At 41.3% G+C, this 72,089-nt stretch overlaps 3 protein-coding genes and 2 long non-coding RNA genes across 8 annotated transcripts in view; all 5 read left to right on the forward strand.

The window, feature by feature from the left end:
- The first annotated feature begins 1,111 nt into the window (after window positions 1-1,111).
- Window positions 1,112-4,637, forward strand: LOC139336556 (GTPase IMAP family member 9-like). The gene is made up of 2 exons (XM_070970693.1): window positions 1,112-1,178; window positions 3,667-4,637. Exons 1-2 carry the CDS (start codon window positions 1,112-1,114, stop codon window positions 4,635-4,637), a joined length of 1,038 nt encoding a protein of 345 aa, XP_070826794.1.
- A 4,452-nt stretch (window positions 4,638-9,089) lies between these two features.
- Window positions 9,090-27,400, forward strand: LOC139336815 (uncharacterized protein C14orf132). 3 transcript variants are annotated; one of them, XM_070971058.1, is made up of 2 exons: window positions 9,090-9,172; window positions 26,818-27,400. In XM_070971058.1, the coding sequence occupies exons 1-2, from the start codon at window positions 9,143-9,145 to the stop codon at window positions 27,034-27,036; spliced, it is 249 nt and encodes an 82-aa protein (XP_070827159.1). In that variant the 5' UTR covers window positions 9,090-9,142; the 3' UTR covers window positions 27,037-27,400. The 3 variants fall into 3 exon arrangements, 1 of the variants encoding a protein (XP_070827159.1); XR_011602500.1 differs by lacking the exon at window positions 9,090-9,172 and adding an exon at window positions 20,760-20,869 and having other exon boundaries at window positions 26,818-26,930; XR_011602499.1 differs by lacking the exon at window positions 9,090-9,172 and adding an exon at window positions 20,760-20,873 and having other exon boundaries at window positions 26,818-26,926.
- Window positions 27,401-31,114: 3,714 nt separating this feature from the next.
- Window positions 31,115-34,054, forward strand: LOC139336820 (uncharacterized). The gene is made up of 3 exons (XR_011602501.1): window positions 31,115-31,186; window positions 31,275-31,673; window positions 33,918-34,054. It is a non-coding gene; the product is annotated as an uncharacterized lncRNA (long non-coding RNA).
- Window positions 34,055-41,536: 7,482 nt separating this feature from the next.
- On the forward strand, window positions 41,537-58,852 carry LOC139336265 (HHIP-like protein 1). Of its 2 annotated transcripts, XM_070970298.1 has the most exons (14): window positions 42,092-42,627; window positions 47,860-48,124; window positions 48,618-48,897; window positions 49,006-49,131; window positions 49,379-49,522; window positions 52,235-52,347; window positions 52,667-52,807; window positions 53,226-53,300; window positions 53,469-53,595; window positions 53,976-54,121; window positions 54,835-54,916; window positions 55,467-55,549; window positions 55,658-56,041; window positions 57,997-58,852. In XM_070970298.1, exons 1-14 carry the CDS (start codon window positions 42,334-42,336, stop codon window positions 58,743-58,745), a joined length of 3,009 nt encoding a protein of 1,002 aa, XP_070826399.1. In that variant the 5' UTR covers window positions 42,092-42,333; the 3' UTR covers window positions 58,746-58,852. The 2 variants fall into 2 exon arrangements, with proteins under 2 accessions (XP_070826398.1, XP_070826399.1); XM_070970297.1 differs by having other exon boundaries at window positions 41,537-42,627; window positions 48,618-49,131.
- Window positions 58,853-68,783: 9,931 nt separating this feature from the next.
- Window positions 68,784-72,089, forward strand: part of LOC139336617 (uncharacterized) — an 11,880-nt gene continuing 8,574 nt past the window's right edge. Inside the window, exons 1-2 of the long non-coding RNA XR_011602484.1 lie at window positions 68,784-68,883; window positions 69,532-71,935. This is a non-coding gene — a long non-coding RNA (uncharacterized lncRNA). The remainder of the gene's footprint in view (window positions 68,884-69,531; window positions 71,936-72,089) is intronic.

The raw sequence follows: 72,089 nt of genomic DNA on the forward strand, positions 1-72,089 counted from the left end.
GCACGTAGCCAAAAGCAAAAGCAGCTGCTTGCAGCAGGGAATGACCGCGGTGATTTCCACGTATAAAGACATAGAAAGTAAGGAACGCCTTTTCGAAACAGGAACAGCCACATTCCAATATTCAGCAATGACAGTAAATGTGTCTGTGCTGACGAGAAGTTGTTACAGTAAATGAAAAACAAGTGGTAAACATTCAGTAGTCGGCAAATCTTATTCATCCTTCCTGAGGCATAATCAAAAGTATTTTAGAACACGTCTACAGCCTCAGGAGCGTTTCTGTGAGGCTCTGCCTTGGCGCACTGGTTCTGTGAGTTAAATGCTGATGCAAGGATGCTACCATGCTCACAATGCAAATGCTAACATGCTGCTGTTTAGTAAGTATAATGTTTGTTCACTATCTTAGTTTAGCTTGTTAGCACGTTATTATTTGCTAATTAGCTGTGGTCAGGTGGGGTGGGTGAAAAGTTTGTCTGTCACATACATTTTGAGACAGGAGTGTAATTACAACAAACAAGGCAACCGTTTATGCCTTGACTCTGAATTTTATACTCTATAACACTAGATTGGATATGAGGGTAAAGATGGTGGTTTGACATTAAAAGTGCAAAAAGGCTTTGTGCTCAAAACTGAAATTAGCAAATGAGCAACTTTTGCATGCTAACTGGCTAAACAAAGATGGCAAGCATGGTAAAAATTTTTACCTGCTTAATACTGATGTTTACTGTTAGCATTGTCACTGTGGGCATCTCAGTATATGCAACATTTATTTCAAATTTGTTTCAAATTTGTTTCCTAGGAAATGCTGAGAGTTTCCAGAAATGTTGTCATGCTAATTATCCTCTTATGGGCAGTGCATGAAAAGATTTCCCACACCTTTTAGCAATTATTTCCTGGTAACACTGTAGGCACTTTATACTTGCTGTTTCTCTGGAATGTGATCGAACTCGAGTTCTAACCTTTAAACAAAGGTGAAGGAAAGCTACGCCAACTAAAGGACGAAGGGCACGGTAAAATACTATATATATGACTCCAGAAAGCAACAGTTGTCATAATCCTCCAGGAGACAACAGAACTGTTTTTAATGGTTTGTGAAGTTCATATCTGTAAAACTATGGCCTACAGTGCTCAGAGGCAAAAGCGGAGAAATACTGCACAAGTGGCAGCTGTAAGGAACAGAGGTAAACTGCATTTTCTTGACTATTTTAGTCTGTAGATTATTAATTTATACTTAAATACGTCTGTACTGGATTGTAGAAAAGTAACTACAACCTAAACATCTGACTGAAAAATCTAACAAACTACATCCAGGTGAAGGTACTGTCTGATGATTCAAATCGACATAGATATATTAAACTATATATTTTTTAAACTATTTAAGGTTATTATTACAAGTCTTCTCTTTTAAACTCTACAGCGTGATCTGCATTTTGCGTGTATATACAGTAATCCTTATGTTTATGTTGTTTGTGTTTATTGTTGCAGTAGTAGTGTTATGCTGTCTTCTTAGCCAGGTGCCAAGAAAAACTTAAAAAAGATTTTAATCTTAACCCTCTGATGCATGAATTATGAAAGCCTTGGTCAAGATTTTTTTCTTAAGTGTTTTTATTCTTCTCAGGACATGAAAAAAAAATGTTAAACTTTTTTTTTCCAAAAATATGATTTTTTCATAAAGTTACAGACATGTCCACTGCAGTGGACTACATGCGCCTAAGCACTCAACATAAAACATTGTGAACTTACTGTAAAAATCAATTAACTTGTGTTCTATTGTAAATATACAAACACTTGTTTCTTTTATGCTTTGAAAAACATTTCAACAATTTTTTGGAAATTTCAACACTGTATAGGCACAATGTTTAGGCCTGAATAAGAAAACCAATGACACTCATAGCTGTGAATCTTGCACCTGATTGTGTCAAACCATCTCCAACAGGAGAAACATTTTTGTGAGTCTCCACAGTTCTATAAGGATGCAGGACAGTATTACCAAGCCCTTATATTAGCATGTTGGAAGAAAACACGAACTGACATTTTACTTTCTGCATCTCCGAACACTTCTATGTTCATCACACCTAGGCTGTATGAAAGTTCGCAAAGCATCCAGGGCACAGTGGCACACAGCATTGCATGCAGATGTATTTGGTCTTCCGTGTGCATGCAGCATCATGGCATCTGTTTGCATTTTTCACCTCGGTGAAACTATTCTGTAGGCTGCCTTATTCTTTGCTGCACTTGAAGTCTACAAAATATGATAAAATAATTATTATAGTAATACAAACTACAGCTAATCTGCACAAAATGTATATTTTAAATGAGTAGCTTATGAATATAACAATTATACACTGACTTATAACCAAAACAGTCACAAGAAACAGCGAAGCAATTATATGACTTGTGTTAAAAAATATACCCGGTGATGCATGATGTCCACTTCATTGGACACATGGTTAATTGTAATTTTCTACATATTGGACATAAAAATTTGATATTCCAAACAGATGATATCCTTCCTTAGATGTTACTGTATATCATCATATTTTTTTTTTATCAGTGGGGCTCTTCCAGCATAGAAGGATTGACAGGATATGCCAGCAGTGGTCGGCAGGCGTGGCTGTTTGTCGGCCATCTTGGATTCAGAGGAAATTTACTTGCAGTTACACCGACTGACCACTGAATTGACCTCAATGGAGTATGACAGCAGAGAGCACTCTAGAGGCTGATATGCTGTTCTACCAAAGAAACCAATGCATTAAAGAGAAAATAAGTTTTTAGTAGCTGTCCACTGCAGTGACCGCTATGCATTAATCATACTTGAATAAAGGAAAAAAATTGAAAGAAATTTGGTGACATGTACTTTTAGAATATCTTCAGGTCACATGTATGTGTTGACTACCCTGAATGTAGTCAGCAGTTCAATGGGAAAATGTGCATTGTCCAGACCATTATAGACTGTATGCCTTCCTTTTTAATTTCATCCTTGCCTGTTGTAGCCCATTGTAAATATATTTGTACTGGATTGCAAAAGCAAATACCGAAAACTGAAAACTGAACATCTTTACCACTTTACACACCATATTGACTAGATCGCATTTAGAAAAAATGCAAATTAGAAGGAATAATGTGCTTCAACTATTGCCAAGCCAATTGTGCCCACACTTTTTCACTGTGAGGGCCAAAACTGGTACTTAATGGTGAACCACAGGACAAAAGCAAACACCTATTGTAATGTTTTGTTAAGAAACAAAATGGTTCTGGGTTCACTAGTTCCTTGAAGTGTCTGACTTCCTGCGCAGTGTCACTTAGAGTGTCACTTTGCGTGCAAAAATATATGCAAATTCTGCATTTCTGCTCATTGCCTAATATGCCTGCTGCTTCTGTGATAGTTACAGCAATGCAAATACACAGTATTGCATATAGAAATTGGCACCACTCTCCAGTTCACCAGTTAGCATTTACTTGGACTAGATGGAGGCTAAGCTAGATGCCACTGCCCAACACTTTTAATCACGCAAAGTTACTTATCTACAGTAGCATATCGTTAACAGTAAGAGGCCAATACATTACACAAATTGCAAAGGTGATACAGTACCTAATATAGGAAGCATATTGAATAACTCACTGCAACTAAATAACTACTAAAAAAAAGCATTTTTTTTTTTTTTGTAGGTGTTTATCCAAGTGAAGAAATTCGAATAGTGCTGCTTGGAAGGACAGGAAATGGGAAGAGTGCATCCGGAAACACCATCCTAAATGTAAAGGCTTTTGCATCCGACCTCCCTCCGTCCTCTGTGACGTCAGAGTGTGAGAAGGCCAGAGGAGTGGTGGATGGACGCAGGGTGGCGGTCATTGACACACCAGGGATTTATGATACAAAGTACAAAGAGGACAAAGTGATCAGAAAGCTGAAAGAATGCATCTCTCTCTGCGCTCCTGGTCCTCACGTGTTTCTGATTGTGATCAATTTGGGCAGATTCACAGAGGAAGAACGGAAAACTGTTGAACTCCTGCAGATGGTGTTTGGCGAAAAAGCTGCAGATTACTCCTTGGTTCTCTTCACTCATGGTGACCAGCTGGGAGACAGAAGAATTGAAGACTTCTTTAGTAAGAGTTACCAACTTAGCCATTTGATTACAAAGTGTAACTGGCGGTATCATGTCTTCAATAACACCGCTTCCCATAACAGTCAGGTACCTCAGCTGCTTGCAAAGATAGACAGAATGGTCAGTGAAAATGGAGGAACATTTTACACAAATGAAATGTTCCAGGAGGCTGAGAGGGCAATCCAAGAACAAGCACAGAAGATTATGAAAGCTAATGCTGAGCAAAAATGCAGAGAAGAAGAAAAAGTGAGGGCCAAATTTGAAGGAGAACAGCTGCAGGCAAAGCTTAAGCATCTCAAAGAGGAGTATGAAAGAAAATCAAGAGAAAAGGCAGAGAGGAAAAACAAATTCATTGAAGTTGGTTTAATCATGACAGCCGCCGAAGTGGGTGTTGCAATCGGGGCTGCTGCTGGTGCTGTTGGTGGTCCAGTTTGCATAGGCATGGGAGCAGTGGTGGGTGGAGTTGCAGGCGCAATGGTAGGATTGTTGGCACCAGCAGCTGCAGAAGCTCTAAAAAAGAAATGCTCAGTGCAATAAAACATGTAATGACTGCATTTGCATGATCGGTTTGCAAAAGAGTAGAAGAGCACTGGGTAAAGGAGTGACACACCTATCTGTGCCACATCTTTTACAGTGATGTGACCAACTTGAATGGATGAAGCAGAAGTAGGCCTGTTTAATTTCCACTGTCCCAGTTCAAGTGTTTTGTATGCCACATTCTTCTGTCATAATACTTTCCATGTCGGATGCCATTGCATATGACAGACACTGCGATGTTTGCAGAGCGAGCTGCTGCTAGTGTACATGTGTCCTATATAACAGATTTCGATCATTTTCACTGTGTGTGTTCCCTTTAAAATAGACCACATTTGTGTGCAGTGAAAGCAGAAAAAGAGCAGCTTTTGGAAGTCAGTCATCCATTCATATGCACGTCTGCGTGTGAGGCCTTTGGGGGATAAGTAACAGCCATATTTTTAAAAAGTGTCTTTGTGGTTATAGTGACATTGAAGTGTGTCATTCTCCTTCTACTGTATTTCTATGCTAAAGATCTGTTTAGGCAGATTGGAAGCGGATGCGTGAAGAACTGTATACGAAAAGCAGACATAGAGAAACACTGCAGGCAAATTCATCTTGGACGGCTACATGAAACACAGCAACTTACAAACTGTGGGTAATGGTTAGATAGATATAAAAATAGAAATAAGAAAAAATGCAAATTTTTCCTCTTTTGTTTAAAATGACTTTGCGTCTCGCTTTCTGTGCTGACAGCTGGACTCACTAACCCTCAGGGAAAATCTCTCCTCAAAAGGTCTGTACTGTATGTAAAAGGGCCACACATTGCTCTCGAGCAGCCCTGCCTCACGTGCACATGCCTACACACTCACATGTACATGTAGGGCACATACATGTACAGTCATTTCCTTGCTCGTAGCACACACACAAAGGCCCAAACAGGGAGTTTTTAAGGCATTTTCTCATGCGGTAGTAATTTTTCCAAGGGCCACAGAGTACAATAGGGGTCAACAGTTAACAGCTTGGTGCGCTGTGACATTGGAGACACATAAGTGGCTTGGGGTGAATCTGTCTTTGCGAATTAAATTCACCAACCCAGACAAGCTCATTTCAAGTACAGACAAGCAAAAAACTGACGTGTGCACATGTGCTTGGCTGTATCTGAGAAACACTGTACTTTGTGTGTGCCTTAATGTGGTATATTTGTGTGAGATGTTTTTTTCAAATCTTCTGAGACCATTTGTACCAACAGGAAAATGCACTTTATATGCCGCACGGGATCCCAGGCAGTGAAGTCACATAGTTACAGTTTGGCTTTGTACGTTATGAGGCTGAAAGTGGGTTTCCATCAACCTGTTTTATGCATATTTTCAACATGTGCGTGAAAAAGATGCGTGATAAAGCAGGAAATTCGCACAAACATCAAAATATCACAAAAACAGCAACAGTTTCACCACATGGCACATTTCCAAATCTTGTTTAGAATCAAGATGGCGGCTGAGCTGAGCTGAGCTATGTGCCAGTACCTGTGCTACACCCAAAACGCCTGTTTGGAGAGCATCTGAATATTCTGAACATTATCCCAAATGAAACATCATCCAGCAGATTCTAACCTGGATTTTGTCTTCATAAAACCTCCACATCTTCTACATTACCTCTCCGTGATGCTTTCAGGAAAGATAGAGCAGAGAAAGGAGGTGGGGAGCTTTATTTTATGTTAAATATTCATTCAACAAGGCATTAAATAGACATTCAACAATAAACCTTAGACAGTAAAGACATTTTTCAACATGGCTGCAGGTCTGTCTGCTGACAACTTAATCCTCATGGCCAGAAAGCTCACTGAAAATTGGACCGACTTCTTCTGACACAAAGCTGTCAATTCAGAACACCTCAGAGTGATGTATGTGAATTTGAAAATGCAATTACTGGAGCATTTCCAGTAAATGAATTCCATTCACATTTACTGGATAACACAGATAATTAATGCCTCTATTAAAGAAGGGAAGTTCCCAAAGGATTGGAAGTCAGCCACTGTTGTGCCATTTCATAAATCAGGGGACCTGACTGATGTGAGTAATTATTGGCCGACCAGCATCATAAACATCGCCTCCAAATTGCAGAGGTGTGCTGCTGAACAGCTGACCACTCAGCTGCAGCCTTACACACTGCATCCAATGCAATTTGCTTTTTGAGAAAATTGCTTCTTCTTGCAGAGCATCAAACTAAAAATGGTGAAAGGTGTTGCTGGAGCCGACTTTAGACCACAGCCACCGAACACTCATCTCTGAACAAGCCGGTTTGAAAATCATCTCCCTTCCTGCAGTGAAACAGGTGTGCCCCAGAAACCCATCCTGGGACCTCACCTGTTCATCTTAATTATGATTTACTATTGACCGTAAATGATGTCCATGCAAACTCAAAAGAACAAGCAGTTTGCCTTGATGATCCATTTCTTAATCTTAATAAGACTGTTTGCATTATTCTTTTAATTTTTAGAAAAAAAGACACACTGCATCGTTCAAGTATCTCATGTTAAATAACTCGGTATTATCATTGATTGTACCGCAAAACAGTAACTAAGTAATATAACCTGGCTAATTTTTGGTGATACATAGCTGAACAGCATATAACCACTAGGTAATGGTTTTTAAAAAGATACCCCTGAAATGCTGTGACTTACTTCACACTATAGCTCACCATATGTTATGAGGTGCCCCTCACCCAACACATATACATTCACACAAAGAGCCAGATGGATAATGTAGGTGAAGTAGCTCTCTGACAAGATACACTTGCTGACATTTACTACTGTTTAAGCTGCGGGAGCAGATTGTAATTAAATCAAATAACTTCAAAGCTGTTAAATACAGTTGAATTAACTGAAATGAACATTTAATTGGTAAATTGTCAGAAGCCACATAGACTATATTTCTCTGTACCACTTTCTGACTAGACACCCGTTTTGTTGATAAGTTAAAACTTGTGGCTTTATTAAAGCTCAGTACACTATTTATTAGGGCTTTATGTATCAATTACAAGACAGTAACAAGAACAACTTGTGGGTTGTTACAGCTTACCCGAATGTGCAATGTCGCTTTGGCAAGTGTTCATTAATGAAGGGTCACGAGTTTCTGATGACTGTGTGTCTGTTTCTCTCCAACAAGCCTTCCAGTGTGCAGTTATAAATGTTCATCAAGTCATTAATAAAGGCTCATTGGTGTGTCACTCTTTAACAAGACAACAGTAAGGGCTGGATTATGCTTGAACAGAACTGGTTCGCATGGCATGCTGTCCAACCACGTTGAAAATGAAGTGTTTACAGTTGTTCCAAACAGCTACACTCGAGGGCGGAGGGACAAGCCTGCTGTCACAGAGAGACAAGTTACGATAACCTCTTCAATATGGACACGCATATTTTTAGGACAGCTCTCCTGGAACGCATGTTGCGCTCAGATGTATTCACAAGTTGTAACGAAGGACAAAAGGATGAGAGAAGTTTGAATTCTTTTCACTGTGTCACCTCCACACAGCTGACCAATTGATTTATGGAGCGCGTGGGAACGTTGGATTGTCAGTGTGGGAAAGAAATTGTTGGCATTAACTGCCGCAGTGTGGGGGTTGCAAAGTTTCGGAAGCTGCTCGAACATCCATCAAACAGTTCTGATGTAGTATACTGGCATTTTAAGGATTAGTAAGTCATCTGCAATTCGAAATATTAATAAATTACTTCTAAAGGGTCATTCTAATAGTCTGTTCAGTCTGCAGATGTTAATATGCTGTTAATAAATGGATGCTAGTCCATTTAAAAGTGGAAAAGTCAAAAGTCACCAGCAAAACGAGCTTTTCTCAACTTTGCAACCCAACAGTTATTGTTATTAATGCATTATTTCTCATCTTTTAAACATTGTGAACTGATTTATTCATTGTAATAAAGCCACAAGTTATAACTTATTAACTCTTTGGAAACTGAGACTGATGCAAGAAAGCGGAGGATGGCGAAACAAGCACATACACAATGACAGATTTGATGTAAATTTTCACATGAATAATTCAAGGATCCTCTTATGGATTATGAAGTTCACATAAGAGAAATCATCTAAAAGTGGTAAGATGTACAGGGTAGCAGCGTCAAAACAGCTTACATGCAAAAGCCACACTGGCATCAATAATTCTACAGGGTTTGCCTGGCATGCTTCAAGCACAAGTTTACCCCTGCCCCCCAACATACACATCCATATAGACAGAGAGAGAGAGAGAGAGAGAGAGAGAGAGAGAGAGAGAGAGAGAAGAGAGAGAGAGATGTGCTGAGTGAATAAAGTCTTCCATGAAGCATGAAAAGCATTGCATTGAGTCATTATGTAGCACATCCACAACTGCACTCACACAACGAAGCGCAGCTCTGCAGATTACAGACCTTCCTCGTGCTCTTTTTCTTCTTCTCCTCTGCATTTCTTTGCAGCCTACGTTCTTACTTTGCCGTCAAGCGTTTCCTTTACACGTTCAGGCTGGCAACCATTGATCCAGGGATGATGGAGTTATCACTGATGGCAGCACAGGTAAGACATACATTTATTCGTGGAAGTTCTTACTTTGAAGACTTGAATCACGATTAAATCCAACTGCTGAGCTCTTTAAAGTTGCATGCTTTCGTTCTCTCGTATGTTTGCTGCTTTGAATAATGAAAAGTTGTTGTTTTTCTTTGAGCTTTTGTGAGTAAGTTCAGTATCTTTTAATCTCATAATTATCGAGAAATTCTCATTCAGATCATGTCAGATTAAATACATATTGGATAAAGTTGTTACACAGATGCTACACAGTCTATTTTTAGATGAGCCAGAGCATGAAAGAAAATTACTTGGGAATGATAGGTAGCTGCAAACAGTGAGTCACTGGATCATTAGAAAAGTTTGTGTATCTTTGTAAAGCACAAATTTGCATTGAAGATGTACAATTTAGACAGCGCTCACATAGAGAGATGACTCAGACTGCAAAGTAGCTTCTCCAAAAGAAGCACGCAAGCGAGGGCCCACACTTTATTTAAAGAACTGAGTCACTGTGAAACCGCTGTTTCGGAGTCTTTCTGACATTTTAATAACTTCCGAGAGAGACCTAACTGACAGTTTTCCTTATTCTAAAGTTTGATGATGATATCGATCAATGACATTGAAACAATAGCAAGTAAAGGGGCTTCCACTTTTTTGGGAATTATGCACACGTCCAGTTTTATATGCCAGCTAGGACTTTTGGGTTTTAGAGAGACGATCGGGTCTTTTACTCCGCTAAGCTTCAGGGCTAAAGCTCACATGAACTTCTTCATAAAATGAGGGAAATTCATCTCTGAAAAATTGTAATTGTTCTCTATCTGCAAAAAAGCAAATACTTAAACACAGATTCTGTGTTTTTCTTGCTGGTGTGTTTGTTTCCTCCTACTGGAGTCGCTACAGCAGTCTCATCCATTTACTCGCTCTTCATCGTGGAAAAAACATTCTTGTCCCATTTTCTACCAGTTGTTTTTCCCTCCATCTCCATCTAGGATGTTGAGCTCTAACTTGCCTGAGGGCAGAGCTTTATGTTACAATTGAGGTCCCTTTGTGGGCTGTAGGGCTATTCAGAAAGCAATTACCGCAATGTGGCTTTCAAATGCAAGCACAGTGAAAGTCCTACTTTTTTTTATTGAATCGCTGCTACTTTACTGCTCAGCTCACAAGAGGACGTTTTTCTTTTCCAGTCAGAAAAATATGGGTGATGAGCTGGTGAGGAGAATGGCTTGTTGTTGGTAGACATGTCTTTAGATAAGCAAAGCTTTAACTGAGAATGTTTAACGTCTAACATTATAATTTTCAATGTCTGTGAGGTGACTTTCAAGCCCATGTCTAATTCTGGTATCATATCATATGAAATGGCACAATTACCCTGAGGATTCTCACTGAGAGACACAACAAATTAACTGAAAAGAAATATGTCCTGCCAGTGTGTTTGATTGAGTACGTTTCAAGTTGGAGATGAACACTAGATGGCGTTATTGAGACTAAGCTTCTCCATTAAAAAAAAAGAAAAAAAAAAGTTGTGATTATGGACAGGTGATGAACGGATATGTTCATTAAGAGCTGCCTGCTTAAGTTTGTGACTTCTGCTGGTTGTGTTACAGAAAACATTCTTCACGTTCCCACTTTTGTAGACTAACAGCTTGAGCTTTCAAATATCAAACATTTTACGACACCAAGGTGCATCAGGACTGATGTTAAATAACAAATAATAACCTAGACGGTGTCTTACAGCATGGCACATCCAGCAGTCCTGTTGTGCAGAGGAGGTACCTCTTTCCTGTCGCTTACCCTATCCAGCTGTGCAGATTTGATGAAAAATCTCCTATGATAACCATCTGCTCAAAGGCACTAAATCAACTAGCCCTCTGCGCAAAGACACTCGAGTAAAGGCAAAAGATGCTGCGGTGTTCCCAGAGCTTTTCCACACAACCGGTTATAGTTTCAATTTCTGAACTGCGGGTTAAAATTGCATCTCTGTCCAAATATTCCTGCACAGACAGCTGATTCAGGGTCCCATTTTCTGGTTTTGTGGTATTCCCCTTTAATTCCCTGAATGTTGTCACCGAGCCCGCTCCAGACATGAACCCTGTCCAGCTGAAGGAGTTTGATGGAAAGCCTCATCTGATAGCCATCTGTGCTCGGATATTTAATCAGGTGTGCTCAATGTGTGGTCCTTAATCACTCCACGCTAACTGTCTCTGAACACTCTGCAGTCAATGCTTTGGTGTTCTCGCTAAAGGAAACGATGCACCTCCAAAACTTTGTTTCACAGAATCTGAAAAAAGATGCAGGTGTTTTTAGAGCTGAAAGACTCAAGGGTCACTGAATGCATCGTGGGCTTGATAATTAAGGTATGTTTTCATGCAGCAGCAGTCCAAAGTCAGCATATTGGTAATAAACTACATGTTACAGTGCTGTATGAAAACACTTCATCATTCTTTATGTCACGTCAGTCATCATTCAGGTTCCTGGTTCAACTGATGCTGATTCTTGTTTCAACCTCTGAAAAAGTTTCCTTGAGCAAGACACTGAGCTCCAACAGAGAGCAGCGGTTGACCTTGTGTTGCGTTGATCCCTCTCTTTCTATCCCAAGCCAGCTCTTTCTCTGGGAGTGAATGTTATATTGGTGTTAATTAAGTCATGTCTATCAAAGTGTGTGTGATGGAGAGTTGGGTCAGATTACCATCTGCTAAAGAGTTTATCAGGTACTTGAGGGGGGCAACTCTTCAGCACAGACAGCACATCTGATCCATCATCTGAGCCTTTCAGGTAATCCAAAAAGTTTGTTTGTGTTTGAAACTTAGACCAAGTTTTCTTATATGTTTATCAGGTTAAATAGAGGTTTAATGATAATAATAATTTTTCTAGGCAATAAGAATTTCAGCACTGTCGGCATAACTTGGCTTTTCTATCAGTGTGTTGCAGATGCACCTCAGGACAGTACAATTAACATACAGTATTGTAGGAATATAAGGTGAAACTATGTGCGTGCTGCATTTCTTTTAAAATGTGAGGTTTTGATTTTATGCATTCTATGTAATTTATTTTATACCATCATTTTATGCTGCTTTTTTTTTGCCTTAGTCCACACTATTTTTTTTACCTTTGTTTGGTTTTATGCATTGTCTTTGTTATCTTATTTTAGTCACTTATTACCTGTTTTATGTCCATTCTGTCTTTTCTATGCAAAGCACCCACTTGGTGCATGTGATTTCTTCATTGTAAAGCACTTTGAGCTGCAATTCCTGTATGAAAGGTGCTATACAAAGAAAATAAAGTTTATCATGAAATAGGGATACATGTGTATAGCACAGCATTTTGCTGTACAACTGATTTTCTGACCTCCCTCTACAGCTTCTTGTCCCCCTGTCCCTTTAATTGCATGGGGGCTAAATAGCTTTTGTCGGCTTAGCAGAACATCTCTTCCACCTTAAAGATTTTAGTAATTTTACAATACAAACACAGGAGTCATCCAGGGTGGGGGCATAACTTTCTTGGCATAAGGCGCCTTTATGTGGAAAATGTGGGAGCATATTTACAGTCTGTTGCTTTGTTATTCAGTCATCTAGTGATAAGCAGAGGTTGCAAGCTGATGAGTCACTCATGGCATGCATAATATCAAGCTCTGTGATGCTTTATTCATTCATTCAGGATGGCATGACCAATTAGACGCATACACACACATCAGACATGTATGTGGATCGACACGACTGCACTTTTGTTACGCAAATGAAGCAACTGTCAAGCCGCACTTCACCTCAGGGATTAGTCTGTTCCTTTATAATGAGGCCATGTAGGAAAGTTGATATTATTTTAATGAATTGAAAGGTCAGATCTATGATGAAAAATAACACTTTCCTTTATGGTGGAATTTCAGGGCTGCATGAGCCTGTGCAACCTGTAACCTCATTACATAAAAGTGTATCATGTGAGTGAAAGCTTTTTTTACAGGACATCTAATCATGTTGCCTAAGCTTTAAAATTGCAGTAAACAGTGCATACATTTTCTGGGCAGTATGGTATTATCTCGGCTGTCAGATTTTTTTTGTTTTCTTTTTTATTAGAGGATTAGGATAATCTCTCTGTCACACACAGCATCATTTATGATGGATTACATTACAATGTGGCTTGACACAACCCCTAGAAACATCCATGATAAACCAGTGTATACACCTATAATACCTTCTGTGAACCTTTTACTTCTTTACCCATGCAAACTTGTATTGAGGCAGATTCTAACCCATCTGTCTTGACTGTAAAGCACATGGGTGACCTGTAAAAACATGTGAGCATTGTAACATAAGGTGCTATGATGATGATTCATTTGTGCTCTCCACAGATGATGATGAAGTTAATCGGGAGACATTTTATTTTAAGTTAATTCTTATTAACTCGTGACCATAGATTTTTAGATCTGATGTTATCTTTTCTGGCTGCTTATTGAGTTAATGTTAAGGAGAAACCCAATTTTCACGTGCTAAAAAGTAGTGAAGATTTCTGTCCTGGTTAATTTTGGCGCCACCTGTGGTTACTAGTGGAAACAGCAAGTGTGGTTTCATATTACAGAAAACACTCATAGTTGAGTTACTGGAGTAACTGCTTCACAATAAAAGCACAGGCTGTAGCTTTAAAAGTGAAGGTGTTTTCTTTCTTTTTTCTCATTACAAACAACTTTCACAAGGTAAAAATAAAGTGTCATGGGCTGTGAGTTTAAGATTAAGATTAAAATTTCACTTAATCACTGCACACACATGATACAGGGAGAAGAATGCACACATGCCATGCTTTGTGAAATTATTTTCTCTGCATTTAACCCATCCTGGTAAGTCTTCCTCCGTGGCAGACCAGGAGTGGTGGGCTGCCAGCCGTCAGCGGCGCCTGGGGACCAGTTCCTTTTTGTCACCATTGGTCAGGTGGTGATCTTGCATGTTTTTAGTGGGGGTATTTTTATGGAGGATATCCCAGGTGAGCACGGGGAGAACATGCAAACTCCATACAAACAGACACACACAACCTCGAGCAGCAGGCACTGAAGGCATGGTGGAGGACACGCCACCAGCGCCCACAGCGGGATTCGAACTGGGACCTTCTAGCTGTGAGGTGACAGTGTTACCACTTGTTCCACCAAACCATTTTGCCCCATGTGAGGCTCAAACTCACGACCTTCAGATTATGACACTGACACGCTGCCTACTGCACCAACGAGGCCTGCATTATAGGTAGATTTGCCCATACAGAAACTATATGCACCATCACTCACTTAATGGAATATCCATGATATCAACACATTTTTCTAATTGGTATGACTGTATTCTGATTTATAATGGGAAACAGCCCTTTCCTTTGCTGCCTGAATTCACTCATCGTGACTGAAGTGATGGGACTTTCTGTTTCAGATGATAACAAGAGTCCAGGTTTCATGAGATGCTCTTAGTAGACTTCACATCTCGGCGCATGCAACAGTAATAGGCCTAGTGTGTCTGTTCAGCAAACCACAGAGCTAATCAAAAGGGGCTTAACAGAGCGTGAACATGAAACATACTGTGTGGTGAGAATAATTGGAAGGGGAGTGTGTCTGGGTTGCGTTGTGTCTGTGTGCAGCCTCCGCACGCATATCTTTGTGTGACTTGTGTGAGTGCGTGCGCAGTGAGGTGCTTGTGTGCTTTGGTTGCAGATTTACTTGCTTATTCACTAACCTTTGGATTTCATAATATATTAATATGTTGCTTACGTACAGAGTTGCTGAAAAATGTTATTTATGGAACAACTTTCCAGCACTACTTTTTGAGAGCTGTTTCACGAGATGTGCTCCAGCAAATTTTAAAACATTTCAAGACTATTTGTTTGGCAGTGGCAGACAGTGAAGACAGACGGTAAACATGATAAAAGAGGAGCTGTAGAGCTGATCACATTACATGTTCAAACCGGCCCTGTAAAGATGGATTGTCAGTAATTTATGGTTTAATGTTTTATTATTAGAACATTTTCTATGTAAAAAGGTGTGTTTCACCAGAATTATGTAGTGATAGTTGAGGGGGGAGACAGGAAGCACTGGTGGAGAGCAAAAGGCATCAAATCCTCCAAATGATCCAAATGGGAAAGCGACAGCACTCTCCTGTGCTGTCCCGATGTTTTGTTGAGCCATCCCTCGACAGATGTTGTTTTGGGACACTTGCTGTAATGACTGATGCTGTCGTTCTTCTTGGAAGTTACATAAAGTTCGAATTCCCCAAACGAACATATGGGCATCTGTATTTGAATGCCTGCACATATCTGTGTCCGCACATTTGCACCTTTCAGTGTGTGCATGTGTGAGTGTTTGCGCGTGTGTGTGTGAAGCGTGAAGGGTCTTATGAAAGCTGGATAAGGTCACTCAGTGATGTCAGTGAATTCTGTTCTTTGCTCGTCTGGCAGGCCCTGAAGCCTCCAGCAAAACGAAGCGAAGGTTCAGCCAGCCATGAGAACAAGCCTCTCTCTCTCTCTCTCTCTCTCTCTCTCTCTTGCTAACTCTATGTCTCTCTCTCTCTTTCCTGTGCTCTTTTTCTCGCAGCCGGGGACACCTCCACCTTCTGTCACCCATCTTCTCCTCTCTTTCCTCCTCTCTATCTTCCTTTCTCTCAGTTATTCTTGCTCCCTCCATTGCTGTCATGGATTCATTCCTCTCTCCTCTGGGCATATTCGAGCAGCAGTATTTTCTTTTCATCGCACGGCTCAATAACTTGGAAATGATGGAAATTATTTTCAGCTCCTTCTACTTTTTTGATTTAGTTTGCTTGCTGTCCATTATTTCAGCTCAAAATCACCCTCCCAGAGTCATTTGAAATGAACTCAATCAAATGAGCTTGTATTCAAAATGAAGACGCTCTGCCACCAGGAGACACTATCTGTGGGTCTTTAAAGAGCCTTAATAAAATAAAATGATTTCAATGTATTACCTTATTAAAATGAATTCATTTTCTTGAGTGTTTTTTTTCCAATGCACTGACAGGTTCTTTTCAAACTAAGTTTCACTTTGATGCAAATTTTAAGGTAGACAGAGGTGCTGCCTCAGTGATTAAAAGTTTTAAAGTGACACAAATGAAATGAAGAAAGTACAATAAGGACACAGCTAAAGACCAATGCAACAGTCTAGTCATACTTAACTGTCTTTTTTTTTTTTTTTTTTTTTTTTTTTTTTTTATTTATTTATCCATTGTAGAAAACTGACCCTGATCCCATCAATACTTACAAGAACAAGGCTAACTTTGAATGTTAATGGCATTTTTTCAGTCACATTTGCAGTTTTATATCAGGGTTAGGGGCTTCGGCCCTGCGTCAAAATGCTCATCAAAGGACAATTATTGTGGACTTGGATGATGTTTTACACCAGCTTTCAGCCCCGCTAACAGTGTGGTTCCATGGGTGGCAGTGTTGATTGGCTAATCTCTTTCATCCACTCTGAAAATCTCAGTAATTATTGGAAAGTTGGCACCCACCATGAAGCTTGTAATTGTCATTTTGAGTGAAATGTTTCAGCAGCTAATGGACAGACTTTCATCAAATTTGATACAGACATTCATATTACATACAGCAGATGAACTGTCGTTACTCCCATCATAAGGTCAATTTTTGAATTTCTCCAAGTCTTTGGTTGAAGACCAAATATCTACAAAACTAATGACATTCCCATCAGCCCCAGCTGTGCGTTGTGTTTAGTGCTAATTAGCAAATGTTAGCATGCCAGAATGCCAAAATCAGAAGGCAGAAATATCATTGTTAGCATTTTAGCATGCTGAGTCTAGCATGTCCTTCAAAGCGCTGTGCCTAACTATAGCCTCACTGGCCTGGCTGTAGACTCTTAGACTTGTTGTCATGCAAACGTCAGATGTGAAGACACACACACACACACACACACACACACACACACACACACACACACACACACACACACACACACACACACACACACACACACAGTATTCTACGACTGAATTGAATCCTTCTTTGGTCAAACTTTACACAGGCAAACTGCACATGGTTTCTTTTTGACCCTTTCTTTCCCTCTCCCTTGCTCCTCTTCATCACCTCTGCAGTGTCTTTCTCTTCTTCACTTTCTCTCTGTCTCTTTCTGTCTTTTTCCTCCTATGACAGATGTTTCAGAAAGAAGAGGAACAGCTGGCTGCTGTGGGGCTGTTTATTCACCCTTTAATTTCTTTCTCCTCTGTCCCTCCCCCGCTATTCTTTGATCCATGTTTTTCTGTTGAAGCGGTCATAGATGGAGACTCAAACTTCCAGCCCCGGATATATGTATTTGGGGAATTTAAAATTCAAATATAAAATGCAAATATAATCCTTGCCCATGCAGGAGCAAACTTCACATCACGGGCTGTACTCAACAAATAGCTATTGAGACAAATCCTCATAGATGAGTCGTCCATGGCTAATTATGGGAGGCTTTTCTTCACCCAAAATCTCCTCATTCCGCTCAGATTCCCCTCATTTTAAATAGCCCCCAGCTTCCAGTGTGTGGCTGAGTGCATGTGTTTGCACTTCCACTGATTGATGAATGTGTGCTCCTGCTGCGTGAACGCATTCATTTGTGGCTTGTGTGTGTGCGTGTGTGTGTGTGATCACCAGAGGCAGTTTCTGAAGCTCTTTTGAGTGTTAAAGAATATTATATAACTTAATAAACCATCACTTTTCTGGACACACACACACACTTACATGTACATGCAACTACACAACCACACAGAATAAAGATTTATACATACAGGCAATGACTGTACCTGTGCATATAGAACCAAGGCAGGCAACCTCTCACACGTGCACCACACACACAAAAACAATGCACATGCACTTCTCTAAGTCCCCACAGGACACACACCCACAGATGGGCACAGGAAGCAGACTCATATGTCTACTTATTACACACAAAAGTTACTTTATGGTGTGCTCTGGATACGTCACACAGCATTTTCCTTGATTTTCAGAGGATTGAAGCTGTGTATGTATGCCTCTAATCCAGCAATCCCTGCAGCCCTGCACGCTACACCAGGATGTCCTGTGTCCAGTCAGTCACTCCATTGGGGTGATGTTAGGGATGGAGAGATGAGTGGGCACAGGAGAGCAGAGAAAGAAATAGACAATGAAGGTGAACACAGGTGAGGAAAGTGCAATGATTTTACCACGATGACAAACAGAATAAATGTGATCAGAGAAAAAGGAGAGGTTACAACAAGGACATACATGTTTGTAGAGATGGACGCAGACAGATAGAGGGAACAGGAGGATAGTGTTGAACAGAAGCGAGGAAAAGTTTGGATGTTACATCCTGAGATGGGACTGATTTAAAACAGACAAAACAAAAAAAGAGAGGTGAGAGATAGAACAGAGGGCTGGAGTGGAGACAGACAAGGAAAAGGAAAGAGGATAATGGAAAAAGAAGAGTAAGAGGAGGAAAGACACAATGACACGACATGGAGTCACTACTGTTTATACACTCTTATCCTCTGATAACTCCATCTTTTGGTTTCCCTCTGCTTATTCACTCTCTTCTTTTCTTTTTCCTGCTCTATATTTTTGTCTTTTTGTGTTAAAAATGTCTCAAATTACTGTATATGTTGAGACAGATGTTTTCTGCATTGATTCACCCACAGAACATAAGGCACATAAGCGGAGACACATCCTCCGACCTGGACATGTTCATTCACCCGTACATACAGATGCATGCTATTAATATTTGTACGAGCACACGCACACACCAATGTGCGCACACAACGTACCAGACACGGCAACGCGCAGGTGCATGCCATATGTACGTGTATGCATGCGTGAAAATGCACAAACACACATAGGAGGCCTCATTTTAGATTGGTTATTGTTACCTGTGCGTCCACACAGTCTGTGATGCAGATGCAGAAAAGCTGATCATTCTGGTGACTCAGGCTGAGTCGACCGCCATGTGCTCACAGTGCGGTTGGTTCAAATCTGATGTAGGATTTTTGTCACGCTACATATCCAGTCACAGCATTGTTCTGACGGGTTGTCCAAACTGTTTTCACTCCTAACTTGTCACATAAGGACATTTGATCAGGGCCTCTTGGTGTCTCTTTTGAAGGCACTGGGTACCCCTCAGTGTTCAGGGTAGCCTGGCAGACTTCCATAGACCGTTCTCACTGGCAACGAGCGGAGTGACGCAATACAAAGAGTGAGAAAAGTCCACCAGTGGAGGAGTTATGGTGGTTGCATGGGTCAAGCAACAGGACTCCAACTAGACCAGGGTTCACATTCAAAATCAAAACAGTGGGAGATACATGGTTGGCCATGGATACAGGTGCAATCAACACCAACAACAAACAAACAAATGATTAGAAACTTGAGGCGACTCACAGGTGAAGTCTCATAATGGTCCACTGATACTCTACAGCAAAAACAGGTCCAGAGGATCCGATCCGAAGTCAAGCATTTGGAAACATTTGGTCTAAAACACAATAAACCACAGAAAGCTGTTTCATCATTTCAAATTAGACAACAGAAGTGCTAATCTTCAGTAAGCATGTATGCATAGGTCTCATGTTGGTCTCAAGATGCTGTTCTCTGACCGTTTGAGTGACACCTCACCTGAACAATTAAGATCTTCTATTTCTATTAACAATAGCCAATGAGAGTCTGTGTTGAAAGGAAGGGCCTAGATTTCTTCTTCAAAAAACTGAGCCAATTGCAACCGATTGTGCAGATGACAGCAACTTCATATAGCCAATGACAGCGAAAACGAGGACATGCCGCCTCAGTGGGTAACTTGCAGCCAAATCAAGGAATTCAGAGCAAATAGGGATATTACACGGGGTACAAATGGCCTCAGTATGAAGATATACAGCCTACTTTCGTGTATAGATATATATGAAAATAAATGGTCAAAATATTGGTTGCTGAATATAAATATGGATATTTATCTAGATAAATACGATAAATAGCCTTTTTTGGAAAATGTCGAGACATACCATTAGAAAAAGTTCTAAAATATTCATTTTCTCTGCTGTTATGAGTGTTTATTAATCTTGGACTTGGATAAAGCTTCTTCCTGTGGTCCCATTGTGTCTTCCAGCTAATGAATGTCTGGAAAAAAGCACGAGTTTCTCTGATTTATCTTTTTATGTTATCAGTTTGTAAATCTCTGTAAACACGGTCAGATTTCTCCTAAACTAAAATCAGGTTCGAAATGAGTCTGAGGTGCAGCAGTTTGTAGTTCTTCTTTATATCTACAGTGCAGCTCGGCTCAGCGAGTGAGATGAAGTCTGGCTGTGTGAAGCTGCAAACATCCAGCTCAGCTCTGCCATAGACACCGACTCTCCTCTGTCACCCAAACACACACAACACACGTTCCTTATGCACCTACATGCTGCATTCTGTCTCTCATACACTCTTGCTCACAGCAGGATGCCTAAATCTGTCTCACACACACATCTCAGTGTGTTCAGCTCTCTCACTTTCACTAAGAGGGATTTCTCTCTCTCTCTCTCTCTCTCTCTCTCTCTCTCTCTCTCTCTCTCTCTCTCTCTCTCTCTCTCTCTCTGTGTGTCAGTGAACACTCCCACTAGCTCTCCACATGGAGTTCAGTCTCACTCTCATGAAGCGCTGCTCCTCTCTCACTCCTCTGGATGCACTCAGTCTAAGTCTGAGTAGGACAGGACAGACAGAGCTGATCTCTTCCTTCACGGACAGCCGGCAGTAGGTACAGCTCTATCTATCTTTTCATGCTCCATACTGTGTATCTGTTTTACCATCCTCTCTCAAATCTCTTCTAACCAAATGCAAGCTATGAACACACTTTTAGCTGCTTTTTATTGGGCATATTTTAGGAGCTAATAACTCAGCTTCAGTCGTTGAATGATTTCATTTGGAAAGTTTGAATTACCTGAATAACTTGAATACTGTTTGTGCTGCGACTGTGGCATGACACCCTGCTGCTCCAGATGTAAATCAAATTCTGACAGATGAACAGTAATATTTAAGCATGTGTGCATATATTTAACTCAGTCAAAAGTGCCTGCAGTGGATGAACTGTCTTTTCACCTGCAGAGAGTCTATCATGTGTGTAAGTTGCAGTCTTGTAAGAGCTCTTAGGAGTGAGCGTAATACCAGCTGTGATCTTGCTGTGATGCTTCGGAGTGTTTCAGAATGAACAGTAAAAAGATCTTGCAAACAAATATTCCTGTTTGTTTTTTGTGGGTAAAATCTGGGTATTTTAATCACTTTAAAAGCAATTAAGCTACTATTAACATTTAAGCTACTTTGTTTATGCTGCCTATGGCTTCTTCTTTTTATGTTGACTGAATGCATCTCACTGACTCTATAACACCACTGTTAACTCCGTGGGTCCTGAACTATACAGCTACAGCTGGTGTCAGTTTTCTGTAACTCCGCCTGGTATGTTGTTGAAATAGCGACCATCCATTATGTGAAGTGTCACCTTTAAACATGTCATTGGTGACTGCTGCAGTGCAAAGCAAAGACAAGAATTCAGAATTCTGATGTACACAATTTGTTTTTTACTTCCATTATTTCATTCTTGTGTGTGTGTGTGTCTGATTTTTTTTTTCCATCAATTTGAATGTTAATGTAGAAGAAAAAGAAGTTGGAAATATGTGTGCGTCGCAGTTTTATACGACTGCAAAAACCAATCAATCAAGTACAAACAAACGTTAAAAAAACAACAGAAACAGTAGATCCAGGAACTGTGAGCGCTTGTAGAAAGGTCAGTTCCTTACATAACTGTAAATTTAGTCTCATTGAACAGATTGGTGCTTTTCTACTTGATACTTAGTGCAGTGACTGTACGCATGTCTGCATGTCTGGGAGCGTTCCTGTTCCCACCACTCATTTGATTTCCTACAGTAAATAGACAATTGATGGAAGGAGTACAGTGTATGTAACATCTAACTGTGATATCTAATTAATTTCTTGCAGCTGGTTTGATATTAACAAGCTGAGTCCTTCTCAGACATTTACATTAAGCAGGACTGTTTAGCATTTAGTATGAAAAGCTGATAAACTGGCAGGATTTTACTACAACATCTGGAATATGTTTTAAACATACATCATAATTTACAGATGAGGGTATTATAAAGTGGATACTGCAGTGGACATTATGAGCAGCAGCAGATTTATAAAAGAATGAAATAGTCTTTTATTGAGCATTACCAAATGCACCAAATTACGCGCAAAGCATAAGGGGCGTCCTTTTGATCAGTCTGTCTCTGCTCCATCCACATCCAGATACATAACACCCTGCATGCATGTCATAGTGTCGAAGCCTCAGCAATAGAATCAGCTGATTTTGTTTGCATTGGAAAATACATTCCTGTTACAGGTCTGATGTTAGACTTTGCAGATGAGATACTGTGGCCATTAAGCTGGACAAATGCATTTTTTAGGAGCATCTAAAGTGCAACAAATGGGCTGACTGAGAGGAGAGCAGAAACATTTAAAAGGCTTCACTTCAGTTCCTTTTTTGTTTGACTTTTGAGGCTTTTCTTTCTCTCATATTCTAACAAAGAACAAGATATGGCTTTTTGGATGCGGAGCCCATGGGGCAAAGACTAAAACAATATCTGATGGGTAAATCCTGTATCACCTCAGAGTTTGTCCAGGTCGCACTGAAGACGAAAGTGCTCTGTCCTCTATTCAGTGGAATTGTTTGGCTCCAACATATAACAGTGTAATACATATAACATATAACAATATATAACAATTTACAAGATCACCATGTTGACACACTCTGTTCTTATCAGCAATTTCAGACAGCCATGACTTGTCTGGCAAGCACTCAAATGATTTATTTTCTATTCACACACAGTCCTACTGAAAACCTTCCCATTCAGTAGGAGACATCTTCTGGCTTCACCTTTTAAATAGTACAATCATCCATCCATCCATCCATCCATTCATCCATCCATCCATTTTCTATACCGCGTATCCCTTTTGGGGTTGCGGGGGGTGCTGGAGACTATCCCAGCCGTCAACGGGCGAGAGGCGGGGTACACCCTGAACTGGTCGCCAGTCGATCGCAGGGCACAATACAATCAGTTATTGTCCAGTAAAGTAAATGGAAAGGTGGGATTACAATACGATCCTCCCCTACTTAAACTGACACTTTCAGTCCACCACGCAGAGCTGAAGCATATGTTAGATATTCAGCTTTTTGACTTTGGGCAGTTTGTCTTCTGGGCGTGTGGTGTAATAACACTTACACATGCTCACATGCTCACTGCTGTATTTTTTGATGACCTTTCTGTGCTGCTGCACTCACAGAGCGAGACACAGCTTGCAGGCAGAGGCTTTTTTAATGAGGAGGTGACCACGTTCAGTGCTCCCTTGGCTGGGAAAAGTTTTTGTCTTCAGGTTGGGATTAATTCATCTAATTTCATAGTCAGTTGCATGTTTGGATGCTTTGAATTGTATTCTTACAAACCAGAACGAGAACAGCAAACGGTCCCTTTCCATCTCTCATGAAAAACCCTGGGAGGCGGTTTTAATTAAATATACATATTAAGTGGTTCATGTGAGAGCTCTTCAAGTTTCCTCATAAATTATGCTGCCATATATTAACGGCTGTAACATTTTAGACTTTTTTTTTCACTTCTGAGAAGGGCTGAACACATGCACACATACACACACACACACGCACGCACGCACACACACATACAGATAATGGTTGTCTGTGTTACGGGGATGACATGAGACAGTTGTGCATGGATAAAGGGAAATCATCACCCTGTCCCATCAGTGTGATTTAATGCATACAGTGTAAGGCCTGGAATCAGCATTGGTTGGGAGCTATAATGAGTACATTTCTATCTATATCCCTGTAAACTTATTGCGTTATCTTTTGGATCAATATTTCCTTAAAGTTGCCATGGTTATTATATAGTTTGGCTCTGCCTTTAAATGCTTTAAGGACAAACTTTAAATGCTTTAAAGACAGAGTGAAGAAGCAGACATTTGAAGCATGTATCAGCAGCCTACACTTGCACTCAGACAAGCGGTGTCATATAACCTCATGTCATGCCCCCAGTGATTCCTTGCTGACCCCTCATTCATAGTGAGTGACTAAGCCTCACCAAAGCCATTGGCTAACTTATTCAGACTGTTGTCTGAAGTTTGTAGGAAAGTATTTTAGGTTAAATAGCTCCATCCCCCTGTGAAGGCATTAGAAGCTAATGACAACATGAGCGCTAACTGAGCGTTAGCACTCAATGTGCTATAATGGCTTTCCCTTGTAACATCCAGCGATAGCAAGAAGTGTTTTTGTTTAACTCGCCTCTGTATGAAGGCTTTCCTTAGTGACAATTTGCCCTGAAGTCACATCTGCAGCTTGGGTGGAGCAATAGGGTGGATGAGGACACAAGAGAAGCCTGAGAGGCACAAACTGAACCTCATGCTTGAGGCATCTCAAAAACAAATGCATTTAAAATCACAGGGGTTTGACCTCAGCTGCAGCCACACTGACGCCGAGTCAGAAACATTCATTCATCAGCTTAACATGTTCTTTAATACAGCTATAATACAGTGTGCAATACAATTTCTCTATAACTCTCTATAACTCCATAAATGATGATACAATCTCAGCGTCCCCATAAATAGAAATTATAAAACACTATACGGTTTATTTGCATCCTGTTTGCCCATGTCAGACATTTGAATTACCAAGCAATAACAATTGTAAAACTTTCTGCATGTCAGGTTACAAAAGGACTTTTCAAATAAATGTCAGACTTGACTTCTATTTTTCAACAGCCAGGGTAGAAGTGATGCTGAATAGTGCATTTATGTGCTAAAACATCGCCAAGTTAAAGGGTCAAACTCACTTGAACCTTTCAGCTGTCAGAGTGAAAGCTGGAATTATTAATGGTCACTGAGCTGTCTCTTTGAATCAGACTGTTCAGGCTATAGTTTGTATGTAAGAATCTGAAACAGCCTGTGTGTTTGTGTTATTGTCTTTTTTTTGCAGTGTGTTGTGAGCTTGTGTGAGAAGTTACAGTAGATTATGTTCACACACCTGAGTTTACCAAGTGCACATCTGTGTGCCTGTAACACAGGTGTCACTCCTCCAGAATAGAGAGCTGGCAGCAACACAAGCAGCTAAAACTGGAGGTAGTTTAAGGGTATAAATGTGTGTGTGTGTGTGTGTGTGTGTGTGTGTGTGTGTGTGTGTGTGTGTGTGTGTGTGTGTGTGTGTGTGTGTGTGTGTGTGAAAGAAATAAAGACAGGAAACGAGAGTGTGTGCTTGTAACTTCTTCTGCAGACATGGACAATTTAGGTTATTAATGACCAGCGAGAGCTCCATTAATATTGATGGAGTGTCTATCCTGTTTATGTGACCGGGTGCTATGGAAGCCCTCCAGGGACAAACTCATCCAGCTGAGACAAAAACTGAGATTCATTAGGCGCCTCGCTTCTTTTTTTGCCTTTCTCTTCCATCCTCTGTCAGTCTGTGCGTGCCTGGTTTGGTATATGTGAAGTATGTGTCAGACTTTGTTAATCCGTCTGAGAATTAATCCCTTTGAGATGCTGATTCCTCGTCATTGTACAGTACAGCTGTCCTGAGACCAGGCACAGCTGTCATGTTAACCCCCTGAAAAGAACATGTTATTGTTCAGCCATGTGGCCATCTTTATCATTGTAAGATTCATTTAAGGCTGAATGTGTTTGACTAAAAATACCTGCTACTCTCAGCACCAAAAGCAGTTTGAAATATTAGTTTTTACTCCTTTTCTCTTACATTATTGTGTTCTAATCCAGACATACAGTAACAATAAGCAGACCAGTGTGCAGGATTGAGGGAGATCTACTGTCAGAAATGAAATATAATATTCATAAGTATGTTTTCATTAGTCCATCGTCACCAGAAAATAAGAATTGTTGTGCTTTTGTTGCCTTAGAATGAGCAGGTCCTCTTCCACAGAGTCCACCGTGTTGCACCACCATGTTTCTACAGTAGCCCAGAACAGACAAATGAAACGCCGGCTGCAGAGAGGACCTTTTGTGCTTTTTGCGAGATATGCAGTTAAGCTCTCTCATGTGCTTGGAAATGGAGGGGTGAGGCAAGGGGCATTCAACCTCACCACTAGATACCACTAAATCATATACACTTGTGCTTTAATTGACAAATCATTTCGCTAATAGTAATTTGCAAGTTTAATTCTTAAACTGTTTTATTAAACAAAGTTTTAACCTTTATGTGCCATTGCAACCCTGTCTCCTAGAAAATAAATGTATATGTGACTAATTTGTGTTCATAATTATGTTGTGGCGACAATGTAGTTGCTGCTGGACGGGGGGCAAAGACAGGGTTACAGACGAGGTGCACAAAGCCACGTTGTAATGCAAGTGCAGGTTAGGGTTCAGGAAGGATCAGGGTTTTGGTTAAATGTTAATAAACAACATTATGTCTCAAGTCGACAACACACCTGCTCGTCTGTACTGTGATATTCTCTATTTGACCTGGCTGATTATTTTCCTGGACAGTTGAAATTCCTCTTTTTCTCTGTCTCTTTATTGGAGTGTGGCGAATCAAAATCACTGAGCAGGAGTTTTGAGTTCAGCCCAGCGACTCCGTTCGACTCTGACCAACCAAATGACCTCAGTCTGAACTCCTCTTCCTCTCTCCCTGACAGCATTTCCCGGCTGTGAGCGGGGCCTTCATGGATTCTCCGTACAATGGCAACACGTCCTTGCAGACGTCCACCTCCAACCTCAACGCCGGTTACTCTCGACCCTCAGAAGCAGAGGATGATGGGAAAGTATCCAGTGACACCATCTGGCTGTGGATCGCTGTGCTGGCAACCATTGGCAACATAGTGGTGGTGGCTGTGGTTTGCGCCTGTGCCTTCTGACAAGACGGACGCAAAAATACTGCTGCTGTCGGATGATGGGAAAACTTACATAGCCTGCAAATATATTTTTCTTCAGCACTGATGTAAAATAGCCTTACTAGATTGATGACCTTAGATTTTTGAAGTGTCAGGTCTGGCTGTAAAGGGAATTTGCATGGGAGTCAAATATTTTTTCAAAACATGAAAAGAGTAGAAATATTAAACTAAAAATAAAATAGGGAACACAAAACTGTTTATTTATTTATTTAAAGCTCTCATTAGATTTAAATAATGATCTACCACAGACATACGTATGGATAACTTCATCTGTTTGGTTCTTCAGTGCAACAATGTTAAAAGAAAAGCCACAAAATGAAGGTTGGACATATGTGATGGGTGCAGAAGCAAATCTTACTTAACGAACTGGAAAACCTCATACCGACCAAACCAGACCACACACAGACTGATACCATGCATATATTTTATCTGACTAAGCAGCAAGAACATTAAGCACACGTTTGGATAAACCAAGTCAAACCTACAGGTCACTTATAAAACAAACAATGCTACTTTTATATCACTGATATCAATTTGAGTTGTAGAAGAGAGATTCATTCATTTACTCACTCAACCCCTTCAGATGTCCTCCTACAGTCAGCTACCTCTCAATCTCTATCCTTACACAAACACAATAGCTTCAAACAATAATGAGCCTCCATGGCTTATCATTAATATCACACTGACATGTTTCCTAACTCAGATCATTTTCTTCAGCATCCTGGTATAGGCCATGAAAAACAGGAGTGAAACACATAAGAATACACGACAATTACTGTTTTATTTTTGTTTTTTGTGTGCTTTAGTCATTGACAGAGTAAACAGTGAAACTACATTCAGATAAACTTGGTCCTCACGTTTGCCCTTTATAGTCACAGGGATTTTTATTTCAGCCTCCACCTGAAGACAATTTTACATTTTTTAATGAGCAACTGCCCTAAAGCACATTACTAAATTTATTCATTTTGGAATCAAGGCTGAAAAAAAAAAAAAAGCATGTGACCTTAGCATAATAGCGCTAAGCTTGCCAATGGTCAGTTGGTTATGCAAGCCGTGCTGGTGTTATATAAACCCATTCAATCCCGGTTACACCACACACTCAGCAGAGGTCAGCCTCAAACTACAAGGATTAGACAAGATCATACCTAATCTCTTAGTGGGATCAGGAGCCGGGCTGAGATCCACTGTTCAACATGAGGTTTAAGCCCAATAAAAGCCTGTAACGTCCTGACAATGCTTGATCCAAGCACTGAACTCCAACCCGTGTTGTCCATACTATTCTTTTCTGTTCTGTTGTTTTTATTCTTACATTTTAAGCAGGCGGTATATTTACTTGACTAACTCTGAGTTCTCTGTCCACTCAGAGGAAATGACCTTCGCAAAGCCGTGCCCTCTTGGTTACCGTTGCTACACCTGGCAAACTTTCCAGTGTATATGCAGATTTACGGTGATAATGTTGGCAGAGCAGGCCACTCAAAATGATTAGTAATCTTTAAAAAAAAATGTAGCCCTGATTTCAGACAGAAGTAAAAAACACGAAGCCTCTCATTTCTGACCTGTGACCGAAATGACAAATGTTGACACTTATGACACTTTCATGGTTTAAGATGACTCGTTCCAAAACAAAATTCTTGTAAAGGGTCTTAAAAGCATGTTTTTGGGTATGTACATGATATGAGCTAAATGATGAGGCTAAAGCTGCATGTCTCAGGCAAAAAGTCACACATTTATGATCCATGTTGAAAGCAAGGAAATAAAGAAACATTATTGTTCTTGTGTTGTAGTGTAGAGCTAGTTAATCCTACTAATATAAGGAAAAATATAAGATTAAAGTCTGCATTACTCTGAAGATGTTTACTCTGTTTAGTGATGGTGGAACGTAAATTTTCCCAAATAAACAGGACCGACATTAAGGTATACTTAATGGGGTATGAAATACTCCTTGGCCTTGGAAGTAACACTTGTAAGCTAGTTGGCCAGACATGCTAATGTTTGCAGCAGACAAACACACTATTCAATTAATTGCTTAGATGTCGACTCCGTCTGTACCACCCTTAACTCTTTAAGGAGTATCTCTCTTCCACAGCTCCATGTAGGACTAATCTGTTTGAGCATGTGGAGAAACCCAAAGCTTGACAGTTCTGCTGTGGCTCCTTGTAGTTTCTTAGCTGTGGACAACTGCAGTGCAGGGGAGGGGTTTGGTGAACAATTACAACCATATCATGACGTAACTTGGGCTATAGAGTTCTTCCCGGTGTCCACAAACATCCACACTAGTCATTAACTTGAAAGCTCCAGTGCATCTGACATGCATGTCTTTGCATTTGAAGAAACTGTGGCACTCCTGAAAAGCCCAGAGGAAACAACCTCCGTTTAGAAAGGAGCAGGGCTCAGCTGTGATTGAGCAGTGATTTGTTGAAATTTAACAAGCAAAGAAGGTCATGCAGGGGCATTCCTTTCTGTAAGGACTACTTTCCCCCCATTATAAGGATAAATACATCATTAAAAAGGGCAGTGCCATTCACTTTCAGCTCCCTTCAAATCAGTCTGAGATTGTTAGTGAGGAGATGAAATCTCATAAAGCTGATAGGGAAGAAGCAAGGGTAGAAGACAAGGCAGAGAGAGGACGTGCAGATACAGAATGAGAGAGATGAGGGTGGATCAGATCAGGGGAGGTCAAAAAGTAGCTTCGTGGAAATAAACTTAATAAAACTTGAATGTAGCAGGAGAATCGAACCTCTTGCTCATCAGCTGGTTGCGAGCGTGCACTCTGCAGTTTGGTGATCGGCAAGTACGTTCTGCTGTGAGCAGAAATGACGCTGATGAGAGCAGTGAAACTGAACCGAAACAGGCGACAGAAAACCGGACGGATGATTCGAAAGATGGTAGAAAACTCTACAGAGCTGAGGGGACCTGCGGGGTGATAATCCTCTGTGGGTCTGTCACCACGAGAGAACCCTTTCACATACAAGTCATCATCATTATGTAAAAATACTTAATATGGCCGCTTTGATGAAGGACTAATTATAACCCAAGTCACGATGTCTTCCCAAACCCTAACTAAGGAATTTTTGTGCCTAAACTTAACCAAACCTGAGCCACGGCGGTGTCAGATCAGAAAACTGCTTTATATTTGCAATTAGGCATGCACAAATAATTTTGCTCTGCATCAGATCAGAAAACTCATTCTGTCATTCTGGAGGATGTTCATAAACACTGTATTTTGTTTTGTCATGACTTGGAGGAATTGTTGGAGAAGTATGGGACATCATCAGGCCACTGAGGAAAAACTCTCGCTCTTTGTGTATTAATGCCATTCTTCCGGCCACCATGCCGTCTCCAGTGACATATCAACATACTTTCTTGCATCATGTAGTTTTAATCCAGCCCAGTCAGAATGGATCATCCAGCCAGTGTCTGCCACTGTTTGTGTATGTGTTTACAGATATGCATGAGTTTGCACATGCAACTCACTGTCTCTCAGCTGAGATCCAGCCTGTGTGATCTGCCTCATCGTCCTGTCAGTGCTCGGCAGAGTAATGAGACGTAACGCGCCTCTCGAGCTTACGATCCGGTTTTCTCTCCCCCCTCCTCCCTCGCTCGATATCCCAGAGTGAAGTGTCCCCCCGATGGCTATTAGAGCAGTCAGAGTGGATTGTGTCTCTGCGGCTGACTTTATTAGAAGATGATTTTGGAGGCGGAAGAGAGCTAACTTCAGCCGTCAGAGACAAAGACAGACTCCAAAGGGGCGGATAGAGAGAGAATTTGTAACATTAGTCATTTGAGATAAATGAGTGACACATGAAGTGAGAAAGGAAGATGTGGAAGAGAGGAAAGATAATGAGGCAGGAAATGCTCATTTTCAAGTTCCACCATTAGTATGCTTGAGACGAATGACGGGGAGAGAGACATTGCGTTAGAGTGGAAAAGGAGACGGGAGGAGATAAAGCAAAGTGGAGAGCGAAGAAGTGGTGTAAGGAGGAGGATGACAAATAAAAGAACATTAATCATAGAGAATGAGAGTGAATTAGAGAATTAGAATTAGAGAAAAGACACACGAGGACTCTACATGACAGGAGAAAAATCAACGAGGTGAGAAAAGTAAGGGGTACAGGTGTAAAGTAAAGGAAAGGGCCTGAGCATCATTAAAACTGACACGTTCATGTGATGTACTTCATATGGCTGATTTTTCCACCAGAAAGAAAAAGAAACATACCGTCCATCGTCACCATACTCACAGTCCCCACAGAGTGTGTTTGTGGTCTTGGTTTTGTCGGTCGAGGCTCAGGTGTCCACTGCTCACCACCGCTGACAGTTTACCTCATCCAGCTCCCTCACCGTCCAATCAGCAGCCAGTTTTTGCGTAAGCGTGGAGCTAAAACCAAATAGATACCATCAATGTGTTTGTACCCAGCGATCTCAAGCTTTTGGACTCACATCTGTTATTATGGACAAGACATCTGCAACACCCTCCAACCAGGCAGCTACTCCTGTCATGACAGTCACATGGACGTGAAGGATAACGTGTCCACCCCGTTGTCCAGCTCCAGATGTTGTTTTTCAACCCTGTAACACCAAGGACTCCGCCATGCATGCAGGAGGTGAGAGGTGAAGTGCTGTTGTCACTGGTGCGGTGCAGCAGCCTGATGTAGGCCTCCTCAGTGAGGAGCTCTCAACAAAGATGATACTAAGAATATCATTCAATAACATCAGGGTGCCAAACAAGCTCTATTGTTTATCCTGTGCTCGAGTGGCCCTGTCACAAAAGCTTGTTTCAGTACAGTCACATGGCTGAGAGGACTACTCTATATTTGTGGATGATCTTTCGTGCTTTTAGGTTGTAGCTTTACAAACAGATGTTACTCTATACGAAGGGTTTGCAAGAAAGTGATGTTTTGTACATGAGGAACAAAACTGTGTAAAATGGTTGAACCACACTGACAAATGAAAGGACAGAAAGAGACAGAGATGCCTCCAGCAACAGCAGAATAAGAATACAAGAAATCCCCAGTCATTGTAAGAAATTTGAAGATTAGCATCAAAATCTGTGCAGATTTAGAAACATGCTCTTGTTCACTGTCAAGTGCACAATAATGCCTATAACAAATCGACTAAATGGAAGTTTTATTCATTTAATTATTCAACTTTTGAAGACCAAATGATTTGAATTGTGCATAATACATGTAGTGTCTGTGATGTTAAAACGGCCATTATTGAAGGAAAGAACAAAAAAAAAAAAATCTGTATAAGAGGTGAGTCCAAACTTTTGTGCTGCAGTAATTTATCAAATTTCAGCTTTAAATTTGGCATTTTAATACAGTTAAAGTGAAAACACTTTTAGGAAGGACACCTACTGCATATCATAGTCGCATTTCTTCTTCTTTATTCTCTAAAAACAGCTTGTTAGCAGCATTAGTGTGACATCACTCAGTGAAAGTGTTGAGCCAGTCTGCAGCAAACATTACTCACCAGGAGCCTTTCTGCCCAAAATCAGAGTTTTAACTCCGCTAACAGATCACGCTCCCTTGGGGAAGATTTTTTCTCCTGCATTAACTGCATGAATCCGAGGCACTCTGAAAGTAACTGAAGGAGACAAACCCGCCTAAATTTTGTGGGAGAAATGTAGAGCAGCAGAATCTGTGTAATCTGAGTGGTATGAATTGAGACACTTCATAATGAATCTTTTAAACAGTACAAAGATGTTTAAAGTACAGAATAATAATTCTAGAAGTGAAACTTTTTGGTTTGTCTCTTGTGAAAGACAAGGTGTTTTGATTTAACAGGTCCCCACGTTGTACTTTAAACACCTAAAATCCTCCACACTCAACATGAACCCAAGATGGCAGTATAACAAGCTACATGATCCCAAAAGATGAACTGGTGGAGGAGCAGCTCCACTCAGAGTCTGACCCTGAATGCATCACTGTGTCTCACAGCCTCAATATTTTTCTTATGTCATTAACTCCTTATCAGTTGGAGAATAAAGCATGATCTAATTATTGCTTTTAATCTGAAAAATTTTAATTTGTGTTGCGTAATATTCACGGAGGTCTTTTCTTATTTTGTGCCACGTTGTACCCTCTGTTCTCTCCTTCCATCTCTTCCACTGTCATCACATACATCCCTCCTTTCATGCATGTGAGGCACCAGACCATAAAGTCCACATTGTGAAGCCTCTCCTCTGTACACACACACACACACACACACACACACACGCACGCACGCACGCACGCACGCACGCACGCACACACACACACACACACACACACACACACACACACACACAGACAGTCGTGCTTAACCCTAACCATAGCCATAACCCAAGTTTTTACCCAAAATTTAATGATTTACGTGATGGGGACTTGTGTTTTGTCCCCATAAGGAAGTCGAGTCCCCACAATGTGAGTGTGTGAACGGATTTATGTCCCCACAATGTGAATAACACCCATACACACACACACACACACACACACACACACACACACACACACACACACACACACACACACACACACACACACAAACACACACACACACACACACACACTGTCCTCACCGACTTGCCCAATCTTTAATCTCGTCTTCCTCATCCATCTTGCGTCTCCCTCTTTTCTCTGTAACGTGGCGTTGACTCCTGTACAGACATTTGTTTCATATATTTGTAATAACACGTGGCTCGAAGTTGCCTGTCAGACAGAAAACTTATCAGACCAAGAAAACATAAAGTTAATATTTTCCACAAGAAAGACAAAAGCTGGATCAGCTCGAGCATAAAACTATTTTGGCAAATGTCCCGTAAAGTTTTTGTACTGAATCTTTTTTCTGCGTGTGTTCTGCCTCCGCAGAGACGCACGTCATCGATCCTCACGAAAGAAGGACTGGAAACAGCAGCTTGGAGAGGTGACAATCAGACTGGTCTGTCTTCACCTGAGAAACAACACTGCTGCACTGACTTTGGTCTGATCCACTTTCCTGGATTATACATATATATAAAAAGAGTACGTGAAGATGCAGGCGTGTCAGGATGATAATGTTTCGACATCATCATCCAGAATGGATTTGCATGAAGAGTGACTCCAGCCTGTGGAAAACGCGTAAAAATTATGTGTTTGCTCATTCAACAGTCTGGCTCTCCTTTCCCAAATATCCAATACCAGGGTGGTGTTGCGATAAAAGGATATTTCACTGTTGAAACTGCATGAAGGTAAACATTTCACTGTCTGGAGAAGACAAGACAAGACATTGGACTGAACGACTAAGACTGAAGATTTCCTGTGAGGACGCTACGGGCCTGGAAGGACGATGCTGTTGTACATACAAGACATTTAAACTGTGATGCAACCTTTCATGCAAAACTTATTTTAAAGAAAACAAAATAGCACAACCGTGAAATTGACTTGCTTGTTGGTATCAAATGTCGTGACTTGCTGAGGACTTGTATGTGCGATTAGGTAAGCCACGGTTACTCCGAGGCTTCACTGAAGCCAGTGGATCGCTGTGCAAATATGAAGCCCAAACCTCTGCAGCACTGTTAGGTGAGCAGCAGGAGGAGCAGTGTTAAATGTTAACATGCTACCACCTTAGCAATGTAGTATCTCAGCATTACAACGTTGTATGTATCTCACTTGACATGCATGGTGACTAGCAGGTTTCCCTCAACCGTCCTCCTTTATGGAGTCAACTGTCTGCCTCTTCACAAATACCTGTCAGTCATTCGCACTTCAGTAAAACAAATTCCAGTCTTAGATTTATTTGTGAATATATGTGTCCGGGTTTGACTTTCCTTCTCTATTTTAACAGCTTGTTTTTTTCTATATCTTAGTTTTAAGTTTTATTTGAGCAGTTCCTCTTTCAATCATGCCATGAATCATGTTTCAAAGGAGGTTTTGTAAAGACGGGCCTTTCTACCGTATGACACTGAGTCTTCTGTGACGTAACTTCATTAAAATAATGAGAATGTGAGATGTTTGTCCTGTCAGGTTTGTTTATGAATTCAACCGTGAAATCTCTAAAAGCTTTGTTACACAGGTCAGTACAGTTCTGCTTAACGCTAATTGTTCACTTTCTGTCGCCTGCAGACGAGTGAAGGAGAGCTCGCAAGCAAAGGCAGCACAACTGTAGGAGACAGAACGGTGAATAATTAGTGCTAATAATCGTCACATTCTTAGGATACATTCATATAATTGCTCTTTTACCTTGTGTGAATGAAACGATGAATTGAAAGTGCTTGGTGTTAATATCTACCAGTGGATGTGAAGTGACGGGACTTGATCCTGACGCTGACTGAACGTTAATTAACGGTAATGCAGCTTCATCTTGATTCAGCTTCTTCTGGCGTAATACTGATTGCAGGCTTTCCCTATTTCAGCTAATATGACTGCGACAATTTCCCATTTTGCAAGTCGAACAGAACAACACATTTTGCTGCTTGTCAGTGAAAATGAGCTAATCCAGTTCATAATAGTTAAAACGTTGTGTTTCTTATTACTGCTGTGTTCATCACTATAAAATTAAATCTGTGATTTCAGGAGAGAGACGTTCAAACTATGTAATATTAAATGACAATGAATATAGGATTTCTCAGCTGGAATGTAATTTTTATATTGTCTTAATGGACTCTTGTCTGTCTTTAAAATACACCCAGAGATCAAATACATCTGGTTTAATGGAGCCATCACATACCTCTCCAGTCCCTAAAGCTTCAGGAGATGGACTGATAGTATTAAACATTTGTTCTCTGAACACCAGAGAACCAGCTGTGGTAGACAAGAGGTCTTTCTTTCTTTCTTTCTTTCTTTCTTTCTTTCTTTCTTTCTTTCTTTCTTTCTTTCTTTTTCTTTCTTTCTTTCTTTCTTTCTTTCTTTCTTTCTTTCTTTCTTTCTTTCTTTCTTGTCATTCATTCATTTATTTACTTTCTCCATTTTTTCTCTCTACCTCTATCCATGTCTTTGTTGGCAGCAAAAGCTAATGACAACAAACAGTTCAGGGTAGCTTGATGCAGTAAATATTCCTTTGTTTAAGTGAGTGATAGTTTGTGTGTGTGTGTGTGTGTGTGTGTATGTGCGCGCGCGCGTGTGTGTGTGTGCAGTTGTGTGTATTTGTGTGAATGTGTTTTGGATGTCATAACTTCAGGCTATCCCAGACACTCCATCTGTTGTCCTGCCAGGCACGGCTGTCTTTGGGGAGATGAGAGATCCTCAAACACGTACAGATGAATGAATCCTCTCTCTCTCTCTCTCTCTCTCTCTCTCTCTCTCTCTCTCTCTCTCTCTCTCTCTCTCTCTCTTTCTCCCTCTCTCTCACACACACACACACACACACACACACACACACACACACACACACACACACACACACACACACACGCATTGTGTTTTTATCACTTGTGGGGACTAACCCATAACCCTGTCCTCAGTCTTCACCCTAAAATTTAATGATTTACATTAAGGGGACCTGCATTTTGTCCCCATAAGGGAGGTGAGTCCCCACAATGTGACTGTGTAAACAGATTTTTGTCCCCACAATGTGATAAATACCAGGTCTCTCTCTCTCTCTCTCTCTCTCTCTCTCACACACACACACACACACACACACACACATAGACTCAAATTCATTTCCTGGAGACTTACCCTAACCACTACCCGCCTAAACCTAACCTTACCTCGACTTAAATCCAAGCCTTCACACTAAAAGGTAATCCTTTGTTGTGTGGACTTGCATTTTGTTCTCATAAGGAAGGTGAGCCCCCACAATGTGCCTGAGTATTAACAAATTTATGTCCCAACAACATAAGTAATACACACACACACACACACACACACACACACACGAGAAATCTCCCATAGTATTGAACAATTATATTGAAATATTAGAAGTCAAACCTTTTGTTTCTATTTTCACTTTTTATTTTCTTATTTAACATCACATCAGTTCAGGAAACAATTGACTAATAACTGACTATTTGAAAAACCTTATGATTAGTGTGAATGAAAGGTAGTTGAGTGGTGACTGTGACGCCTACACGCCTACAAACAGCAGATATCCTGTCGCTGATGACCTTGAAGAGACGATCACACGTCTTACAGAATCTAATCTTCACAATGACCAAATATGGGGAGTCATCACCTGAAAATATGAAGATATCATTTACCAGTCGGGGTTGGCCTCCACTCAAGGTTGTAAAAACACAGATCTTGAAGGAAAATCAGGCCACTTCACGTGCTGGAAGGAAAATAAAAAAAAAATTCTCATTGTGGCTGCATAGTGAAAAACAGTGATCACTTTCCTCTTTGGCAGTACATTTAGTCTAACATGCCTAGCATAGGCCAAGCCAGGACAGGAACGACTGAAAGGGATTAATGACTGATGAACAAAGACGGTGAAATAATGGGGTGAAATGATTTGTGTGTCATCACTTCTTAGTCCTGAGAGCAGGGCAGTCTGCTCCAGCAGAACAATCTGTGAGATAAACAAGACGTTACCAAGAATCCACTCGCCAGAGTTCAGATATAATTTACCGCTCGCTCTATCAAATATTTGGACAACACCAGCGAGCAAACTTCCAGCTGAAACGCTATGTATACTTTGAAGCCAAAAGATAAGAAGCTCATGAAATACATTTTAGGAACTGCTTAATAAATTACTGACCAATAAAGTGCCATAAACACACCACAACTAGAAGAGTTCACTCAGGAGAGTGCAGATCTCCACCAGTTGTGTCTGGGGGCACGTAGGCGGCCTGCACGCGCCGGTTAAGATGAGTGAGGAGTCAGCGGATGATGATGGTATAAAACAAAACAGTCGGTAAAATTTCCAAAAATGTGAATTACTTGAGCATGCAGTCATAAATGTGCAGAAAATACATCAGGCCAATGGGACCAGTGGTATGCTGAAGACAGACACACACACACAGACACATGCATGGTGGTCCACTCCACAGCTCTACAGAAGAGACAGTAATTATCTTACATCTTCAAACATAATGTGGCTGACATTTATATTTTTCTTAAAATAAGAAAGAAATATGAAATGCAACTTTAATACACTTTAAAGACTCTCTGACGTATAGTTAACATTGTGAAATGGTTGCATTTTGGTTTGGTTTAAGCACCAAAACTGCTACTATGGTTGAGGAAGAGATCATAAGAGAAGTATATTTATATATGTGACATAAGTACATAACGTACGTGATATGGACGTTATGTAAGTTATACATCACAAAAGTTAATTTACGCATGGAAGTTAAAATAAGTTATCAGTGACTTTTGTTTTCAAGGGGGGCAGAACACTGTCCTCCTGGCTGAAAGTCTTGTGTTTCACCCTGACCTTTTCCCTACTTGGACTTTTTCCCTTTCATATACTGCGTCTACATCTAATATTGCCGTGATGGGTTTACATTAGACATAGTTCAAAGCCTGGTGTATCTCCTGCAGATGCTGAAGGGTATGTTGTGCATCTGTATCAGATGCCGAGGGCTGTGACAAAACTTTGTTGGTATTTGACAAGATGGGAATGAGAACAGTCTGGGCATAGAAAAACACACACACACACACACACACACACACACACGCACACACACGCACACACACACACACACACACACACACAGCAGTGTTTTTATTGAATGGCTGTACCAGTCAGGCACAAAGATGTCTATAAATGGTGTGAAAAGGGCAGCAGGAAATAATGATGAAAACTTGGCTCTCTCAGTTTTTCTTGGCATGCTGAGAGTTTAGTTTTACTTTAACAGGTTATTGTCATTGCTAACAGTCAAACCTGCGGAGGGGCGTGAAGTCAAACACTTGGAGCTGAGCTGGTCAGATTTGTAGGTAAAACTGACCTCATAACATATTTACAGTCACAATCTATTATTTGTTCGTACTGCCCAGGCAATTTATGTCCAGCACCAACATGCAGTCCAAGCATGGGGGGGGGGGGGGGGGGGGGGGGGGGGGGCAGTCAGATAGTGCTATACACCCAGCTTTCATGCTGGAGACTGGAGTGTGCATCACTTCTCAGACCAGCCATTCAGGTTGGCTTTTCTCAACTCAGCGAGGAGGAGCTTTCTCTAACCTTATGACTGATGGTTAAATAATATTGGCAATGAAAGCAACAGAAGAAATGGAAAGTAATTCAGTGTTTAAATCAACTATGGGCTGATTTAGTTATTCACTGTTGAAACAACAATAAAATCTATTCTGAAATATAATCAGCACCTTTCACACACAATGAAAAATGTATTATATTGAAAGAATTTCTTTCATCTTGATGAACAAACTTGATTCAAATGTGTTTAATTTGTAAGATTATCTGACATGAAAGAATGCAACCACATCTGAACGACATCATACAGTAAGTACTATGACAACAAGAGTGCATTTGACACACACTGATGTGAGTGTGTGTAACCAACTGTCCTCGGGTTAACTCACTGCCAGTGAACGACCACAAGATTATTCAGCAACATCTGCAAAGTTACAATCTTTGTGTGTGTGCAAGAGAGTAAAACAAAGGTAGAGACACACAGTCTGAGAGTCGGTGTGCCTTGAAAGCCTGGTTGTGTTTGTGTGTGTGTGTGTGTGTGTGTGAGTGTGTCTTTTCCAGTAAAGGATGACTCACTGACTCAGTCATTCTAGTCATTTTAAAGATTAGCACATTTTACAAGCTGAGTATAAACACACGTTTGCAGAAAATGCTTTTTAGCTCTTTCACAGCGCAGGTCTGATCATGTCTTAGCGGATCTGATCCTCTCGTTGCTTCATGAAGCTGTAGGCTTTCATTTTCCAATGCAAACAGTCATAGAAAGATTTGGATTTTAAAAAATGATAAATGGACAACAAATATTCATTTGACTGTCATCCAGTCTGATCCAGGCAGTAAATTACACATGGGGACTCCATCTGTTATCAAGATATAGCTGATCTGATGTTTTAGGTGAATTTGTCTAATAGCCTAATCAGATATCCCAAACTACACAAGCGCTAATTCAGCAATATAATGAAATAATCTCTAACAAGTATGTGATGATGATTTTGACAAAGAAAACTTTATCTGAGTAATAAACAGAACAATTTGTTGCATGTAAAGGGACACATTTTTACTTAATATTAGAAAGCACTGATTTTTCAACACTGTGCCGTTCAGCTATTAGAACAGTGATGAGTCATGAAGTTGCATAATGTGATAAAGTGCCCTTCGATTTCTTCAGTGTTGGGAATGTCTGGATGTAGATTGTGTTTCTATCTGAGAGTGCAGAGCGATAAAGTGTCTGACAGACAGCCAGATGGGAGTCACTCTCCAATCTGAAAGGTGGCTGGGCAATAATGAGACACAGATGGTAGCAGTATGTCAACACACACACACACACACACACACACACACACACACACACACACACACACACACACACACACACACACACACTACACAATCTCCATGCACATACACACACTTTGTCCTTTAGTCCACAATTCTACTGTAGAAACATACTGTATACTTTCTGAAAAGAAATCACCTCAACAATGAACTAGAGCCAAACTGCATTTGACTGCCTGTGTTGACAATGTGTTCGTAACTATTCCTATGCTTTTTTAAACCTTCATTAACAGATTTTTTGGTTCATTTCTTCTCATTTCTTATGGGAAATTTCATGGCTCTTTAACAGCTAAATGCTCCACTGTGTTTACCAGTTAGTTGCTGTGTCTGTCTGCTGTTCGGTGCTGTTTTTTAGAGCTTTTTTTTTTCTGAAAATAGCCGCCTGCTGTCGCCAAAAAAGACATAATGAGAGCATTGAAAGTGAACCAAGACAGTAAAGTTGCAGGCCAAATCAAAACAATGAGCTGAAAGATGTTGTCACGCTCTGTAGATATGAGGGGTGCTGCAGAGTCAGGTGATGGGTTCATCTGTATGAGCGACCCCTTTCACAAGAAGTTATGTGATCCAGTGTTTATTCCAAAATATTAATGTTAAGCCCTTCAATAAGTTATAAAAGAATGACAACATGCAGCTACAAATACTTGAAGCAGTATAATTAAAGTTGGCTGGTAGTGCTCTTTAACATAAGATTTGGATTTGTGCCTGGAGAATCCATTGGTTTCCACTTCCAGCGCACGTCCTGATCCATCTGACCACACACACACACACACACACACACACACATACACACAAATACACACACACCGGTGTGAGTGAGCCTGTCTGGAAACGGTAGAGACAGAGAGGAGGTCTGGGAATGCTGAAGAGGGGGGGAACCAGGAGGGAGGAGAGGGGTGGAAAGTTGCAACTTCAGGGCTATATGGACCGCATGTTATGGGAAGGAATGCATGTGTCTTTGTAGCAGAGTGGAAGAGCAAATGAAAAGAAGAGAGGAGGAAAGAGGAGGAGGAGGAGGAGGAAAGAAGCAAGGAGGGAGGGATCTAAGCTCAGGCTGCAGCGTGGCTGAGTGTCTGAATGAAAGAACCTCTCTCTCCCACTCTCTGCTGCTGTCTGGATGTATGGCTTCTGTCCGCTGCAGCACATGAGCACATGTCCAGAGCAAACACAGCGAGACTCTCCAAGTGACTCAGAGCTGGAAGTAAATATTTTGCAGAAACTTTGGCTGAAGGTGCAACTTGCTTTTTGAATTTTGCCCCTTTTTCTAAGAAGCCGGATTATTTCTTAGCAATGTGACTAGCGTCCAGGAAAGACTAATTTTTGAGAGATTTTCATTTGATGGACGTTATGCTTCAATAACTGGAAGATTTGGAAACTTTCTCTCTTTCAAGAATTTCTGATGTGATCCAAAGACATTTTGCCAATACTCTATAAACTGAGTGGGGCTGAATCTGTCCACATCAACAGGACTTTGGGAAGTTGGAGGTGGCAGCTCCACACGCCACCTGGACATCCCACCATCAAAAGAATTCACTGGATCAGCATCAGCTTGACCTTACTTGACTGTATTTACACACAGAGCAATTCTGCATGCTTTGTAGGTCTCTGGCCAACTTGCAGGCAGGTGTGATACTAGGTCAGTGTGTTTGACACACATACACACATGGTTGCCTGAAACTGCAGAGACCAGGACATCAAATGAGGACATCCAGCCCTCCAAATCTTTTCAGAAAAGCTAACTTTCACCTCTGTGCTTGACAGCCCTGGTGGAGATGTAACAAGTACACTGTCTTACAAAAAGTCTTCTCACACATAGTAAAATATCACAAACAAGCTGCTTTGATCTATTGGGTTGACACTATCCTGAACTGAAAGACTGCATCTTCCACCATGAGCCCACAGACTGGGAATATGCAGCATGCCTTCCTCCCTCAGCTCCTTCTCCTCGTCCTGCTGTCGCTCCTCCAGGCCTGGCGGGGGTGCTGTCACCCCCAGTGTTTGGATTACAAACCTCCGTTTCAGCCCCAGCAGCCATTGGTCTTCTGTAAAGAGTATTCCAAGTTTGGATGCTGTGATCTGGAAAAAGATGAGGAGATATCGATGCGGTTTTACACCATCATGGGCAACTTTGACCATTCAGGTTATGTAACCTGTGGCAAGTACATACGCAGCATCCTGTGCCAGGTAAGACAAACATTTTTTAACTGGACAAGCTCTCATCTTCCTGAGCATCCAGATGTTAAATATTTGTTATAAACCTCCATCATTCTCTAAAGCAAAACAGCAATCTGACTCTATACCATCACACAGGAACACCTGTCACTCGCAAAAGTAAAGAAATATGAGACAGTTATACAGGCAGACTATACAGTCCCAGGCTTTGTGAACCTAAATATGTCTCTCATGCATGGTGTAAATTTGTCCCACTGCGGATGTTTGCAGTCCTAACTCAGAAACCTGGTTTTGGAGATGTCTCTAAGATGAGCAAAGCGTGCTGTTTTGAGCATCTTATTTAAATTCAAGAGCATTTATTCCTCTGTTTGTTTTGTCAGGAAATAATGATGTCATTCATATTCTAGTGGACACCAATAACAACACCAAGCCCATCTGAAAATACCATCTTACTCCAAAGGAAGCTGTGGAGACCCTAATCTCAACAAAGTACAGCAACCAACAACGTGGTTTAACGGCAACATGGGGATGTTAACATCTGTTAAACAGCCCTTACTCATACTCGAAGAGCTAAACCGCAGCCTTAACTGGTGTTCATGTGCTCTTGATGGGTTAGCTTGTAATTGGGCGGTGTGAAACTAAACAAGCCAAATAATGGAGTGCAGTAAAGGAAGATTTCCAACTCTGTTTTGGGATAAAGAGCATGAAGTGACCATTTGATGGTCATAAATCCTTTCAGCAACAACTTATTCTGACATAACAAAATGTCTCAGCACACCAAATTATTAACTTGAAATGGTCAAACGATGACTTGGCTTGTGTGGTCACATGTAATCCAGACACTAAACTATGCTTCATCCCTTCCAGTTTCCTGGAAAACTTTCTTTGTCTAGCACTTTGTCTAGCATCTTGACTCACATGAGACACAGACTCAGTTAGATGAACTCCAGACCCTGAAGCAGAATGACTGCATGAGAAAAGATTGCAGCACAATCTAAGACCACATTTAAGATACATTTTCCTTTTTGGTCATCCCACAAAGAACACTTTAAAGGTTTTACATCACCATAAGAATTGGAGTTGAAATCTCAAAGACTTCAGACAAAAGGTGAGTGAGTAACACAAAACTGCACAATGAATCCGCATCACAAATAGTGCAATTTCCTCTGAGTGCGACTACAGTCTCCGCTAATGTTTGGGAATGTTATTTCATCTAATGAGCATTTCTATTTCAGTATCACTGCATTTTGGTTTCTTTTCTGAGCTGGCTAATCTTAGATCCCAGCCATGAGCTCCCACCTCTTCCTTACTGGCAGAATGAGCCTTTAAGCCAGTCCCACACACCGATTACATAATTAGCCGCTGACTTTGCAGCTCAGACGCTACGTGCAGATCGTGAGTGCAAAAAGAGTGGTAGGTGTAGCACACATTCGACCTGGCTCATAAACTTCTGATAAAATCTTCATTCTGCAGAAGCCGAAACAACCGCGCTGCAGGCTGTCCCTCCTATAACACTCATCTGTGAAATCAATGCCAAAAGAATGGAAAGAAGTGTCTTCCTGGCAGTTTAATATGTTATACACTATGTTAAGATGGTGACAAATCATCTGACTGCTAAAATATGGGTTTCTATCACAGTGGTAATCACAGCCCACTGTGGTTCTTTCCAAGCAGTGCAGGCTGTGTGTTGGGTAATGACAGCGCTGCAGCACACGTACCGAACGTTGGTCTAGTCCGTGTACGATATAGTTCAGAACAATATGCAAAGCTTAGAGAGGGGTTTCTTTTTTAACACTATATGCAGACCAATTTTTACTGAACAGGCTCTTTTAGAGAAACTCTTTAAATGAAACTGCTATTTAGCATTTTTCATTTCTTAAATAAGCGCAAAAATAAACAAAACTATTTTGGCTTCAAACTTTATATATATATATATATATATATATATATATATATATATATATATATTGAGTTATTAATATTTTTGTTTTGATTTTTTTTTTTTTTTTAATCTTCTTTGGAGCCACTGCAGACGACCCACTCTGCAGTCAGCTCCCTGCTTGATGGTTTGAGGTAAAAGATGCCCTGGAGGTGGTCAAATCACCCCGCTGCTGTCTGGGTACTTATGCTAGGTAACCCCACCACACTGAGCCCCTCTGTTCCAGCTGCACTACAGGAGGTTCCTGGCGCTGATATCAATGAGACAGTGAAGAGGGAGAAGACAGACAGATGGAGAGAGAGACAGGCAGAAAGGAAAACGAGTAAGTGTGTGTGTCAGGGAGACAGAAGGGAGATTGTCATCAAACCCGAGCTTAACTGACCAAACAAACAACCATTTCCTGCTCTGGCCAGGGGTACAGGATATATCAAGTTCCTGCAAGAGAGAGAGGGGCAGAGAGAGAGGAGGAGTGAAAATAGATAAAGATATAATGAAGCATGGGTGAAATAGAAAAACAATCAATGAACTCCATAAAGAGAGACACATGAAGATTTGAGCGACCCTCATTAGAATAATGTGTCTGCATGTGTGTTATAACTGCACAGCCTTTCTCTGCTTTGACATTTTAGCAAAAAAAAAAAAACAACAAAAAAACCCCAAAACATTTAGTGAGCACTGAGAAATAAATGTTTCCCCCGTTGCATTTTTAATAAGCACTTTTGGGCAGTGTTTCTGCATGATTTAGACTGTTCTCTCTGTTTAAAAAGGCGGCCGGTGTGGCTTGCTCTCGTAGCAGCAGAAAGATAAGGATGTTCAAGTTTCCAAACAGCACATGAATGCACCATACCACAACAAATCTCACACACACTTGGCTGTTTTTTCCTTCTCATTCTCCGACCACAATCATAAGTTTTGGGGCTTAGCATCCGCATCCAGTAACTGCCTGCAGCTATGATGTTCTCCAGCTGGATCGGGTTGGAAAGTTGAGGCACCGTTACCTCTCTCCATGCCCTTTCTCCTCATATCAGCCTTTTTTAGCCTGTTCTCTCTCCGGGGGTCCAGTCCAAGTCCAGCTTCACACATTTACCAGCCATCTGTTTGCCACGACTCGCCTCTCTCTTAAACATAATAAAACACCACCATGTGGACATCTGAGTGCAGTATGGGGAGTCAGAAAGATGCACAGCTGAAAAAAGGCTTTTATTTTTCTGCTCAAGTTTGAATTTCAGTCTATTCTAAACTGTACAGGGTAAACACCAAATTATAGTAGTTTGAAGTGGCTGCATTGTTAGGCAACAGCTGTTAGTAGTTACATGCATTTATCCTACCCTATGATAGTGGGAGCCAAAATAAGACTGTCTCAGAACAAAGGCTGTTTTTAATTTCAGTGGGTCAAAGTAAAATAAAGTAAAGACACTTTAAAATACTCTTTGCTGTACCTTTCTAATGTACCTTTTACCTTTCATTCCCCTTTCCTGAATAATAAACACGAACAGACACCTCCATCTGAAACATCTGAATGACTTTGGTTTTAAATACAACATAATTTAGTCACTCAAGCCTCCATCTGCTCCACGTCCCAGTTTGCTGCTTCCGTCCCAGAACCAGTAGCGCAGACTGAACACTTTTGTTTTGCCCTCTAAGAGCTCTGATTTCTGCCCAGAAATGCACTTTCAACAAAGCTTCTCTGTCACAGTTAGCTTTTCATTCTCTTTTTTGGCCAATAATGATTTATTTATTATTATTTTTAGCTTTGGTTCATTTTAGGGGATCCACTGAGGAAGATCAGCAGCTGAAGCTGCGTGAAGCTAGAAAAATAAATTCCTAACCAAGTAATTTTATCTGTTATTCAGTGTATTATCATGTGGAAATTATTCATATGCTCTTGTATTCAGTATGAGGCCATTATGAATGATTACCACCGCCATGGGCACACAGACAAAGAAATGAACACATAAACCAACACGAATACTTGTAGCAGCACCTGCATGAACACACTCAGACCCGCCGACACAAAACTCTTCTTTTCCATCTCTGTATTATATTCATAATTGATAATGTGTCACAGTTAATGGGGATTTTTGAGTGTGACATGCACAAAGAAATAAAAGGCGAAATTATTTATAAGTGGCCGATGCAGGTACAAGCACATACACACATAAGCAGTGTCTGACTGTGTACGTGTACAAGTTTCCTGTTTGTTTGTGCACTTTCTGTTACCTCTGTGTGCTTTTGCCTTTTTACCAGTGAGTGTTTTCTTGCAGCAGATTACTCAGTTGAAATGACATCTTTGTTATATTTACAGTAAATTATTAATGTGCAATTAGATGATGTAACTCACAGTCATGTTGCCATTACGACAGGTGACAGCATTAGAATAATACAAGGAATCCAACTTTTGCCCACAGTGACATTCTCAAAGTGCTTTTGAGACTAACTCTGCCACTTACGAGGTTGCTCAGAGCAATTGCAGTTATCTCCATTTGCTAAAAGGTGAAGTGTGAGGGTGTGACACGGTACAGCAAACACTTTTATCTGCCCTTGGAAAATAAGAGACAACAGCGCATTTGGCTGCAAGGCCTGCAACTATGAAATTCTTCTGATGTGTGTTAAATTATTTAAACCTTTTGCCCATAGTTACTTTCTTTGCCTAAATACCAAAAATGTTATTTGGGAAATTGTACTCATCTCAACAATTATGCACTACAGATGAAATGCATGTCTCTCTAATCTACAATAGATTAAAGTCTAACTTTTACCGTCATTACTGCTCCCACATACACAAAACTCCCATAAACTGCACTTAGGCCTTGCATCATACTTGTCTACTGCCAAACATTTTATGAGTGAATAAGTGATTTTTTTGTGCTCTGGGCTCTGGTTCCTGGTGATGATCTGTTGGGCTGATCTGGAACTGAGTAAAAGAACACCAGTCGACCACATGATGGTTTGGGTGTCGTGACTCCCTGTCCCTGCTGCTCACCATTCTGGGTGTGGACAGTGTGGTTGTGACTTAATAACTGACTGGACCTTCCTGGGATCCATTTATACCAGGCTGCACTCAGACAGCCTGTATATAACCCAGGCCTGACCAGCCACAGTGAGGTGGTGAGGAGCTGTGGTGGAAAAATGTACACAAATCCAAAACTTATTGTGATCCACCTCTGAGATATACATTGAGAGCTAAGAGAACATTAATGTGACATAAGATGGACACATGACACAGATTTGATAAATAATGTTGCATTCATAATAGAGTTTTCTGATTTTTTAGCTGTTAAATCATCTCTCTCTCATCTTCGCAGGAGTGCTCTCCATACGCCGCCCACCTGTATGATGCTGAAGATGCCAACACACCTATGCGGGTGCTGCCCGGATTGTGCGGGGATTACTGCTACAACTACTGGCACCAGTGTCGGTACACACTCAGCCTCCTCCTGGAGGACTTGGGGAGCCCGCAGCAGTTTGCAAACCTGACTGCAACGATAGAAGAAGATCGCAGAAAGTTCTGTGACTTCCTGGAGCTGAAGGACAAGCAGTACTGCTATCCTAATGTACTTACAAATGCAGGTATGGTGCACGCACACACTCCACACCATTGAACACTCAAATGTGTCGGATGAAGTTGAGTTGAAGAAATCTCAAAAGATAAACTTATGTGATTGTTCTTACTTACATAAACATCCAGCTTGAACAAACAGGCCATCATAAGATGAGAAAACAGGATAGAAACTAAATTCCCAACAGTAAAAACCTGAACTTGTGCTAACAAGAAGGTCTAATTATGATTTATGCGCAGACACTGACACTCCTTAGTCTGCACACAAGGTTAGTTGAGTGCTAACATAAGTCTCTATGGTACACCCCTTGCAGCAAAGAGAGCATGGTTAGAACATTGTTTTGGTCCAGATTCTGGCAGTAGCATGCTGTATTTTCTGAAGACAGATATTTAATGCTAACCTGAAAGACTGAAGCTGCACTAATCAATCAACTCTCTTGTTTCTGTGAGCTCATTATAATCCATTATACTTTAACTGCTGGTTTACTTTCTCTCTGTGCCCAGAGCTAAATGCTAACCTCGGGTTTGTGCGTGAGGACCCCAAAGGATGTCTGGAGTTATGTTTGCAGGAGGTTGCCAACGGGCTCCGTAACCCGGTGGCCATGATCCACGCAGATGATGGAACTCATCGATTCTTTGTGGCGGAGCAGCTGGGTTATGTGTGGGTGTATCTGGCCAATGGCTCCAGGATCGATCGTCCATTCCTCAACCTCACCCAGGCTGTGCTCACATCGCCATGGGCTGGGGACGAGAGGGGATTCCTCTGCATAGCCCTACACCCGAGGTTCATACATTTCATAATACCAGCACCAGTTATCAGTGAGGGTTGTGTTGCATTAACAGTAATGTTTTGCACCAAGTATGTCTTTTTCTGCTTCTTCTCTGTACACAGGTTCACCATGGTCAGAAAAGCCTACGTGTACTACTCTGTGTCTGTCAAGAAGCAGGAGAGGATACGAATCAGCGAGTTCACACTGTTACCACATGATGACAACCAGCTTGACCACTCCTCAGAGAGGTGATGAGTTCACAGTCAGACAAACACAAACGGAAACAAATAGACTAAGATTTATTGTTTTATATTTGTGCTGCTAGTACTAGATGTTTACTTGTACTGGACTCATCGTTCTGGTATTAGTACTTGTATGTCAGTAAAAGAGCATTTGCATGTTTTGTATGAGTGTGCATGTGTGTGTAGCACACTTCTATACATGCACAAATGTTTGACGTGTGTAGTCATGAAACTGTTGTGTGTCTTGGTTCAGAACCATCCTTGAGGTGGTCGAGCCAGCATCCAATCACAATGGAGGACAGCTTCTATTTGGCCATGACGGGTATCTGTACATCTTCATTGGTGATGGGGGCCGAGCTGGGGACCCATTTGGAAAGTTTGGCAACTCACAGAACAAGTAAGTATAATGTAATGAAGCCGAGGTTATTGTTTGAGGGGGCAGTGTTATCGTGTATTTCCTGTCACTTCATATTAAATTGCTCAAGAGATCAAGAGATCTTGCTCAAAGCCATTCTTAAAATGAATAAATAAACACCATATATTACTATGACTACACAATAAAAAATCTTATTGAAACTACCCAAAACCAGTTTGACTAAGATTCCCTTTATCCCTTTTTCCCCCTCCATGAAAAAAACAAATCAACTGCAAATGAACTCTCATCATGCAGCCAACTTGAAAAATAAGCAGAACATCTAATGAGAGTGAGAAAAGTTTGACTCGTAATTGTTTTTAAAAATCCCTTTCCTTGCAAAGCTTCAGCCTCATGTGTAATTTAAAATGAAATGGCAAAATAAGATAAACACATCCTTTGGATCGCTCAAAGAGGTTGTTAAAATTTCAAATGAGAAAGGTACTCATCACAGGAAATATTAACAGGCACCTTGCCATCGTTGAAAGGTTGGCTACGTAAGCATGAAGTCGAGTTAGAGCCAGTCAGGTCTGCCAAAATGAATTCCCATTAAAATTAAATTCCAGTTAAATTAAGTCTAATGAAAAGGATCCAAATTACCGATAATCCTCAAAACTCTGCAGACTTTCAAGTTGCTGAGTGGCAACGAGAAATGATAGCTTTCTGAAGGCTATTTTCCACTTAAGAAAATGCACATAAACTGAGGATCTTCCTGAGCTGCAAACCACCTCATATAATGTAAATGATCATTTTAAGGGTAGAAATTAATCATGTGTGCACACAAATGGTCATATATCCTTTATACGTGCCTGGTCCTGTAGAGCTCTCTCTTAAATTAAGATTGCAATGATCAATTTACTGTACATACACTGAGGTTCACTGAGAAAATCTCAGTTCTGAGGAGCGTTGAACATTTGTGGAAGGGACTATTGATTGCATTAATAGGGCTGAATTTAAGTGCGGCACCAAAAATTGTTGCAGGAGAAGTGTGAATGCACCGTCCAGTGATTAGGAGAGATGGGACCCTCTGCACATAAGTAATGGTGGGGAAATGCCAGACCAAATATACAGAACCAGATGTTATATGATCATTCTTACAGCAGCATATATGGATGTGTTGTTGACCGCTGGACCTGCTGTTCCCACTCTTTAGACTTTTAAATATGAAAAATATAAGAATAAGCCACATGAGTGTTTGGTGGGAGTTGTTGCATAGTTTAAAGGGACTGCAGGGCATTATTTGCCTTTTACCGTGTTGGTAAACATTACTCACTTCTCAAACCATGTGGCCTTTACATTCTAATTCGATTCATTCAATAGATAGGTTAACTGTATCTTAAGGCGATGTGTGTTTGAGGCTGTATGTTTACATGAGAGCGCGATGTTGGAGCACTGCACACGTATATGCAGATGTTATTATGAGTGGGCGTCATTCAGCTGTAAACTACATCTGTCATTTTAAACTCTCATTTGATAAAAACCACACAGTGATTCAAATGTCAGTTACAGCCAAAGGACAAAAAGGTAGGAAGTGTAAATATTACTGCTCATTTGCACACATTGCACTCGATATATACACAAAAATACTCCAAAAATGGCACACTCAGTAGTGTAAACTGTGGAGCTGACCAATACTTGGACATCAGTTATGGACCAAAACAATCCCTGACAATGATATAAACTTAAATGAAAATTAAATTAAATTTATAATGCAGCTTCCTGCCAAAATGAAAATAGCTGTCTTTTATTTGAGGTTCATAGAGAAACTAAAGGTAAACTTAAATATTAATGATATCCTTTATCTCAAAAAACAGTTCAAAACCAGAACAGAATGGTGGAAACCCTCTGATGAAAACGTTCATTTTAAGTATCCGCAGCAGGTTAATGAATCGTTTACCAAACGTTTAGCGAGGTCTATCTGGGATGCTGACACCTTTCCTAGGAGTTTAGCTCCTTAGCTGTTTCTGAGGGCTTTTGTTGACATGCTGTATTAGCCGTTCTGGGAATGAGGGAGGCTACACCCTGCCAAATCTAATATTGACACTACACATTGCGGACTGCCACACATTGGTATGTGGAGGGGGAGAGAGAGAGAGAAAGTGAAGGAGAGAGAGTGAAAAGTGGGATTAGTGGAAAGAGTGGAAAAGGGGTATGAGGAGAGAGGTGCGAAGTGAATGAGAGGAGTATTATTAGGGCTGGAAAGAAGATGGAGAACTGGCGAGTAAGAAAATTGGACAAACTTTTGGAGATTTAGCTCAGATGGACAGACAGCAAGGTGAAAACCCGCAGAAGATTTAAGGTGCAAGGTTGAATAATAAGAGTTGCAGAGATAAAGACAGAGACAGGAAAGAGAAAAGATTTGTGGCACCCCTATAGCTCAGCTAGCAGGGTGTGCCCCCCATGCACTGAGGCTGTCAGTCCTCTGCAGTGGCCGCAGGCTCGACTGTGGCTCATTTGCTGCGTGTCTTCCCCTCTCTCTCTCTGCACCCTTACCTGTCATACCCTCAGCTGTCACTATCATAAAGGCTAAAAAAAGCCAGAAAAAAAAGGAAAGAGAAAAGATTTATGAAGAATAAAAAGTCTAAATGCAAAGGGAGATGCAATTAGCAGAAAAAGAGGATGAGGGGGACTTTGGAGCGCCCAAGTCTTGAGCCCTGTCTGAATCTTTGTCACACTCTCACCTGCTGTGTTGAACAGGTCAACGCTCCTCGGCAAAGTGCTGCGCGTTGATGTGGAGAACAACGATGATGGCGCCCCGTACAGCATCCCCTCAGACAATCCGTTTGTGTGGGAGAAGGAAGCACGACCCGGTAAATGCCCCCAAAATATTCTAGATTTGTGTGGAATCATTTAATTTGATGACTTTTAAATTGAACATTGTCAATATCAATCTAGAGTTTATTTGAGCGTCTCATGACATGTGACTGCAGTGGGACTGTCTCCTCTTACTGAAGAAACCATGAGTCAGCAAGTGAAAGCTGAACACTGAACACTGACATTTTCAAACACATCTTGAGGCCACGATGAATGCCAAATCGCCACTCAGACCAGAAACATCTGCCTTCGATGTCAAAAGGGATGTACCCTATTTATGTCAGTGTGTAAATGTCTGTTTTTCGTTCTTCGCAGAGATTTATGCTTATGGAGTTCGCAACATGTGGCGTTGCTCCATCGACCGTGGTGACCCCGTGACTGGCCGAGACAGGGGCAGGATGTTTTGTGGCGACGTAGGCCAGAACAAATATGAAGAGGTGGACCTCATTGTTAAAGGTACTTTGGAGAGATACAGTCATTATGTTTCAGCATGGCTACCCCTGCATTAGTTATCACAGTGAGTCACTCCCAAAGAAATTGCTCACTCTTGCGTGAGTTGATTGTCATTGTCGACTCATCACCATGTCATATACTGCGAAGCTGTTCTCCACACAGACTGAGACACCACAGGTTAATCTTGGTCCTCTCCCTAACAACTGAAGTGAATAGGAGCAAAAATGGCACGAATACATGAACAACATCCAACTACAGCTGGTGGAAGATAAACCACAATTCTCCTTCCAGCCAAATGATATTTCTTTAAGTTTTTTCCACAGTATATAGCTGCTTTATGGAGCAATTAGAAAGACGGGTACAATAGTTCTTTCCCTTGGAAGCTGCACTAACTTTGTTTGTAACTAACACATATTTAAAGGAGGCAACTACGGATGGAGGGCCAAAGAAGGCTTCAGCTGCTACGATCGGAAACTCTGCCAAAACTCCTCGCTAGGTGAGGCCACTTTCACTCACTTTCCAGAGTCCATAAAGGAAAACAGACTTATGCAAAGTTGCTTTTTGATGTTCAAATTTCACAATCTACACTTCTGAGTACTGTTAGAGCACATGTAATATTAATGTTGAAGGGTGCCTCTTAACTGATGTGTTGTTGTGTGTCTAGATGACATCTTGCCTATCTTTGCCTACCCCCACAAGTTGGGCAAGTCGGTGACAGGAGGATACATCTACAGGGGCTGTCAGATGCCCAACCTCAATGGACTCTACATCTTTGGGGATTTCATGAGTGGGTATGTGATCTGGTTTATTCTAAAACCTACATTTTACGCATTTTCTTTAGACAAAGTCCTGCCCATCTCTGCAGAGTCTCATTGACCAGTTGCAAGATTATCGCAATATGCATCTTAATCACAGATCTATCTTTGTTCTTTGATGGAGGATTTTAAGCCAAACCTTCTCTTCAATTTTTTTGTGAAGCCACTACAACATTAGTCATACTACAAGTATTACAGTAAGTGTGGTGAGAGAAACACAAACACCTTGAAGACGGAGTGCAATAAGCAGCACTTATCGTGCACAGGCTTTCATATTTACAGTGAAGTTGCATGTATATGACAGTATTTATTAGGATAGATGTGCATCTCTGTGTTTATGTGCTGTTTCCCTTTAGGCGTCTGATGTCTCTGAGGGAGAACTTCACCACAGGTGAATGGCAGTACAACGAGATCTGCATGGGGACAGACCAGACCTGCAGATTCCCCAAACTCATCAACAGTTACTATAAATACATTATCTCTTTCGCTGAGGATGAAGCAGGTAATAATGGTGTGTGTGTGTGTGTGTGTGTGTGTGTGTGTGTGTGTGTGTGATGTGTGACCTGGTATTTATCATGTTGTGGGGACAAAAATCTGCCTTATGGGGACAAAATGCAGGTCCCCTTAATGTAAATCAAACTTTAGGGTGAAGACTGAGGATAGGGTTATGGGTTAGGTAAGGTTAGGTACAGGGTTTGGAATGATATGGTTAAAAGTTTTTTTTTTTTCAACTGGTTATATTTGATAAGATCGCATTAATACTAAACTGAGGAGTTAAGAGGACCCAGTGGACAGTTAGACTTGACTATAAATCTGGTCTGAATTAAAGACACTGCTAATCTACTCCCTGCACGCTGCCAGTCTTAAATAATATCTTCCCTCTCTCCCAAAGTGCTTCTGAGGAGATTCAAGTTGAAAAGTTCAAGCAAAGTCCAAATCCCCTTTTCTGTACACACATTTTGTAACTTGTTATGTGCCCTCTCTCCTCTTTCTTCCCTCTCCGTTTGCCCTGTTTTGCTCTCTCCCCCGTCCACACTCACTGTAAATACCCCCCCTCCCTCTTCCTCTTCCTTCCTGTCTCCCTGCTGTTCACCGTCCCTGACTTTCTTTCTTGCCAAACTTCTTCTCTCTGTTTTGACAATGAGTCTTTCTCTCGGTGTTTTTCATCTATGTGTGCCTCACTCTCTGTCTTTTTCCTCTGTCCGTCTGTTCTAGGTGAACTGTATTTCTTAGCCACAGCAGCCCCGAGTGCCACAGCCAGGGCAGGAGTCATCTACAAGATAGTGGATCCTTCCAGGTGGATAAAATTAGCAACAAATACACTGTCGTGATGCCCACAGGGGTGTGTGGTGTAGAAGTTTGGGTCTTACTGGTCAAATTTGCTTCAAAAATAAAACGTTTCTCTGGACTATGATTGGGCTACGATGGTCCAAAATAATGGAAACTCTGGCCATTGTGGTGTATTTAGAACTCATATAAACTAAATATTACATACAAATGACTCAAGTAGACCAGCCAGTCTCATCCCATGATGATGATAAGGAAGCTCTTATTTCTTAACAAGGCACATGTCTGAACCCATGAATGGAATATCCTCCTGATTTTGGTGATATAGATTTTTTCCATAAGCACATGAAATCAGCAAAAATCTTTGAAAAGGATTCATTTATTAAAGAATTAAGTTGTTAAATTTTTTTGGGGTTTTGTAATCTTTTACCTTTTAACTTTTACCTGTTGCTCTTAGAATCAACTACAATTAGTTAGAAAGTAGTTTAAAAGCTACAGAACTGAAGAAGCATGTCATATGTTGCATGTGTGTGCTAATTTGTTTGCTCCCGACCACTCAGGCGAGCGTCGCCAGGAAAATGCACCGTCAAGCCTTCACCTGTGAAGATAAAGGGCAAACTGATTCACTTCCATCCTAAAGAAGGTGATATTTCTTTCTCCTCCACGGCACTTCCTCAATACCTTCTTTTCATTTAGTTTCTTTGTGTTTTCCCTTTTTTCTGTCTTTATTTCTCTGTTTTCTTGTTTGCAGAGTTTGTGATCAACAAGAAACCAACCACGACCCCTGTACCCACGACAACCACGAGAAAAACTACAACCACAACAAAAACACCACAGAGGAGAAAACCAATAATAATAATAAAACCGCCAATGCCAACAAGAAAAACAATAAGAAAAGCAACACTGCCACCACCAACGACAGAAACAACAAGAAAAACAACACCACCACCAACGACAACAACAAGAAAAACAACATTACAGACAACAAGAAAAACAACGAGAAAAACACCACCACCAACAACACCACCTATAAAAGCAACAACTAAACAAACAACCTCAGCAACAACAATAAAACCAACAACCGTACCAACAACTGTCCTGATGGCAACAACACCCGCCACATCCACACTCACTGGTAGGCCTGCTGGTGCACCTGTTTACCAAACCAGTTCCACTGATTACCCAACCACTAGTTCCTCCATTCACACAACCACTAAGTCAGCTGTTAGGACTAAAATTAAGGCCACCGATAGACCAGGGCACACCTTGGTGCGAGGAGAAGCCACCAGCATCAAGCCAGGTGTTTCCTTCTTCTGCGTGCTATTGTTACTTTACATGTTAACATGCTAATAGCTAAAGCTATTGCTAATAGCTAAGCTTTCCAACTCTCTATGCATATTTTTAAGTTTAATATATTTTCCTGTGATGATTCATTTAACTTAGCTCTGTGATAAAACTATAATGTCTTAGTTGCTACAAATGTTGGCTACATGCTGTTTAATGACTCAAAATTATAAATGATTATAATGTAAATAAAATCATACTAAGATAAATTAACTTAAATCATTTGGCAGCTAAGTCTAAGTTGGTTTACTTTTTATTTTAACCGATTAATCAGTAAATTATAACAATACAGCCAGTTGGCTAAACTGATAAAAGAGATAGCACTATATTTATTTTAAATGATCTTTTTTTCAATTTTGCCATCCATTAGAATGACTAAAGTCATGATCATTTTTATTGTTTTAAATTATAATCAAATTGTCTATTAAAATAGATCATTTTACTGGGGTGTAGTGTAATTGTTATATGCAGCTTAAATTATATTTACCTCTTGAGACACCTTAAATCGATATGCACCCAAAAGGTAATTTTTGAGGGATTTTTTTTTTTTTTTTTTTTTCACGATAATGCTTCTTATCCGTCTTCTCACTTAATTTGCAACATCTCTGCATGGTAATAGACAAGTAGACAAAAATAAATTGCATAATCTCAGAGGGAATAACAGATCAGTAGTATTCCACATTATTAAATACTTAGTCAAATTGTTAGAAACTTAACTTACATATACATTACGGTAGTGTTCCAGTGTCTCAGCTGCTTATGTTCTGCTTACGGACTGACAACAAATTAAGGACAGGTTTGCCTGAACAGATGACGATGGTGAGGATGAGTCTTTTGCACAAGCTTGTGTCAAACTCAGGTTGCAGGGGAATTTAGCTGAAGTGGCATTCGTTCCCAACTTTAATTCCTGCTAGCACACTATTCTTTGGCTGGTTCAAGAGTCTGAAGCGGGATAAATGGTGCTTATTTATGTATCAGGTATTTGCACTACTTTAAATCAGGTATTTTGGCATTATTTATTTTGAATAAATGGTTCTGCATCAGCCTCAGTTTGGACATTCATCTTTGTGTGTCTGTGTTGATGTTTTTACCTTGCTTTTCTTTGAGGACAACATTGCTTTAATTTGAAATCTGAGCTTTGTAAAATAATACACTTTTTTTGAAGATGAGGAGATCGATGCCACTCTCAGACTGCTGAATGTAATGCAGGAGCCAACAGCCAGTTAGCTTAAGTTAACATACAGACTGGAAACAGGAGGAAACAGCTAGTCTGGCTACATCTAGAGATACCAAAATCCAGCTATAGCACCTCTAAAACTCACTAAGTAACATGCTCTATTTTGTTTGTTTATTTCGTACGAAAACCAGAGTTTTTTTTGTGGCTTTACAGGGATGACACGTCAAACTATTTCATGGCTGGAAGCAGTGACTTCCTGCATGCTTTTACACTTCAGTTTTAATTTGTTAAAACCGCACCAAATAAAATCTGAAATAGAGAGCTGGTATGTGGATTTTATTACCTTTGGACAGAGCCAGGCTAGCACATCGCTCCTATTTCCAGTCTAGGCTAAGCTTTGCAAGAAGGAACTTCTCATTTACCCTAAGGGCATGTGAGTGGTATCAACCTTCTTACTGAACTCTCTGCGAGAAAGTGAATGAGCATAATTTCCAAAATGTCTTCTTTAAAGAAAAGAAATTATGTTATCATATGTTCAAATAAAGAGGGTGATTTTGTCTTTCCCTCAGGTTATCGCACAACCATCATGACTGCAGCCTTCTCTAGGATTGCTCAATCCCCCATCGTCACCACACCTCCAACCAAGAGAAACGGGAGACCCCTTCACTACCCCACCACCTCCCAGCCTTTAGCCCCACAACCTTCTCCATCTACAACGTCCCTGAAGCGACCCCAACTGGCTCTGACTTCTGCACGTTCCCCCGAGCGCGCCGGAGCATTCACTACACCACGGCCGCCGTATTGGAGCCAGAAGCCCACAGCATCAGGCTACAAGCCGCAGAGACCATCGATTAACACAACGCTGCTCAAGTCACAGGAGGAGAAGCTGCGGGTTGGAGAGAAGCTGGAAATCGCCGGGGAGGGTAACCAGGTATATAAGAGGCCTCGAGGACAAGGTAGAGGTCGCAGTCGCATGAGAGGAGGAAGGCTGAGGGCCGGCTCAGTTCGACTGGTAAGCGCTGACGGTTTATCAGATCGAGGCAGAGTGGAGATCTTCATCCGTGGCGAGTGGGGGACAGTGTGCGATGACCTTTTCACCACCAAAGCAGGTACTGTAGTGTGTCGACAGCTCGGCTTCACGACGGCGTTGGTGGTGATGAAGAGGGCTGTGCTGGGGGAGGCAGATGAGAGCGTCAAGATCCTGTTGGATGACGTGGAGTGCGAGGGTGGGGAGTGGTCGCTGCTGGAGTGTAAGAGATCCAGGGTGGGGAAGCACAACTGTTCACATGGGGAAGATGTAGGGGTGATCTGTGGTTAGCGCAAAGAGGGTGGAGTGATGTATGTCACATACAGGAAGTGACGATGAGAATGAAGCAAGGAGAGAATGTGAGAGTATTGAGGAAGGTGATTAGAGGCTGCACATGTTTAAGCATAACTGTTGGAGATGTCAGTTTTACAAAAATTCACATGTTGAATGCAAAAAATTTACATCCCAACCCAAATTTTTAGCACAATTTTCATTCTGGCTGTGTGTTGTGTTTACATATTTACCGTACATCCATGAGGCAAAAAAAAAAAAAAAGAAAAAAAAAAAGCATATCCTAAAATAGCCAATTGTGTTCTGAGAAGATATTTGTATTTTTGTACTGTATAATTTCAGCAGGTCTATTTTCTAAAGCAGCTTTTTATAATTTGCATTTTGCAAGATTTTAACAAGGAAATGCTGGACATTCGATGTGATGGATGTGATGAATGTAATAAAATGTTTCCAGTTTTACGGAGAGAGATTTGAGGGCACAGAGTGCCTGTGATGAATGAATTAAGTTTTACAGCAAAATGACTTTCCTGTGATTCTCTATCATTTTCTGCCAATGTGTTCTGATGCATGACGAACTGGCCAGCTCACACTGATTCACTCTCATTTTTCTCCAGCGGCGAGCACAGCGGCGAGCACAGTGCTGTTTCACTTCATTCCCATTGTATGAAGTGAGACAGTGACCTTGGTTCTCACAGATTTCTAAAAACTACAGTAGATCTTGGCAGATAGCTTCTTCTGTCCAGCTTCTTCTCACGTTGTAACTGTGATCAATCAGAAAAGAGCAGGTTAAAACGGCAGCAGTATGACTGATCAGCACTGTTGGATTGCCAGCCTTCAGTCACCATATGTTAGCCAGACACTCAACACACACACACACACACACACACACACACACACACACACACACACACACACACACACACACACACACACACACACACACACACACACACACACACACACACACACACAAACAATATGTGACCAGATGGAAAGAAGAAAACATTTCTCTGGGTCAGACAGTCTTGCGATGGAGCCGTTATTGTGTGCTGGAGCACGAATAGAATGAAAAAGACTTCCGACGTAAGCATTCTGCCTGTGTAACACACTTTCTTTTGGAGAAGATACCTTGCAGGCATTTAAAGTATTCAACAACATCTTGTGATCTGAAACTGAATTTGTTTTAGGGGTTAGCAGGTCAAGCTGCCCTGACTCCTTATGTACAATGTTTCCAACGCATAGACAGACAGAAAACAGACCAGTGCAGACGGCTTATACTGCAGCTCTGAAGGAATCTGGGTTCAGGGAGGTGGAAAGCAGCACACGGGATTTTCTGTAAAATCTGATCATGTTTAAATATGACTGTGGCGTTTTCTGTTATGTTACGTCATCATGGACGTGAATGCACTACCCAAACTGTACTTTATTGTGCCGTCATGTCCATTTACATCATCTGCAGCATTTACATCAAAACAAAAGCAGAAAATTCATGTATGAACACATGGCTGAATGAACAGGTAGAAGCGTGAAGGTGCTTACACATATGAAAAGATAATAGGTTCAAAGTTTGAGTCCAAGTCCATTGAATGTAAGCGGGGACCAAGCAGTGATATCACTTTGCACTGGTCTCAGCTTTCATCTTTTTTGAAAATTACAACTACACATAAACTTAACAAAGTCTGAATTCAATCCACTTACTTACATTTCCTTTTCTTAGAGGTAATTTTGACCAAAGAGCCAATGTAACAAAGCTCACTGCTCACTGTGCTGCAAAACATCAATATCACACTGCATTACTGTGAAATCTGACAACACACACACCTTAAAGAAAAATAGAAAATGTAGGCAGTAAATGCATGTATCAGTGTAGCTGTTTAACAAATGTGTCTGTTTTGTCCCATGTATTATGATGCTTCACAGCTCATGACACACCGATAAACTAAATAAAGAGCAACACAATGCTCAGTCAGAGGGGTCTCATCGATGTCTTTTTTATGAGCGTGAATGCACACTGTCATATACAGGATGTGTGGTGTAGACGTCTGACTTGCAGCACGTTCGACCTGAACTGACTGAAACATTTCTATTGTGAGATGAGTCTTATGTTAGCGTCTCCAGCCAGTCAGGCAGGTCAGGAAGCAGCAGAGCAAATGAGCAGAGACAGCAAATTTTTTTCAGTGAATATGAAAATATTTTATGCCTTATAAACATGAACAGCAGCCTGCATTCTGAATAAATTAAGTTTAGTAGAATTTTTGCTTCTGCCTCCAGACCAGAGGGAGGCAGTCATGTGTCGAGTTTGATCACATATGGTGAGATAATAAACTAACTGCATTAGAGCTATAATCAGGCACGAGACACCAACAAACCAGCCTTTGCTAAACCTTCAACATTGTTATGCTTACCTATCTTCTTCACCCTCAATATCTCAAGTATTGATGAAGAAAGGTCAATACGTCTTATCAAAACCTCTCATGAGAGACTCTATGATGGGTTGAGCAGACAGGTATGAGGGGTCACAGGTGCGTATTCAAAAAGAGTGTTTTATTTACCCCAAAAAGACTGAAACAACTTCAGCTACAGGATGTGCAACAAAATTCCTTGGCCCATAAAATGAGCAGAACAAAGCGGTGTTCTTTTTCATTTAATGTTGGGCAACAGTCCAGCATGAAGGGTGCATGCCACCGCCTGCTGAACTGCACTGTGCAATATCACGGCTTCATGAAGAGTTTATAATCATTAGACATTAGACCTGAAGATGTGATCACAAAGGAGAACATATCAAATATATATATGCTCAGTGGCTGGAAAAAAGAGGTAACACAAAGACAAACACTGCTCACTAAACAGCAAATATTCTATATAGAAAGAAATGCATGGGGAGATCGTTATCTGTATGGCAGAGTGTCTGCAGCAGCCAAGAGTTAAATGGATCTTTTTCCACTTTCTCTCAGCTTTCAATCAATGAGCTCATGCCACAGTTTTCTTATTGATTGTACCATGTGCATGTTTCAGCCAGCCAATCTGGATATAAACAGCCAGATTCTAACAATAAAAACAGGCTTTAGGCAAGCTGGCCACAGCTGTTCACAGTGTTCTATACTGCGTTAACTCAAGCCTCAGGGGAGACCTCATTTCATACACAGGATTTTTGTTATTTAACCAAGCAAGGCAACTGCAAACACATCCCAGCAACAGCGACAGCCTGGGGAAGGAGTTTTAGATGTAAAGAGGGTTGAATCACACATGCACTCACACCTGAGCGGCTTCACTCGAGCAGAGGATCAGGTCCTGCTCAAAGGCACATTGTTGGTAGCAGGGCAGGCTTCCATGCAGAGTCAGCCTGAGGATTCAGTGGCTAATGCAGACATGTTTCTTCAATTGTTTGGCCAGCCTCTCTAAAAAAGCGCCCCCCACATCAGAGGTTCAGTCTTCAGCGTTTGGGCCTTTTTCTTTGCAACACTAATCATTTCAAGAGCAGCAATCAATAATGTAAAGTCCTAATTAAAGCTATTTTTGATCAACCACAGATTAATGTGTTTCCATATATTCCCAGAGTTTAACCTCAATAGTCAAAATGAGCATTTGACACTCATTGAATAGCATACAGTATGCAGATCTGTGACCAAACGACTGTGCAAAAAACACTTTTTTAATAGAACATCCTGCAGTCCCAAACATCAACACAAGGGAGCGCCATAAGCCTGTGCAGTTATGACAGCTGCATATTTACACAGTCTGCTGTTGACCCACATTTAGAGTGATAAAAACACATGTTAGCAGTCATGTAAACGTGCACATCATGTGTACAGCATGTTTTTGTTATGATACTGATTCCTCTGTTACAGATCTTAGCTTTATTCTCTGCATGTACGGTATGTGTGTGTGCGCAGGATCCTCTCATTACAGCTTTGACTTTGGCTTGAGTTAGCACATTTCTGTCAGGATTGCCACAGTATATTGTAAACTGAGAAGATAAATAAAGAGACAGACACTGAGCAGAGGCAGAGAGAGGGAGCAGTAAATGGCAGGAGGGACGATAATCTTCGCCAGCAGACGATTAACTGTGACATTAATTGTATCTAATGGATCTATGTGTGATTAAGACAATGAATATCTAAACTGGATTGGAGTCAAAGGGAATAGATAGGCTGTCCTATTGATCTACAGTAAAGCACTTCTGCCTCGGGTTCACTGTGGTGAAAAAGATGTGGATGCTACATACCAGACTATGAAGGCAACAGAAAGTGGAATTCAAATTGTTTTCTCTGTTTAATGTTATGGATACTTTTTATTAGCTTCATATTGCAGGTTACGGATACATTTTCGGCAAAGGCATTTCTTTGTTTCATATGACTATTTTATTACCACTGTTCAGTGTTAAAATTAAACTTCATTTTCTCTTCTCTACAGTAATCTGATATACATGTTGTTTCAGCTCCTTCTACAAGTTCATTACATGCCAAACGATCCTAAAGAGGACAAGAGAGTTAAGCAACAACTAAATAAAGTAGCCTGCGGTTTCACAAGGGTTTGTAAAGATGCACACATGGTATACATGCATGAGCACACGCACACTTCCCCTTAGTGTCTTGTCTTCTTGTCTCTTGTTCCTAATTTAGCCATCTCTCTCTTGCGGGCTCGCTTTATTTCTGTCTTAATCACTCTCCATTCTCCATTTCCCTTCAAGTTGTACTTTCTTTTTTTTTCACCAAGGCAGGTTTGGGTCCGTGAAAAGAGACAAGGGGGGAGAGGCAGAGGGAGAGAGGAGGAAAATATAGAAGAAAGATGATGGAAAAGAGAGCAGCTAAAGTCTGATCAGGGTAATGACGCAGCAAAAAGATGGATGTTCCTGCTGCTGTCCTGCCTCTGTGTACCGTTTGTCTGTCTGCTGCCAGATATGCTGTGTCAGTATTTTCCTCATAATCTGTCTGTCTGCTCCGTCTGTGTCTGCCTCTCTCTCCATGTACAACATAAAATTCACATCACATAAAATAGACTAGAGTTGCCACAGCTCTAAAGTATTTAGTAGGATTAACCACTGCATCAATTCTGCTCTCCTTCACCTTCTCTTATTAGTACAGCGCATACATTAGTGCATGCAGTTTCTTCTCACTGCTTGACATGTGGGAACATCTGGGCCAATAAAGATGGGTAACATCATAAAATCTGGGCACAAACAATAACATCCTCATGACATCACCCACTGCATACTTAAGGGCATCTTTACTTAGATACAAGTTCAGAAATTGCCTTTTATTGATTTATTTATTTTTCTATACCTTTAAGCATCATTACATCACTCTTTCTGGCATTAAGTCTGATGCCAAAGTCACCCAAAATTCTCACTTTCTATAATATCCACACATTGCAACTATAGTGTGGTTTAGGTCAGTGAATGAATGGGGTTATGGGACATAAATTGTGGTTAAGATTAGGCAACTAAAACACTTGATTCGGTAAAGTTAGTTAGTGGTTAAAGAGTAACACAATATCAGGCTGAAGAGCAGGATTTTATTGCCCTCTCTGGTTGTAAGTTTCACCTCTGACCACACCCAGCAGTAATGTAATGGAGTCCTGAAGTACACGTGTACATCACTGCAGCAAAGTGAGAAGCTAGATCACTGGAAGTCAGCAAAGACAAGATTTTCTGGTTATTACTCATTAAAGTTCACCACACCGTCACTTTCTGCATAGCTACATAAAGGGCACACTACTTTCTGTACTGACACTGGATGTTGCTGTTGGACATAAATCGTGAGGTGTCATCTAATATGAATGTAATTCCAGGGAATCAATTTTTTATAACAATACATGAATTAGCACAGTGTGACTTTATGAAAGCGACTGCTTGATGCAACTACACCTGAATCTGCAGCTGCACTTAGCTTTACCAAGCTTCACAGTGAGTTTCAGCTCGTCGTTTCACTATCCGCCTGCAGCTTCATCAGACACATAGCACCATTTTTAGATGTAGCACACAGTTTTCAGTGAAAAATCTCTAAAAACCCAGTGTGCACTACTTGCAGGCAGACACAGTTTGCAAGAAGCGAGTGAACACAGTGGAGCATTTAGCAGCTAAAGAGACAGAATTTTCCCTCAGGAGTTGGCAGAGTCCAAAAACAGACTTACACTGGCAAAATAAACAGAACCAGGACTCAAAATATTGCTCAATAACTGCTAGATATGTCAATAGTAAACTGTTTGCTAATAAGCTCATCATATCATCTTAAAATGGGACGTCAGTGTTATGTTTACTACTTGTTTCTGCTGCCCCCAAGTGGCCAAAAACAGTTATTGTAAGTTTAATGAGCATTGAAGACCAGACTAATTTAAGAGAATATTTGGATCTAAAATTCAGATGCTGTTTTGTGAGTGCTTGGCTGAATTAATGAAAACTGTGATGCATTCAGGCAGAACTTAAATGTTAGAAGACAAGAAAGGTGGAATCAGCATTCAAGCAGAATTTCAGCCATAGATAACCAGCAAAGTACAGATAGCTAGTAATGTAAGATTTATTGCTCTGTCGCGTTCAGAGGAGCCTTTGAAATCAAAAGTGCTTTTATTTTGACTCAATGTGACGTTTTTGCTGCTGAAATGCATTCAGCGTTCAGTCCCTAAATGGATGAATGTTGCAAGAGAGACTGGAGAGACGGATGTCTCACTTTGAGGGACATGACAGGGAGATTGAGTGGGCATTGCTATGACAGTTTATCCATCTGTGAAGACTAATCTTTTTGACCACATGTTATACACAATAAACAGTGGACTATCAAAAAGCATTACAAGTGCTACAGTGCAGCTGCCTCGCTCACTCTGCTCTTCAAAGGGTGTTTTGTGTAAGAAATATATAATGCAAGCAACAATTCCAGGGGCAAAACAAAATGAGGACTTGTCTAAACACTGAGGCATGTTTGAATGAGTGGAGGAAGAACTGATGAGATATGGTCCGCTTCCTGTTTATGGCTCCAATGCCAACTTTGGGACAGTGAAATGTTCAGCAACACAATGTTCCCGACAGAACTGCACACACGTTAAGACTGTTCACTCCATATATGAGAAAGAGATGCAGCTATTCATCTGTTTTACACTATGACATGATGCATCAAAAGTAGTGCTGTCAGGCGATTAAAAAAATTAATCTAATTAATTACAGGATTTGTAATTAATTAATCGAATTAATCGCATTTTAATCTCATATCTGCTAAAGGTCCCCAAATAAAGAATTTGAATTCTAGGACATTACAATTCACTGACATTCACTTTACAGCTGGTGAATTCCTTTCATCACTAGTTCTCGACGGTAGCTGGAAATTAGAGTCAGATGACGCTATCTGAAACGCCTCTTTTAGGCCCTCGTCTTCCACGATTGAAATTGGCCTGCAATCAGCAGCAACCCACTTTGCGATTGAGTTTGTCAGTTTTTCTGTCGTGGCTCTGCTCATTCGTTTTCCTAACTCAGCAAGTGTGGGTTGGCGGAGTGAGCTCACGGTAGCACTAGCGGCACTAGCAGCAACTACATGTTTAGCGTTTAAATGATAATTCAGGCTGGAGCTGCTACGGTGATAGAAAAATTCTTTTTTACACAAGGTACAAATCACCGCGTTCTTGTTAATAGTCCCGTCTTTGTTATTTTAAAAATAAACTTGCCGTTCAAAGGTCCAAGTAGGCTCGCCTCGCTCTCCGGTGTCGCATCCATGTCTGTTGTCACCCTGCTTTTGACTAGTGGCGCAGGTAGGATGCAGCCTACGGGTCACTCAAAGGGCCAAATTTAAAATGCTTGCGCATTGACTTGCCACTCATGATTAATTGCGTTAATTTTTATAGCGCGTTAATTGGCAGCGTAATTAATTACTCAATCTAATTAACGCATTAAACTGACAGCCCTAATTAAAAGCTGTAACATGATGGATAAAACAGAATAATGCCCCAAATTTCTTTCATTTTAACTGTCACCACATCCAGAATGAAGAAGAATCTAATAACTGGAGTCAACTTCAGACTAAAACATGGGATACCCGAAATAAAGACTCATCTATGACACTTTCTCGCACACGCAGTAAAGAGACGCAAAACATTTGTGGCAAAGAAGTTAAGAGACATGGCTCACTGCCAGTCTCTCTGTCTGTGCTGCCAAATTCACTTGCATGTCATGAGCACACACTCATAATCCTGTTGGCATAAAAAAAGATGCCTCATATTGAAGAATTCATTATATTTATAGGACAAGACAGATGAAACATCAGATGATGGCAGTTCTTTCTTGATTAGACTGCAGTATATTACCACAATGGACTCTGATGAAGACTTCCAGGCCAAGAACGGGGGTTGAATATTGGACTGATGGTGTCAAGAGAGGGATTGGTTTTGTTGCAGCCTTGGGTGTCTGTGTGGTCTGTGACATGCCAGTTTTTGGTATATTGGCTGCCAGACTGCAGTGAAGAGTTGACCAGATAAATCTATGTAGCCTAATTAGCAGCTAGTTTGACAGGCTAATGACATGCAGGATCCAAAAGGCAAATTAAAAATGTAAAATTGAATATTAATAGCAATATATTGCTCCTAAATGCATCCAGAATGATTAAAGACACGTAGAGAGGGCTGTTAAAAATTCTGACTAATTCAAAACTCTAAAGTTTATCCTGTGACCTGGATGAGCCTTTATAGACATTGAATGCACCAATTGCAGGAGCTGAATTTCGAGCACAAGCAATGATAATCTTTAATGAGTTCATCCAAATAAATGTCTCCTCCCACACACGCTCTCACACTCATACACACACACACACACACACACACACGTAAAAATTCTTGCAGACACACACCCTTCCCATCCGGCTGGCAGCACAGATGGTGGCACTGGGTGATGCTAGAGGCCAAAAGGACAGCTCTAACCAGCTACACACACACACACACACACACACACACACACACACACACACACACACACACACACACACACACACACACACACACACACACACACACACACACACACACACGACGATGTGATAGTCATACATGTCATAGTTTACACATGTATGCACAAATGTTATGTGGCAACAGACACACACTGAAACCCTATTTCTCTCTCTCTCACTGCTCTTAATGTCTCTCTTTCCCCGCTTGCACAAGCCTAATGGAGCTAATGTTTCATTTATTTGTTCAATGACTCGGCCGCTGTTTGTCAAACTGAATTTCCATTTCAAATGAGAGACTTCTTCACCCGGCGTGTTCACTACATGTGCATCTGTGTGTGGCTGCACTCACATGAACATGCACTACATATATTCTCTGTTCAATCTTTTATTGATTTGCAGCTGTGGTCTCACACCGCAGGAAAAAAGTCTTTCATTATCGATGCTTATGGTGTGTTGTGTTTTAGAGTGTGTGTCTGTGTGTGTGTGTGTGTGTGTGTGTGTGTGTGTGTGTGTGCGCACTGTGAATGTTGCTCAGGTATGCACGCATAACAAAAACCTTGTTATATGCTCAATTTTCAGCAGGATGTGTTTTTGTTTTTGGCAGCCAGATGGAGAGAGGGGGAGACTGAGTGTGTGTGTGTTTGTGCATGTGTGTGTTTTCCATATGTGCATGCATATTAGAAAATATGAATGTATTGCGTGTGTATTATTCATGTTGCAGGGTTATGAATGGTATTCACATGTCCTGAGAGCTTTCCACCAGCAGCGTCCGTCCACAGTGTTCTCGAAGCTTCTCTCTTAGTGAGGGAAGGGTGAAAAAAGCAAACGAAAGGACAGCGAATGAGAGTGGGGGAGGTGGAGAGGTGGTGATGGAATATAGGGGGAAGCAGAGACAGAGGGTGAGGTGGGGTGCTTGGGGGGTACAGAAGGAAGAAGGAGAAGAGATGGAGGGAGAAAGTGGGAGGCAGAGAAGGACAAATATAGAGAGAACTGGGGAATGGAGGGGGTGAGAGGAAGGGAGGCAAATGTGGGAAACACTGTGGGAGAGACAGAGAGAGGAGGAGGAGGAGGAGGAGGAGGAGGGATGAGGGATGCTGCATTTTACTGATAGCACAGACTGAGGCTGCAGGAGCAGACAGAAGGATGGAGAGAATCGATGAGAGAGGTAGAAATTAAGAGAGAGGAGAGGAGCAGTGCACGACAGGATTCCCACGCAGGTAAAATATCAAACAGCTACAAACTAATTCTGAAATATTTCGATATTTTGAATACTGACAGTCTTGAATAATTAGAGAGGCCTTTTCTTCCACAACAGCTGCATCCAAGATTTCCTGGATGTCACAGAAGAGCAGTCAACCTCTCAAACCTTTCATCCATCCATCCATAAATGCAGACATATGTTCTCTCCCTCTAACACTGCCTCCATCCATCCATCCATCCATCCATCCATCCATCCATCCATCCATCCATCCATCCATCCATCCATCCAAATTCTTTTATTCTCTCCCTCATCTGGCAAGCTCCTCCTCTCACTTCACCCCATATCCATCTTACAATCATCTCTCCATTCCACCCACACACAAGCTTCTCTCTACAACCTCCCCCCGTCTTCTTCTTCACCCCCCTCCCCCTCCTCCTCTTCCTCCTTCTCCTCCCTGCCTCCTCTCTCTCCCTCCGTATCTCCTCTGCTGTCACTTCCACAGATCCTGAGGGCATATCTTTTTTTTATTCATCTCCACATACCCTTCTTCTTCTTCTTCCTCTTCTTCTTCTCCGATTCCTCTCTGTCTCTCTCTGCTGTTTGCAGGGAACATTTACCACGGCTTCAGCTTTTCTTTGTCTTCTCTGTTTTCTTTCCCCCCCAGACTGTGACAAACATGCACTTGAGGATGCAGCAGGAGGGGGTAAAGAGAGGGAAAAAAGGAGCAAACTTGCATCACTGACCACAGCAAGTGAAAAGACACTTCTCCTATCAGAAGAGGAGGGAAGAAACCACCTGTAATAGAGACAACAGCTGCAAGAACACAGAGAAGAATTCAAAGGCAGGCTCCTGCCTCTGTTGGGGAAATTGAGTCTCCCTCTTTCCCTTTTGTCTCTCTGCTTGACTGTCTATCCACAGGCAGTCCCTCCATCTGTCTCAACAGGATGCATAGGCGTCATTTTGGTGTCTGGGACTAAGAGAAATGCTGAACGGATCCTGACGTGTGGTTAGAGAGAGAGGGGACAGAAAAAAAAGGCAGAGGAACATTTGCAAGCTTCTGGAAGGAAAAGGGAGGAGAGAGCAGTATGAGTCAGAGCACAGCAGCTAGAATATTGTGTATTCTGCATGCGAGAGGAGAGGTAGAGGGAGATGGAGGAACAATGAGAGCGATATAGGGGGGGAAAGGGAGAGGACTTGGGCAGAATTGAGCAGTCACTAGACAGAGGAAGGACAGGATGAGGACAGAAGCAGCCACACTGGCAGGTGGTGAGTGAGAAATAGGCCAAGTGAATCAGCTTGCTAGAGGGAGACGAAGGCGAGAAGAGGTTGAGTTTAGAAAGTGGAAGATTTGGTATGACTGAAGAGGGTTGAGGGAAGGTTGAATGAAGGTTTGCTGCAGGGTAGACAAACAGTGAAGGGCGGGCTTAATGAAAAACTGCTCGAGCGGCCACAGGGGAGAAAGTCTTGAGTGACTGTGTCTTGCCACAGGGTGGGAACCCGACTGAGGTTTGCATATGGGAGGACAAGCTTCGAGAAGGTTGATAGAAAAGACAGAACATGGAAAGAAGAGGGATTAAGGAGCAGAACAGAGCGTAGAGATAAGGAACAAATCAGGCCAGATCAGAGCAAAATTTTACAACCAAGCCAGAGAGCTAAAAAGGACAGTTAGATTGCCGAACACTGCAGACCAGAGAACATGTCATCCAACGCACAACGACGTGGACATGGAAACTTTAACTGTGACAGCAACACAGCAAGAAGTTCCTGTTAAATATTGATGCCGACCAGCAACTCTGGAAAGAGCTCGCTCCTTGCACCGCAGAGAGGGGAACCAAAAGGAGGAAACACGGCTGATTTTTTATTCTGAGGCATTTTTACACAGGAACAGACAAGCTGTTAAGTGCGTCAGATGACAGCCGAGTGCGGTTAAGTTGAGATGTTGCTACAAATTAAGACAAGGAGCACAAATTAGCCGGGACTCTGCTTCCTGGAGGTTTTTTTGGCCAGCTGTGCAGTTTCTTGCGGAGAGTGGAGCGACTACAGAGAGAAGAGCTGGACTTTTATCTCGTGTGGGAACAGCAAGGGTGAAGACAATTAACATGTGAGAGATCTGCGAGACCACAGGACGAGAGCAGCCTCTTTCTTTTCTACGACAACAAGAACCAGCCCTGGCTGAGGAGATTTCTATTTTGGATTGGCACGCTGCACCTGCTTTGACAGGCACTCTGGGATGCATCACTGCCTGATGAGAAAAGCCAGACACTCCTGAAGCATTCATAAATGTCTCCTATTTTTATTTTTGTCCTGGACTGATTGGAGCAGTTCCAACTATTCTGAAAATGGCCTCATTACTGAGATTCGGCCAGTGGAGGATTGTTGTTATGGCTTGAGGAAATACAAGTGTGGAAATGCTTTGATGCGCATCAACACGAAGGATTCTTTAATTGGGAGCAGGATGTATACTTTGTTTTTGGCTCTGTGACTAAATAAGCCACAATGGGTGATTCACCAACTTGATATCATCAAGAAAGACTTCCTTCAGTGCGACCTGACCCGCAGATTCCTCAAAACATCACCACAATAACACAGAGAGACGCCACACTCTCCATTGAGCTGTGGACTGACCAGCTACGTGTTGTGTGTGTGGCGGCGTGGGGGTGTCAGGACTGTCAAGGAGCTTGGCTGTGTTTGCGCGTATGCTTGTGTGGATGTAGAGGTGTGTGTGTTTGTGTGTGCTGAGCTTTGAACCCAGCTGTGTCTGAGCGTATTTTCAAAGCATCGCTCGGAGCTGAGTGTGTACGTGTGTGTGTGTGTTTGTGTGTGTGTGTGTGTGTGTGTGCGTTGCCTGGATTCTCCCCACCAGCGACAGAGCTGGACCTGAACAGCAGTGGTGAGAGGGGGGACAGGGAGGGGGAGAAGGAGCAGCAGGAGGAGGAGGAGGAGGAGGAGGAGGAGGAGAGGGAGGTGAAAGAAACCAGCAGGACGGAGGAGAAGAAAAAACTGACAGCATGCTCGGATAAAGAGAAGAAAGAAAGGAGTTTTTGGCTGCCCCCTTGGTGCAATGTGTGGTGAGTACATGTATGGTACACTTTCATGGTCAGTGCACATGTATGAGTGTGTTTATATCCACCAATGAGCATCACAGAGTTTGGCCAAGGTCAAAGGTAAAAAGTCAGTGAGTGGACTCATACTCATACTTGGACTATTAAGACAATTGACGTT

The sequence above is a fragment of the Chaetodon trifascialis genome, chromosome 9, assembly GCF_039877785.1.
Source record: "Chaetodon trifascialis isolate fChaTrf1 chromosome 9, fChaTrf1.hap1, whole genome shotgun sequence".
NCBI lineage: Eukaryota > Metazoa > Chordata > Actinopteri > Chaetodontiformes > Chaetodontidae > Chaetodon > Chaetodon trifascialis.

Bases quoted from the DNA above. Each gene is read 5' to 3' on its own strand.
- LOC139336815 (XM_070971058.1), top strand. From the start codon at position 9,143: ATGATGGAGTTATCACTGATGGCAGCACAG. The intron at 9,173-26,817 runs GTAAGACATACA...TCTCCCTGACAG, and splicing joins TATCACTGATGGCAGCACAG to CATTTCCCGGCTGTGAGCGG.
- LOC139336556 (XM_070970693.1), top strand. From the start codon at position 1,112: ATGGCCTACAGTGCTCAGAGGCAAAAGCGGAGAAATACTGCACAAGTG. The intron at 1,179-3,666 runs GTAAACTGCATT...TTTTTTTTGTAG, and splicing joins GGCAGCTGTAAGGAACAGAG to GTGTTTATCCAAGTGAAGAA.
- LOC139336265 (XM_070970297.1), top strand. From the start codon at position 42,334: ATGAGCCCACAGACTGGGAATATGCAGCATGCCTTCCTCCCTCAGCTC. The intron at 52,808-53,225 runs GTACTTTGGAGA...ACATATTTAAAG, and splicing joins GGTGGACCTCATTGTTAAAG to GAGGCAACTACGGATGGAGG. The intron at 53,596-53,975 runs GTATGTGATCTG...GTTTCCCTTTAG, and splicing joins TTTGGGGATTTCATGAGTGG to GCGTCTGATGTCTCTGAGGG.